Source organism: Triturus cristatus, chromosome 4_2 (genome assembly GCF_964204655.1).
Source record: "Triturus cristatus chromosome 4_2, aTriCri1.1, whole genome shotgun sequence".
NCBI lineage: Eukaryota > Metazoa > Chordata > Amphibia > Caudata > Salamandridae > Triturus > Triturus cristatus.
This window is the reverse complement of record NC_140586.1, coordinates 761324268-761396356: the sequence shown is the minus strand read 5'-3', so window position 1 is coordinate 761396356 and position 72089 is coordinate 761324268.

Here is a 72089-nt window from a genome sequence, read left to right as displayed (position 1 = left end):
GTTCTAAACTGCCACTGATCCTCCAGCCTAGGGTCTGTACCCTCAAGCCTTCCAAAAGTTACGGGCGAGACTCTCATCCCCCTGCCTCTTCTTCTAGGGTTCCGTCCTCTCTTCCTCTGAGTGGCACTTTCACAACACAATTCTCCTACCTGTTCAGGACCTCTTTCCAAGAACTGGTCTCCCAACCTAGGGTTTAACCCCTCAGGTTGCACCGGGGTCAGAGGCGAATACTCCCTCCCTCTGCACCCCCTTCCAGAGTCTGGCACCCTCCCAACTGGAGTGGTGCCCCTATCAGCTACATCGGTCAGGACACTGCTTACAGTTGTCCTTCCCTCCAGGTCAGGAAACACCTGAACCTGGCCTCCCAACCCAGGGACGGTACCCTTTGGTTGGACAATTGCCTGGTGAACCAGGACTTCCTGGGGAGTACCTATACCCCCCTCTTTAGGGTTACACATAGCTAATGTGTCATGTGACAGTCTGCCTGGCGCAGAGCTCATGACCTCCTGTCCCTCTGACAGTGCGTGAAGATGCCCCAGGACAGACGTGGTGTCACCATGGTCACTCCATGGGAACTCAGCCCTCCCGGCCGGTCCCTGGCCCACTGGCTCTTCCACTGGGGAACACAGCCCCATGTCACCACTCTCTCTGGACTTCTGTACCCTCCCAACTGGAGTGGCACGGCCAGACTCCAGAACTGATGGAGGCCTGCTTACAGGCACTCCCAGCTCACCCAACACGGGGAGACTTCCCTCCACGGATGGTCCACCCAGACATACTAGGCTCCCTACCTGGTGTTCCCTCACGGAACCATCCAGTCCTTGAGACCGAGGTTGGGGCACATCGGGACACGACCCAGTCTCACTCCCACTCCTGCAAGATAGGAGAAGAGGCCCTATAACCTCGTTACCATCAGGGGACCTAGCTGGGCTACTCTGCCCTACTTCCACCACACGGGACTGGAAGATACCTGGGCCACCACATTTGGGACCACTCACCAATGCCTCTTCAGAACCTCGGGCCTCCACCCAGAGGTCGGCTTCCCTTGCAAGCTCCCTGGGATCAGAGGACTCACACTCTAACAGGTGTTGGTGCAACCCCGAAAAACAATGACTGAGCATGCGCTCTTTGATAACCAAATGGGCCAGCCCGTCATAATCAAAATCATCTACTGTGCTAACCATCACCCAATCGTTCAGCGCATGATCACATTCATCCACAAAGTCCCTCCAAGACTGGTGAGACAGTTTCTTACTGCCCCTGAACTTCAACCTATACTCCTCTTCTTGGGAACAGGGAACGGGACTTTCTGCACTGGACTCTATTTCGCTGCCACCACTGGATCCCACCCTTACTGGTGAATCCAGAAAACCACAACTGCGCTCAGGGGATAATCTACCCTCCAGAGCTAATTTCTCCCTGGTGAAAGCCCTCTCAGCCTCCGCCATCCTCTCCTGCGCTAGGACCCTTTCGGTCCCTAGCTTTTGCTCTTCAAGACCCAACGCCTTGAGACTCAACTCTTGAGCTAATAACGCCTTTTTCTCCTCTAAGGCTAACTTCCTATGCTCCAACTCCAATTTCTGAGCTTCCATATGCTCATAGCACTCCTTCTGGAGTTTCTCTAAAGCCAGCTGATGCTCCCTTTCTTCCCTCCTATCTACCCACTCCTCTGGGGACAGTGAAAGGGATGGGGCGCGGCCAACGACACTGGACCCAGCAAGGGACTCCCTATCCATTGGGTCTTCACTATCTACTGGCGTCCCTGTCCTGTCACTTTCTTCCTCCTCTTCAGACTCCTCAGGGCTCCCCTCAGACCCACCACCCTCTTGGCGTGTGGCCCAGGCCCTCTCCTCCCCACTGCGTTCACGTTCCCATTCATCCTTTTGCCATTGGATCAGGTTTTCCCTAAGTTTTGACTGGGAGTCTGACACACTCACTGCTATGTCTCTCTCCTCACAAAACTCAACCAACTCCCCCATACTGTATCTAAACAGACCACAGAAATTAAAAGCAGACTCCATTTTGGCAGGACGCTCAGGGACACGTGCAACACTAGAGACCTAGGTGTCTGAGCTGAAGCAAAAGTACACAATTCAAAAAATGACACTTGTAGAAGAAAAAAAAAAGAAAATATTTAAAATAAAACTCAGAACAATAATCCCAAAACACGTGATTATCTAAATGCAGAGTTTTGTAGTGCAGCCAGTTGTCGCTGTGGTACTGTGCAAATGCAAGTCCTAATCCCACCGCTGATCACCAATGTTAGAAATGGGATTTCTGGCTGGCTAAGGCTTGCACCGAAGCCAGGCAGAAACCACCACTCTAGTCAGGGCAAGGAAGTTACACGCCAAAGATAACCCCTGGTCACCCCCTTGGTAGCTTGGCACGAGCAGTCGGGCTTATCCCGGAGGCAATGTGTAAAGCGTTTGCGCACGCACACAGCAACAACACCCTAGGCCCACCACAAAAGGAACTCCACACAAGGATATATATAAAAGTAGCCTTTGTATAATAAACACATTAGATCATAATCACATAATTTACACTGTGCCAACTGGCACTGGGCAGAATTTTACAGGGGACTATTTACACAAGACAGGGCCACATGGACCACTGTCAGAATTAGCACAAATCACCCATTGTAAATGTAGAACATATACCAACTGTAACACAAATTATAACTGTAGAGCACAACCAGTAACTACTGGCACAATAATGGCCTCAGCATTATCACAATAGAATCAGGTATAAAACCTATCCTGTATACATCACAGGGGCATAAACACATTATGCAATCTCTCACCAGTCTAACGCATTAGACCCTACCTCCTAAGTATAATTACACTGGGGCGTACATCACACAGGGAAGCATAATCTACCTAACATCAACCTAAACAGGTAAAACAACCTCCTATGCAGGAACCATATCTAGAGGTATAAAACACAGGGTGAGCGAAACATACTACACACGGTACATTTCCTAACACCCAAAGCATTAAAACAACCTCCTATGCAGAAACCATATCTAGAGGTATAAAACACAGGGTGCGCAAAACATACTACACACGGTACATTTTCTAACACCCAAAGCATTAAAACACAATAGTACTTCAATCACATTAGGGTCCAGGTTGCGACAGAACCTAAACGTAGCAGCTGCCCACTACTTGCTGGGCAGCTGGGGACAAGAACAGGGCCTAAACGCTGCAGCTGGCACTAAGTGCTGCGCAGCTGTGGAAGTTAAATATTAGGCATGGGCTCTCAATGGCCCTTGAACAATATGCCAAAACGTTGGAGCCACCTAGGCTCTAAAAACAAACATGTCCCCAAGTACTGTGGAGCCACACGGGGCTCTGATGAGCTCTGGCACCAACTGTGCCCTGAGTCCCCCTCTGGGACTCTTTACAACAAATTGCGCCAATGTTGCAGCTGCCGCTAACTGGCGGTGCAGCTGATGTAGAAATGGGCAATGGCATGCCCCCAGGTGTTGCAGCTGCCTACGTGCTCACAGAGCAGCTGAAGACGGCCCGGGCACCACTCGGGGACTCTAAAACAACAATTGCGGCCCCAAGTTGCAGTGGCCCGCTCTCCTGCGGGGCCGCTGAAGGACACCGGCACTGCCACCACTGTGCCTTGTGGGCACTCAAAATGCACCCGGTCTGCCCCCCACTCACCGGAACACTCCACGCACTGCTCCTGGTCGCCCTTTTTCGCCGGCGATCACGGCAGGCCTGCTTTCACTTCTGGCAGGTGGGGGAAGTTTTTAAGAGCGGCAGATGGAGCCCGCGAGGCTCCAGTCGTCTGGTGCAGCCGGCCCGCTCGGGACTCGGCTGCTTCCTGGTTCCGGCCCCGCCCCCAAGCAGGCAGTCCCGCCTACCTTCCTGTTCGCCTCTTCTGGATCCCGGGCCGCGGTGGCAATTTCCAGGCAGCAATGCGGGGTGGGCTCCCGCTGAGTAAGTAAAAAAAAAAGCTAATGCGGGGTGGGCACCCGCTCCGAGGATATAAAAGCGGCACGAATGCGGGGTGGGCTCCCGCTCGTAAAAGGTGCAATAAGCGGGGTGAGCACCCGCTAGCGAATACAAAATGCGGGGTGGGCACCGCCTTAAGATAACAACAATCCCTCAAGGCGGCAATAACGCGGGGTGGGCACCCGCCTTAAGATAAAAACAATCCCTCAAGGCGGCAATAAAGCGGTATGGGCACTCGCTTCCCCTGGCAGCTCAGAGGAATCCCCACATAGGGATTCCCTCAATAATCACTGCAGCAGCGCGCTGCACACTGCCAGCTCCTCCTTAGGTCAATTTTAGAATACAGCGTTCTTCTCTATCAGCAAGGCACTTCTCCCCAAAATAAAGGCAAGTAAAACGCTCTTCCAGGCGCTAGGTTCAGGGGGCACAAGGCTGGGCTCAGGCAGGCCAGCCCACAGGTCCCTGCAGCAGGGAGGCAGTCCCTTGTGGCGGTTCCTCCTGGAGCCCAGCAACAACATCCCCCAGCGTCAGGACAAGCACAGCAGAGAACCCAGAACATGGGGTCACAGCCCCATCTTATACACACATTTCCTTTGTCCCCAACTGTAGGGCATGGGGAGAAGCAGTTACAACTGGTTCTGGAGCACTTTGTTTTGCTCAACCCCTCTCCCTATTCACAGGACAGGCTAGGGACATCAGCCGCACCACAGGAGGTGGAGCCAGCATTGTGTAGGGAAGGCACAGTCCTATTCCGGTCCCAGGTGCACTCCTCCCTCCCATCTACATGCAGATCTCTCCATTCACCACCGGGCAGACTCACCCTGGCTCCTGGAATTCCCCAGTCCTCTCAGCTCCTGTCAATCACAAGCCAGACAGGCAATTCACATCACACAGCACACAGACATGCCAACTTCTAGAAGTGGCACTTCTCCACCAGTTACCATAAATCTGCGCACACCATTGCGCAGCATTTATTCTCACGAGTTCGCACATACCAAACTCGCCCCTGCACTCCTCTCACATCAGGAACTACCATGGACACACATATCCCCCATGCATTCCTATGGGAGGGCTGGCCAGTCTCACTACATGTAACACAGAGCGCACGCACTTTACACTAGGACACAGTGCTAAAGTGCCTAGAGGCCTAAAACTACTAACAATACATAGGGACCAAGGCTAAGATAAATGCAAAAAGTTTAGGGGTGAACCTGCTAAAAGGGCCAGGTCCAACATATACTCTCTATCACTGGCTGAAAAAGACATACGTATGGGCCGATTACAATGTTGTTCAGAAACTGTTCCAAACAAATCGCTCTCGGAATCATTTCCAAACGAATCGGGTTCTGCGAGTCTGAACGACCGATTACCGTGCTTCCCAACAACGCTCGTTTGGACTCACATTGACTTTAATGGGAGCCTGTGTTCCGAACGAGAACGCAGGTTACCACTGAAAAAAGGAGTGGTTGGGAAAAACCTTGCACCCTAAAGGGTGCCAGCCAAATTACGCATGGTTGGAAAGAGGGGTCCCATGGGTATCCACATGGGCCCAACCGGATGGCTCCGGGTGAAGGGGGGCCCTCAATGGGCCCTCAAAGACAGATTCTGACAGCCATTTAGTGTGAGGCAGACCGAATTGGAACGGCTGTCCGAATCGGTCATTGTAATCGCTCGTTCACAAACCGTGTCCATAGAGCTGTACGATTCAGCTCCAAAATACTTTGGCTATCTGAATGCCTTTCGGAACCGTTTCAGACTGCCCGAATGATTTCCGGGCATGGTAATCGGTCGTTAGGAAATGGGTATGATTTGTTAAGAAACAAGGGTTCCGAATCGGATTCTGCAATACCGAATCCAATTCGGAGCCTTTCCGAATGAAATCGTAATCAGCCCCTTTGTTGTTCCCTGGATACGTGAGAACTCTCCCGGTGCCAGACCTCAAACTATCCTGAAATGTCCTGTACACGCCGCTGCTGCAGACCAAAGATGACAACAACCGAGTAATAAGATCCTCAGGCACCTCGGACCGTCTTTACTGAGTGGAGATTGGCGGTGGTTCTGCCCGGATGCGGAGTGGCGCTACTGCGGGCTAGTTACGTGGCCCCCTGGTGAAGACTGAGGCCTCGCTCTGAATCACTGAGGGCGCCGCACAAACTATTTGCCCCTGCGTTAACTGCTGCTGCGCTCCGGAGCCTTGGGAGGATCGGAGCGTCACGCTGAGTCCTGACGATGAGTCAGCTCTGTCGTGCTCCCCCGCTAGACTGCTACAGAGGCTTGGACACGGCAGGGGGAAACGTTGCCACGGTGACGAGGAAGGATTACCAAGAATTAAGGTGAGCCGGGACGAGATCGTTGCGCTACTGTGCCCTGGACCGCATTGCAAAGACTTGGGCTCGCTCCTGAGCCCTCGTGGGGAGTGGCAATCGTTGGCGAGAGACAGGGGCCTAGGAGAAGCACACAGCGCCACAAACCAGGGACCTGGAGGGAGGTGAGAGGAGCCGGGGGCAGGGACGAGGACAGCGGCACAGAAAGGACACTCTTCCCCCCAGCACGATGCCGGGGAGGGGGGGACAGGCCCGATTCAATCAAAACCACCGGAGTGGGCTGCCTGACCTTAAAATGTAACCAGGCTCATAAACAACCTCATAAGAAATAAGTCACTCGCAAGAAGGAGAACTTAAAAAAAATAAAACTTAAAACAGAAGATATCCTAGTCCAGGGCGGTTCCACCAATGAAAGAGCTGAGTGAAGGCCTGACACGAGGAGAGTATTGAGCTGTGCCCATTGCCTGACCCTAAAATGGCCGCCACTGGGGACAGCTGACACATGGAGCTATCTCTTGTTTTAAACCCTAGAGCAGCAGTTCACCGGGTCAAAGAAGGATCATACCTGATCCGAATATGGTGTCAGACCCCCCACCAAAGGCAGGTTGCGGCCCTCCCAACGGGCAAGGCGGGAACGCCTTGGGGCAACCTAACCTGGCCACAGGGCCGCGGGAGGACGGCAGTCACCAGCCAGCCAGACTAAGACCCAAAAGCAGCAGCACACCGGATCCAGGAAGGAATATGCCTGACCCAAAAATGGCGGCCTACCCCCCGCCGAATGCACGACCGAATATGGGGATCAGCTAAGTGCCCTCTGTGAACTTTGATATTCAACTCACTACCCATTCTCAGCAGCAGATAATGCAAGAAAAAAGTGAACATGTGCCTCCCCCACAAACTAAATTTTACATGAACTCCTAAGCGCAAAGAGACTGATCAACGTGGCGAATTTCCAGTGGAGCTGCTTAATCAGCTATAGAGGAGTTCGGCACTGGGTCCCCCCTTGGCTGTCACCTGCTCAGCCGGACTTTGGACATAGTTCTCCTCATCTCTACCCCTAACATTGAATCTGTGAAGTTGCCACCAACCGTTGAGACCTTGCACTCTGGCCGATGCCCGGTGGAGCTAACTTGATAGCTATAGAGGAGATGGGCTGTGGACTTCCCGCTTGACCGTCACCTACCCAGCCGGACTTTGGGCAGACTCTCCTTCATCTCTATACCGTATCTCCCTCTTACCCTTTTACCATACTCTCCTACCCTTCTACGCTCCGTTATCTCGTCTTCTATGCTCTTTAAATGTTTTCTTGCAACAGATGTAACTTGTAACTGATGTAACTTTGTAACAATGTGGATCCTCATGTAAAGCGCTCTGATACCTCTGGGTCTAGCCAGCGCTATATAAAACTCAAATAAATCAATAAATAAATACATCTCTGGATTACAATTTGATTATTTTTCCTGGTTCTCTGGATTGGTTTAGTGACTGTCTTTTTCCTACTTCTGAATGGACGTTATCTCCTAGAACGCTCCACAGTATATCTTGTGAATTTGGTTCTTAAACCACATGCATCATCACACCGTGAATTAAGGGATAAGTCCCTGGTGAACAGCACAGCAGTTCCAGTCCCTAAAGGAATTGTTTTGTATGATGTGTATGATCCTACTGAATTATTGCATTGCAAATTCATTGTGTGTTGAAAATTTCCTTAAATTACATTTTCACCTCTAGTACTTTCTCTGATGATTGGGACAATGAAACATAATTTGCTTGCAGATCTAAAGCAATCAGCTGCATTTTCTAACGAAGAATTGCATGATGCTACAAGTAATTATGGAGACATGTTCTGTTAACAATATTATGGTCACCATTTTTTACACAAAGCTAATATCCCACACAATGTTCTTAATTACACACAATGGTAACACTTCCCAACACTGCAGAAAGGTAGTTCAAAAACATTTGCTCATAAGTTTGCTTATTTTTCAGGTTTTAAAACAGCAGACCCAGCTTCAAATTATTATAGGCTTGCACCTAAACCTGCAAAGAAAAATATGCCAAAACCAAGCTGATACACTATGCTTCCTTTATTTCCCAACTGTCTATACAAGGTTTCGACTTATGGAAACACACCATAGACAGGTCAGGGAACAAAGGCCTTATTTAGAGCATGCCTCATACCACATCAAATTATTTTCCTGAACAAAACAGTGCAACAAACTTCATTTCTTGGTATGGCAAAAATGAAGGATTTGAACACACCTCGTATTCCCTCATTCTCACGTTTCGAGAATTGACAACACTTAACACACTCCGGTGAGTATACACTAGATACTATGATATGTAATGGTTCTGTTAATTCATCAGATCCCAATTGGAAGGGATGGTTGGTTTGGCTGATAGACACAAATAGTTGTCAGTCTAGATTCCTGGGTAACACTGAAAGGTTTAAGATCAATAGGCTTGATAAGCGATACACACAAACAGAACATTAGGTGGTGGGAATGTCATATAGTGTTGGGGAGTTATGTCTACATTGGCTAAAATCCTCAACACTTTCCCAGGTGAAGCAACACTTGTCCCTTCTTTCTGATGACATGGATCTCAGGGATTTTCTATTAGGTCCAATGTCAAAGCGCTTTTTGTACTGAATATACAACGAGCTGCGAAAGATTTCCCAACAGGGAGGTTCTGAGAGATTGCGCGAGATCGACAGGGTTAATTTAGCAAAACGCTTTGGCTGAGGTTGACAACAGTATAACCACATTATCATTCGGAATTCATTCACTAGGCAACATAGTGTCTTCTGCAATAGACATAATACAGCTAGACATGTCTATTTTACAGCTTAGACAATCACAATTATGGTCAATTGTAATACTGAGCTGGACCTTACAAACGTTACATTCTGGTCACTTGCCATGGGGTTACATCAACAATACAATCTAACGGAAAGACCGATAGTAATCGCATGCAGAGATGTGAAATATACCACGTTACATATTGAAAAATTAGACCAATTACCTTTCACCGTGACTGAAACACCATCCACTGACTGGATAATCCATGGTAACATCACCATACCGGTCACGACTTTCCAATTCCAATATTGTCTCCAATACCCACAGGTAGGTATAAAGCGCTGGGACAGGATATGTGCACAAGTAGTAGGAATTATCGTTCAGGTTTAGATGCAAGAATGGGGACACAGAGGTTTTTCTTACTGGCTTCGAGTATGAAGATGCTTTAAGCAGATTCTACAATTGCAAGGACATTTCTCTCCACAGGGTATGCAATCCTTCAGTGGCAAACTTCTCTTGTTATCTGAAAGATTCTCCAGTGCTGTGATTCATCCTGAGTTCAGGGTGCTCTCGAATGGGAGCTATTTGATGCTAAATGATTAAGGTTGCTGCAGAATGGAACCGGACATCGCTTATCTAGTGACGGTTCATTCCATAGTAACTTGTTGTACACAAGGACTGTTTCCACCTGCCCGGGAGGGCAGTTACGGAGGCAGCACTATGGCCTTTGATAAATGGTTCCAACATACAGTTTGATTCTCTGAGCAAACTGAAAACCATGCTTTTTCAAAAGGATGCAGCCTTAGCTTCTGCCAGAGAGATGTTTGATCTCCAGGTTGCAAGGTACTCATCGGAGGTACAGACACTACTCCACACTAAATTCCCACTGCATTTCGGGGGAACTGGTCCATTGTATCTTTAACATGTCTGCTATGAAAGGAATAGTGCACTTATTAAATGTGTCGACTCTGGTCTTGTAGCCTCCTCTCATGCAATTTTTATACCATCTTTCATACACTCAGTGTTGCATTTTGGGGGTCTCCTGCTTGTCTTGCTACTTGTGACGGGAATCCTGCTTTTATTTGATCTGCTCCGCAATGGACGTTCTAGTTCAGCTCAGAATTGAGACAGCCCTGCTGGTGCTGTGTTCCCGTAAGTGCATGGTACACTGCTTCGGCACACCTCGGCTTCAAGAACTGAACAAGCATTGGTTCTTATCCTTCAGGTCTGTCTGGCTTGACTGCATACAACCTGTCTTGTGCTGTCTGCTTTGAAGCCACAAATGCGTCCTGGATATATGCCTTGTGTGAGAAGGTGGCCTGCTATATGCTGTCCACTAGTTCTAGTGGGCACCTTGTATCAGTCCAAACAACCCCTTATGGTGAATGGTTTGAAGACAACCTTATATGAAAGCTATCCTAGTGGTAGCTATGGAGAGCAGCCTTCCGGCTAAGTCTTAAAGGAATGTAAAGCAGCTTGTTTTACCAGTCTATAATCTCTTGAATGATCAAATGAAAGGACAACCACACCAGGTATATATTTAAAATATATGTATTTAGGTTAACACACACCCCTCTAGTCTCTTTATGAGACTGGAGTTTGAAGTACTTAAGTTACAAGTGATCAAGCATCAGTAAAAGCACAAATACACGTTTGGGCCCTAGAAGCGTACCAAACCATATACCAAAAAAGTGGTATAAGAACCACGACTGGAACAGGCACTAGTCCTATTGCCTCTAGAATCGCTGGAACCCCAAGGGACCACCCAAGGTAGTGACACAGGGGACCCACGGGAGCTGTATGCAGTGTGAAAACACAACCGCGGGTTCCTATTATCTTCTATGGGCAATGTCGCGGTTGGAAATTTAAAGATTAGGGACACTTCTAATCGAGTCTGGACCAAACCCTTTTCGACTTAAGAAGTTCTACGGCTAGCACCCACTAGAGCACCGGAAGTACTCGAGTTACCTCACCCAGGGAAGCCGGGTGCATAGGTGTCTTTTGGAATCGGGTCGCGTCGTCGATTTCAATGGAAGCCTGCAAAGAACTGCTGCTGCCGGGAAGAGAAGAAGTGCCCGAAGAGATCCAAGCCTGGATCTAGGATGTAAGGAACCTGAAAGCAGAGGGGACAGAGTCTGGGTCACTAGCCAGTGACCGAGGGCAGGCTGTACCTATGCCCACAGATGTCGGGTGCTTCAGGTGAGTTGATGGGTGTCTTGACTCTTCAGCCACGAGGCCCAGGAGGCATCAACAAAGTCCACGAGCCGGATTCGAGCTGTCCCACACAGTCTGTCGAGTGCTGCGGTGTCGGCGACCAGAATGGACCCAACAAGCCTTGGCAACGGCAAGTCACTGGAATTCAGAGAAAGGACTGCGGTGCAGACCAGCAAGGTCTGGGAGACTCACCCAGTGAGGGTAAGCCAGGGAACATCTGGAGCAATCAGGTAAGCCCAATCAGAAAAGGAGTTGCCTTCGTGGGGACCTGCTAGCCAACAGGCTAGTGATCGCGAAGGAACCTCGAGCGGTCGCACTTGAAGCTGGCCCACGGATCACTCGTGGAGTGGAGGCCATCAATCTTTGGTGCAGGAGGTGCTGAAGGCTGGGGCTACTCGAAGCCCAAAGCACAACTTCGAGGAGGACTAGGAAGTTAGTGTTGCTGCAAAAGTTCATGGTGTCCAGTGGTCACTGTTCCACGTCACCCACGATAGACACGGGCCTTACCTTTGCTGTGGACTCAGGGTAGCCTCAGGGAAGTCTGGAAACCACCTCTGGGGATGCAGAGACTTCGGCATCCGGGGGAGCTTCAGAATTGCAGACCGGTCAGTTGCTTCTTTGGTGCCTGCCAAGCAGGGGAGTCACTCCTTGACCCCAAGGGACATTTATTCAGTCTTCTAGTCAGGATAGAACATCAAAGGTCCAGGATGTACATTGCAGAGTTTTGTCCAGGGTAATTTAAAATGCTAGGGACTGGATTCCTATATTTATACTAAGTTTAGGGGATGGACTAACTCTAAGGCCCCACCTCTGAGTGGGCTTGGAAAGAGGGGTGGTTACACCCATTTCCTTTGTCCAGTTTCACGCCAGAGCAGGGGCAGGTAGCCCCTGCAACCGGTTTGAACTGGAGTATGCCCCCAGTGCAGGACTTCAAACACCAGAGAGTGCTCCCGCCCAGCCCCAATACACATCAGCCTGTCTGGGGAGGTGGGCACACCTCCCCTCGATAGGAAAGCTATTGTCCAGGCCTCCCCTGCCAGAGTTTCGGTCAGCAGCAGGAGGCCAGACCCGTGTCTGTGGCAGAGGCATCCATTTTGTGATGCCAGGGCTCAGGAAAGTCCTACTGGGTTTAGCCAGTGTGAACATGTCTATCCCTCTAGAAGGGTGGAATGCTACCTCCGCCGCCAGAACTGGCGGGGGGGGGTAGTATTCCAAAGCGGTTGACACCAAACACGACATGTTTTGATGCAGCCATTCCAAAGTTAGCATTTACCGCAAGGTTATAATGCATTTAAGAGTATATGGTATGGATGTATCACAGAACAGCCATAAGGAAGTATTTCCGAATGCTGCAGAGGGGCTCAGCTCATGCTTGGGCACCCTCTCACATAAAACCAAGCACTCTGCCCTCAGGATTGCCAAGGCCTGCTATAGGAGTGGCTTATAGGTTTATATGTGTCTGTATAAGGTAGTGATATCGGTAGCCTATACCACTGTAAGGGGTGCAAGCACACCCTTACCCAGGCTGCAGTAGCAGACCTGTGGTGCCATTTTGGAGTGCTTCCCAGGGGTGGCATAATACATGCTGCAGCCCCTGGTAGGCCTCTGAGGTACCTATGCCCTAGGTACATAGTATACCATATACTAGGGGCTTATAAGGCACTCCAGAATCCAATTAGAAATGTACCTAATGTACATGGAAACCATTTTACAAAGAAATCAGATAGACTGGGGCCCTGAATAGCAGGATCCCAGTCCAACTAAGTCATAAACCAGCAAAACACCAGGAAAAAAGTGGGGGCAACCATATAGTTAGATTACACCTTCCTACATAACCCCCGCCCCCCCAGCAAACGAAAGGAGAAAAAGCTAACCTTGGCCAGTTGAGCCTTTATTGACTAAGTGTCCATATAAGGAAGCACCTGCACTAGCATGGTTGCCCCCCTGTTTTATGGTCCACTAAGCTATTCCTCAACCTAAGGGCATTAGAGGATCTCCACCATGGTGAATTACTACCTGTGGTGTGTTTTGGCAAAGTAGAAGGCTGGTGAGGTGAGTAGAGAAGTGAGGCCCTAATTAAGTTGGCCTCCGCTTCCTCAGGTCACTTGTCACCATATATGCCTCTCTTTCCATGACTGAGTTGAACTTTGCTCTAAGGGTCAACCTTTGGCTGCCTACAGCTGGGGGTTGGGTCCCTTTGGGTGAAACACTGGAGGGGCTGGGCAGTTTTGGAACCTTTGGGTCCCATGCTTGCCCTTGCCTAACAGAGTCCAGCTGGGGGAGATCTCTACACAGTGGTAATGGGGATCCCTCAGTGTGTTGAGGAATTTTCACCTGGCTAGGGCTACTAGCCTGGGAGCCCCTAATCTGCTGATGGGGGTTTCCTCTGGACAGGAGGCCCTGTGGGGTCCACTGACCTTCCTGACCTCTGCAGCCCTGGGCTGACTGAGGCAGGGTAGAGAGGGGCAGGTTACCTGCTCCAGACTGGGTACCACCTTGGAAGGCTCCACTGCCATCAGGGGTGTTGCCAGGCCAAGCCTGACTACCTCTGGGACAGTTCCTTCACAAGGGGTAGGATCAGTTCCCTGAGGAGGCTGACCCTTACCTACTGTCTGGGGGGAACAAGACTCATCTTCAACCCTTGTGCTCTCTTGTGGAGGAGAGTGGGCCATTATTTCAGGCTCCATCACTCCAAACATTTTCTGGCTTTGGGCTGTGGCCATTACAGCCCCACTAACTCTTTCAGGGATGACCAGCATTCTTGGATGAGTTTGGTGTTCAACTTCAGCCCATGCTGAAATTTCCAGATCATTGCCCGTCAGGCAATCTACAGGCAAGTTTGGGGACACTGCCACTCTTTTTGGGCCTGTGACCCCTCCCCAGCTGAGATTGACTATGGCCATGGGGTGATCTGTTCTGACACCATCAATGTTGGTCACCTGGTATTTAAACCCAGGTAAAAGCTGCTGAGGGGGGACTAGTTTCCCTGTCACCGTGGTGACATTAGCCCCTGTGTCCCTGAATGCCACGGCTTTCTGACCATTAACCAGTGGCTCCAATCTGTACCTGCCCAATGCATTGGGACCTATGGTAAAAGTGGCAAATCCCATGCCACCATCAGAGTCAGAGGAGTCAGACCCTTCCTAAATTGGGGCCTATCTCTGTTCCACTTGCAAAAGCACCTAACTTTTTGGTGCAATACTACCACCTTGGGGATTACTACTAGTAGTACCAGGAGGAATGGTAGTATTTGTTGGAGGAACATTTTCTTTATTGCCAATCCTGGGGCAACTGGGATCAGTTTTCCAGTGCCCAGGCTTTTTACAGGCAATATGGTTTCTTTTCAGGAGAGGAAGGAGTTTGGGACCCACCCCTAGAAGAGGACTTTTGGGGCCATGTAGTGGACTTATCCTTAGATTTATCCCCACCTTTCTCTTGGGGCTTGGTAGAATCATTCTTCTGGTCACCCCCCGGATTCTTAGGCCTTACCCTGGTTCTGACCCATTTGTCTGCCTTCTTTCCCAATTCTTGGGGAGAGGTCAGATCAGAGTCCACCAGGTACTGGTGTAAAAGCTGGTTTTAACAATTATTAAGGATCTGCTCCCTCATAATCAAATTGTACAATCCTTGGAAGTCATGCACTTTGCTGCCATGTATCCAACCTTCCAGAGCCTTAGCAGAACAATCAACAAAGTCTACCCAGTCTTGAGTCTGAGCTTTTTGGGTGTCTCTGAACTTCAACCTATACTGTTCAGTGGTTAGGCCAAACCCATCAATCGGAGCACTCTTCAAGACCTTGTAATTGTCAGCATCCTCTTCTCTAACAGTGAGGAGCTTATCTCTACCTTTGTCTGGAAAGGAGAGCCATAAGATTGCTGCCCACTGACTTTGAGGGACCCTTTGTACTTTACAGGCTCTCTCCAATGCAGTTATCCATGTGTGGATGTCATCCCCACTCTGGTAGGGTGGGGCAATCTTACTTAGGTTTCTATAGTCATAAGACCTCTCCCTATCTCTAGGGAAATTGCCTGCCACCAAGGGACTCTAGTCTAGTCCCTTTTTACTAGCTCTGTAGAGCTCCTGGGCTTCCCTATCTAAGGCCATCTGCTGCTTTCTGAGGTTGAACTTGTCTTGCTCATACTTCAGCAGCCTCTCTCTCCTCTCCTGGGAGGTTTCCCTCCCTCTGTGAGAAGAAACAGAGGTTCCAATAGAGGAGCTAGACTGGATAGAAACCCCCAGACAGAGATCTATCACTTTTAGCCCTCCTGTCAGGCCTACCAGGAGGAATAAAGGAAGCAGCATTATTGTCATCCTCTCCATCCTCATCTTGGTGGTCTGTGTTCACCAGAGTCTGGTCACTGTCACCAGTCTGGTCAGCATTAGAGTTAGGGTCAGGAGAATTTCCACCCCCGGACCCACCCTCAGGTACTGCCCCACCCACACTGTCTACATCATCAGGCCCACTAGGACCTGTGATATCATCCAGTTTCAGTATCTTTATGAGATGCTGGGTGGATGTACTTTTGCCTGTCTTCAGCTTCTTAATGGTACATAAGGACCTAAGCTGTGCAAAGGAGAGAGCCTCATATTTATAGGGAAGGAGCTCACTGGTTCCTGTTAGGGACCCACTGGTTCCTGGCTGGTTAGACATTACTAATGTGGTGTGGTGTATTGCACTACCTACACTAGTGTGGCCTACTAAACTCTCTTGAGTTGTAGAAAGGGTGTGCTATCCCTTAACACACAACTCTAATTTCAGTAGAAATTACTGTAGCTAAACTTGATATTATATGTACCTCAGGTACCTTTAGCGGTTTTCAGTTGATCAATTCAATTGAGATTATCTGGTAAAACAATAGCAAGCTGGAATCCCACACGCAGCACACCAATGTGAGAAGGTGGCCTGATATATGCTGTCCACTAGTTCTAGTGGGCACCTTGTATCAGTCCAAACAACCCCTTATGGCGAATGGTTTAAAGACAACCTTATATGAAAGCTATCCTAGTGGTAGCTATGGAGAGCAGCCTTCAGGCTAAGTCTTGAAGGAATGTAAAGCAGCTTGTTTTACCAGTCTATAATCTCTTGAATGATCAAATGAAAGGACAACCACACCAGGTATATATTTAAAATATATGTATTTAGGTTAACACACTCCCCTCTAGTCTCTTTATGAGACTGGAGTTCGAAGTACTTAAGTTACAAGTGATCAAGCGCCAGTAAAAGCACAAATACACGTTTGGGCCCTAGGGGCGTACCAAATCATATACCAAAAAAGTGATATAAGAACGACTGGAACAGGCACTAGGCCTTTTGCCTCTAGAATCGCTGGGTTCCTATTATCTTCTATGGGCAATGTCGCGGTTGGAAATTTAAAGATTAGGGACACTTCTAATCTAACCTTTTTGAACTGAAGAAGTTCTAGGGCTAGCAACCACGAGAGCATCGGAGTACTCGAGTTACCTCACCTAATGAAGCCGGGTGCATAGGTGTCTTTTGGTGTCGGGTCGCGTCATCGATTTCAATGGAAGCCTGCAAAGAACTGCTGCTGCCGGGAGGAGAAGAAGTGTCCGAAGAGATCCAAGCCTGGATCTAGGATGTAAGGAACCTGAAAGCAGAGGGGACAGAGTATGGGTCACTAGCCAGTGACCGAGGGCAGGATGGACCAATGCCCACAGATGTCAGGTGCTTCAGGTGAGTTGATGGGTGTCTTGACTCTTCAGCCACAAGGTCCAGGAGGCGTCAACAAAGTCCACGAGCCGGATTCGAGCTGTCCCACAAAGTTTGTCGAGTGCTGCGGTATCAGCGACCAGAATGGACCCAACAAGCCTTGGCAACGGCAAGTCACTGGAATTCAGAGAAAGGACTGCGGTGCAGACCAGCAAGGTCTGGGGGACTCACCCAGCGAGGGTAAGTCATGGCACGTCTGGAGCAACCAGGTAAGCCCAATCAGAAAAGGAGTCACCTTCATGTGGACCTGCTAGCCAACGGGCTATTGATCGCAAAGTAGCCTCGAGCAGTCGCACTTGAAGCTGGCCCACGGGTCACTCGTGGAGTGGAGGCCAACAATCTTCGGTGCAGTAGGTGCTCAAGGCTGGGGCTACTCGGAGCCCAAAGCACAACTTCGAGAAGGACCAGGAAGTTAGTGTTGCTGCAAAAGTTCATGGCGTCCAGGGGTCACGGTTCCACATCACCCACGATAGCCACGGGCCTCAGCTTTGTTGTGATCTCAGGGTAGCCTCGGGGAAGTCTAGAAATCTACCTCTGGGGATGCAGAGACTTCGGCATCCGGCAGGAGCTTCAGAATTGCAGACCGGTCAGTTGCTTCTTTGGTGCCTGCCAAGCAAGGGAGTCACTCCTTGAGATTTCTTCAGTCTTCTAGTCAGGATAGAACGTCGAAGGTCCAGGATGTACGTTGCAGAGTTTCGTCCAGGGTAATTTAAAATCCTAGGGACTGGATTCCTATACTTATACTAAGTTTATGGGATGGACTAAGGCCCCGCCTTTGGGTGGGCTTGGAAAGAGGGGTGGTTACACCCATTTCCTTTGTCCAGTTTCGCGCCAGAGCAGAGGCAGGTATCCCCTGCAACCGGTTTGAACTGGAGTATGCACAGGGACACCAAGTGTGCCCGCAGTGCAGGACTTCAAAGACCAGAGAGTGCTCCCGCCCAGCCCCAATACACATCAGCCTGTCTGGTGAGGTGGAGACACCTCCCCTTGACAGGAAACCTATTGTCCAGGCCTCCCCTGCCGGATTTTCGGTCAGCAGCAGGAGGCCAGACCCGTGTCTGTGGCAGAGGCATACATTTTGTGATGCCAGGGCTAAGGAAAGTCCTACAGGGTTTAGCCAGTGTGAACATGTCTATCCCTCTAGAAGGGTGGAATGCTACCGCCGCCGCCAGAAGTGGTGGGTGTAGTATTCCAAAGCGTTTGACACCAAACACGACATGTTTTGATGCAGCATTTCCAAAGTTAGCATTTACCGCGAGGTTATAATGCACTTAAGAGTATATGGTATGGCTGTATCAATGAACAGCCATAAGGAAGTATTTGCGAATGCTGCAGAGGGGCTCAGCTCATGCTTGGGCACCCTCTCACATAAAACCAAGCACTCTGCCTTCAGGATTGTCAAGGCCTGCCATAGGAGTGGCTTATAGGTTTATATGTGTCTGTATAAGGTAGTGATATCGGTAGCCTATACCACTGTAAGGGGTGTAAGCACACCCTTACCCAGGCTGCAGTAGCAGACCTGTGGTGCCAGTTTGGAGTGCTTCCCAGGGGTGGCATGATACATGCTGCAGCCCCTGGTAGGCCTCTGAGGTACCTATGCCCTAGGTACATAGTATACCATATACTAAGGGCTTATAAGGCACTCCAGAATCCAATTAGAAATGTACATGGAAACCATTTTACAGAGAAAGCAGATAGACTGGGGCCCTGAATAGCAGGATCCCAGTCCAACTAAGTCATAAACCAGCAAAACACCAGGGAAAAAGTGGGGGCAACCATATAATCAGATTCCACCTTCCTACACCTTGGATCAGAATTGGCTGTGCCACCGGACATTGAAATACTGATGGACCCCTCAAAGGCTTATACGTATTGTTGTGCCCAGCGTATTCCATTGATGATAAATGCATTCTTAGAGCCACCTTCGGATGCTTCAGCACATAGTGATATGAACAGCGGCTCTGCTGAAGTACTTATGGAATACAAAGCATCTCTCAGCGGCTGCTGTGGGAACTGGATGGAATTACCTTTGCACCTTAAACATGCTATGAGGTGCGCCTCTGGGATCCTAATCTGCGGTTGCGGACAACAGAAATGTTGCGTCTACCCCTTGAAACACATAAACAATTGGCTTTTCCATGTGAAAAAATTTAGACTATTTTTTAAACAAAATTGACCAGAACAACTTTAGCTTTCGTTTTCTATGCACCATGATTTTCGGAGTGCCTGGTAACTCAAAAGGTATAATGACTTAAAGGCTATTAAATAAATATTTTAAAGGGAAGCCAACTTTTAGATTCTTTTAAGAGTAGTTTTTTTTAAACGTCTTTTATATGGTGTGCTGGCTTTTTAGATAGATTTTAGATATCGACCCTTAGTATGAGGATTAGGCCCACGTAGCGAAGCAGCTTATTTCTTACATTGTCCTAACAATAACAGCTGTGACCTTTTGCACATATTTGCGTGCATGAAAATTTTGGATTAGTTTCCCTGAAACATGACTTATTTACACATCTAGCTTTGCACAACATTATCACAATTCCCTGAATATCATGTATAAGGTCTCTTTTCATACTGTGTACAAATGTCATCTCTATCTTCATCCACGGGGAGACAGGGCTATCTACTTATCCATAACATCACTAATGTATACGCACATATTGAGGCTGCTTTCTATTATGAAAAATTAGCATCCCGATAAATTGGTGGAGGAGGCACTTCAGCCGACACCGAGGGTCCCTGCATGCTGAGACTTCACCACGCAGTGGTCTGACATCTTGTGAGGGGTGTCCAGTTGGTGACCAAGACGGGTCCTTCATTTTCTCCCACAAGTAATGGGGGTTCGATCGTCTCTTGGGGGCATTATAGGCTTTACACCTACACACACTCTAGGTATACTTGGAGTAGGATTTGCATCATAGGAGTACGCTTGATTACTTACTTGTTTTATTTGCCTGCATGTATACACTGTCTTAGCACCATGGTAGAACCATATCTACTATATACGCTTTGGTGCTTGTAATCACGTTTATCTGCTTTGGTCTATTAATCATTGCAGCACACGTATGTATAAAAGAATAATGTTGGTTCAATAAACTTATTGAAAAAGTCCCACAGTGTAATCTCTGTATACTTCTCTGAGAATAAGTGAGCATGTGTGACTGAGAGTAAGGTTCTGTACTGTTTCCACGATCCCTGAGGGGTCACGGTTGTCATGTTCAGTGGTTGCCAGAAACCATTCTCTCCCTCGTAGGTTAGGGGGCTCACGATGTCATTGTGAGCTAGCTGGTCTATAGCCCAACATATCCTGCGGGGGTATCCAGAATCAGTCTTGGCACCAAGCCCCTAGTTTATGTTGTCCAACAAATGCGCAGATCCTATGGATTGGTAGGAACCACATGACACCTTAGTACATACAAATATATATCGCATTTAAACATAAACCATAATTATTCCACCAAATAAGTCACAAACAACCCAAAAATGTAAACCAAACACAAAATAACCTAAAAAATGAAAAGCAAAACAATATAACCAATAGAACTGTTAAACTAATTAACTAAACATTAAAAAAGGAGCAAAGAAATCACCTAAAACTTACAGCAAACACGCTACACCTACACAAAACTGACGGTATGCCGGCTTCAGCATGGAAATGTTTCAAAATGACAAAGTTGACAAATAGACTAAAACTGTAAGTAAAAACAATTAAGGGCCTCATTACGATGTCGGTGGGAGTTTCCTCCTCCCAACACCGACTCGGAATCGGGACCAACCGACTTGCGGTCAGCGGTTCCTCCTGACCGATTGCGATGTGACCGAACACTGTTCGGTCGGGTTCCCATTGACTCCTATAGGAGCCCGTGCTTCGCCCGACAGCACAGGCTCCTATGGGGAAATGGGGGGTGTGCAAGGTTTTACAGGGGGGGCCGCTTAGGTACCCCATCGGCCCGAACTGGAGGCTGTAGGATAAAGGGGGCCCTGCTAGGGGCCCCAAGAGCCACTTTCCGACAGCCTTTTCATTAAGCCTAGGTTCTACACGGAGCTCCAAGGAGTTGGGCGAATACTCCGTGAAGCTCCCACTAAGACTGCACGCACATGCGCAGTCCTACCATGACTTACGTCTGGCGTAGCGGATTCTGCAGGACCATGGCGAGGGCCTCATTAAGATGGCAGTCGGACCGCCACCGACAGGCCTTCGGTGGCGGTCTGACCACTGACAGCCCTAAAGTTCATCCGCTGGATTCCAATTGTGGTTGTCAGACCCACAGAGGGAAGACCACTGCCTCTGCCAGGATCAGAGATCCCAACGGGGTGGTGGTCAGTGTCATATCGCTGAATGGCGGCGGTTCCGAAGCGGGCACCGCAGTTGGGATTAAGACATCCCTTTCGAACAGCCTTTTCATGGCGGGAAGACTGCCATGAAAAGGCTCCCTGCTTGGGGGTTAGGCTCTGCCAACATATGTGCTTATCCAATCACTCCGCCAATCCCCAAGCACTCATAAATTCACTATACACTCTCCTTGCAGTACTCTAATCATCCAGTCTCTACCCATGTGCTCATAGAATGACCCAGACAAAGTTACATAACCGAGGACTTCCCCACTGCCAGAGGTAACATGGTTGCGTGTGCAGTCAACAGAACACTGTAATGTGGTAGAGACCAGAGCCATCATGCATACATAATGAACACACAGACACAGTTAGATAGCGGAACTGGCTACGGGCACGTGCGTTCGGCCCCTTTTTATTACCAGGGTCACATGTCAATTGGCGTCTGTGCTGGATACATGTGGGGTGAGTGTAAGCCAGCCCTCAGGGAATGGTTGGTGCTGGCAACAACTACAACAGTGATAATCAGATCACACACACAGATTCAATCATAAAGGGACCATGACTTGTGGTGCACTAAGGTAGGGGTATCAGATCTTAAATCACACAGAAAAGATTTTATTGTAAAGGGTCCATGACTTGTGTTGCACTGAGGTAGGGGCACCAGAAATGAGCGGGCTGATGTGAAGAAATTGTTAATGTCCCTTCGGGATATTCCTGCTGCATGAGGTGACACTGTTGCGTCCGGTGTCTCCAGCACAAAAGTCAATCATAAAGGGTCCATGAGTTGTGATGCACATAGTTAGTGGCACCTGAAGAGCTCAGCATGTGCGCAGCCAGCGATGATGGCGTGTTCTTGCAGAACAGGATTGGATTGGATATGTGTGAGACCTGCTGACCTCTGTGTAGGCCGGCGGCAGCAGTCAGCAAGGGCCTACAACCACGTGGTGTTGACTTGTGGTGCACTGAGTTAGTGGCAACAGTGGCGGCCAGCGTGTGCGCAGCCACCGATGATACGTAGTTCGGACGGGCCGCACTGGACTGGAAGGAATGTCTTTTGCCTAATGAATTCTGCGTCAATAAGGCCATGTGGCGGTGACATGTGGTGCACTGAATAAGTGGCATCAGAAGCATTCAGCGTGTGTGCAGCCAGCGATGATGAGTGGTGTGGGCGGGCCACACTGAGAGCAATGTCAGTTGCCTACTGGACTGCGTCATCTGCAATCGCGACTCGATCTGAATTGTGAGTCCTGCTGTCCGCAGTGTAGATGGAAGGCAGTAGTCAGCACAGACATCGAGGAATAATTTTTGTCACTTCCGCTTGACAAAATCTGAGGATATAGAGTACAATTCTCTCTGCAATTAATAAATCAAGACTCAATTCAAATTGCGAGCTCTGCTGACCGCAGTGTAGGCGTATGGAACAAAAGATGAAATATGTATGGAATACTTTGTCAAAATATGTAGATTTCAGGGACGTTATAGTTAGTTGCCTATTGGACTCTGAAATTAATGAATCAAGACTGAATTTGAATTGTGAGCCCAGCTGACCGCAGTGTAGGCCGGAGGTAAGCGGTCAGCAAGGGCCCACAGCCACGTGGTGTTGACTTGAGCTACACAGAGTTAGTGGTACCTGAAGCACTCAGCGTGTGCGCAGCCAGCGATGATGCGTGGTCCGGCCGGGCCGCACTGGGAGCAATGTCTGTTGCCTACTGGTCTGTAAAATGAATGAATCAAGACTGAATTTGAATTGTGAGCCCTGCTGACTGCAGTGTAGGCCGCAGGCAGTGGTCAGCAAGGGCCCACAGCCACATGGCCTTGACTTGAGCTACACAGAGTTAGTGGTAACTGAAGCACTCAGCGTGTGCGCAGCCAGTGATGATGCGTGGTCTGGGCGGGCCGCACTGGATGCAATGTTTGTTGCCTACTGGACTGCGTCATCTGCAATCATGACTTTATCTGAATTGTCAGCCCTGCTAAGCGCAGTGTAGGCCAGAGGCAGCGGACAGGAAGGGCCAACAGCCACGTGGCGTTCACTTGAGCTGCACAGAGTTAGTGGTACCTGAAGAACTCAGCGTGTGTGCAGCCAGCGTTGATGCGTGGTCCGGGCGGGCTGCACTGGGAGCAATGTCTTTTACCTAATTAATTTTGCCTCAATAGGGCCACGTGGTGGTGACTTGCAGTGCACTGAGTTAGTGGCACCTGAAGCACTCAACATGTGCACAGCCTGCGATGATGCGTGGTCCGGGCAGGCACCCAGCCGCCTTTTTTTTTTTAAATAGTAATAATTTTTTGGCCCTGGGGATTTTTGTGGGATCCCCTGAGCAGGTCTAGGGGGTCAGGGTGATTGTACCCTGCCCACTTTTCTTGTTTTTTCATCTTTTTTCTTGTGACTCACATGTGGCTACAACAAAGTCCTAATAAACACAAGGGATTGTTTTAGAGTCACCCTATACCCCCACAGTTGGGACTTATCGCCGAGTTATCGGCAGTTTAACGCAGCAAAAGTGGCGAAAGAATTATTGGTAATGATGATCAGAGTGTCGCACTCCACGGTAAAATGAAGTTAGCTGATCCAGTGATCCAGTAGATGGTGCAATTAGGTAAATCCTCCTGAGTATGAGGATGATTAAACGATGCAAATGCACTTTCTTGACTAAGAGAGTGTCTCCTTCATGCACTCATAGAATGAAGTTCAATGATTAGTCTTGTGGTAATAAATTGGTTGGAGTCAATTTCATATATCTTTCTTAGTGGTTTTTATTGTTTATCCAATTGTAAGGTAAATAATCTTGTAGTAGCAATTCAGTACATACTTCAAATTCAAATTCATTCAAAGAAACAACATTGCCCAATGCATTTCGGGCATAAAAGCCCTTCGTCAGGGGCTAGTGTACTGTGAATCCAAGGAAACAGGGTGTCAGCACAAGAAAAACACACTTATTTTAGTATAACAATACTGAGATATACACAAAATATCTATATACTGTAAATACATTAGTGAAGATGCTGTGTTATTCAAGAATAAACCAATTTCACATATTCTTCATAAGACGTACCAAGGTGAAAATTAAAGAGAACGTGAATCCGTCGGTAATCATAAAAAAGAACAATGTGAGCCAGACAATGAACGTGAACGATCCTTAGAAAATTGCAAAAGAGGTGATCAAATATCAACGTGCTGATGTAACCGCGTGCTGAGTGAATCTCGATTATTGAAATTTAATTGAAGAGGCATGCAACTACGTAAAAATGTCGGCATAAAAGTAAAGAGTTGTCATGCATCCGTAGAGACCCGTAAGGGATCACGTACTTGCCGAAGGTCGTCGAAATGATACGCGATTGTATTGCTCAATACAACCGTTTGATAAATGATCTACGAATAGACAAAAATATATAAGGTAACTTGAGGTTAATGTGTGATTTCGTACTTGAATAAAAGATCGAAAAGGTGCGCGAAAAAGACTTACTTCCAAGTGTACGATGCGAAGCGTCCGTCAGGTATAACCAAGGTGATGTAAATCAGGTGGTTGCAGCTGAACTGAGTTTAAAAGACCTGATTAACCCGGAAGTGATCCGCAAGTGTTGACGCGTTTATATGGAACTACATAGAAAAAAGACTAGTAGTTCTACATAAGTATATCTAAGTCTTGAGTGCCATGGAGTACGCAAAATGAATATCGAAATGGTATTCGAGAAAATTAATATCGCTACCTGTATAAAAAATGATGGCCCAGTGTGACAGAACTGTGATGAGAAAATTATCAAAAACGTGAGCAGGGGTGAATGGAAACAGTACGGCAAAAATGGAAGTACAGCGGCAAGAGTCGCATGTGTAGCCACGAGGTAAAAACAATGTGAAAAAAATGTGCAAAAAGGCGAAGTAACTGAAAATATCAACAGTGTATTTATATATCGGAACCAAACTAGTAACAAGATATATATGGATGTGGTCAAGAGGGAAATGTGAAATTAATTGTATGTTAAGGCGTAAGAGATGTACAAATGGAGTGCATGTGTCAAAGTACAACAGGGGATACCGGAGATATATTTTACAAGAAACAACTTAAATCGCAACGTTCATTGAGTCCGTTCGGACTGATGGAGTCCATTTTGTTGATCCAGTAGACTTCTCTTTGCAGCATGATTTGTGTGTTGTTCTGGCCTTTGAGAATGGGTACTTGTTCCAGAATCAAGAAACGTAATTGACTGATGTTATGATTTTGAAGATGAAAGTGATTGGCGATAGGAAATTTGGCGTTCCGTGTGCGTATGTTACTTTTGTGTTCATTGAGTCTAATACGTATTTTGCGTTCTGGTTTCCCAACATACACCAATCCGCATGGACATTTTAAAAGATAGATGACATTTTGACTGTTGCAGGTGGCAGTTACTTGAAGTTTAATATTGGTGCCTTTGCTGGGATGTTTGATGGTGTTCCCCTTAATGATGGAATTGCAATTGCCGCAATTGAAGCACGGAGTGGTTCCTTTATGGTATGATTTATCGAGGTTCTTTGTGGTCGTGAGAATCTGTTTGAAATTTCTTGACCGTTGATACGCGAATATAGGAGGTGCATCAAAGATGTGTTTAAAATCCGCTTCAGTTTCCAATATGGGCTAATATTTTAATATAGTTTTTTTGATGGTGTAACTTTGAGAGGAATATTTAGATACAAACACACTTCTGTTGTCAATGGTCTTTTTCGGTTTAGTGCTCAACAAGGTCAATCTGGAAATGTTATCGGCTTTCGTACATGCGCTATCCAGAATGTGTTCTGGGTATTTACGTCTTCTGAATTTTTCGATGCATGCATCTCTACTTTCTTTGTATAGTTGTTCAGTGCTGGATATTCTTTTTAATCTCAGTAACTGGGAGTATGGTAGGTGTTCCTTGAGGGACGGCTGAGGAACGCTGTGGAAATGTAAAAGGTTGTTGCGATCTGTAGGTTTGACATGTACCTGGGTGATCAACTTACCGTTGGTATTGGTTATGGTGGTGTCCAAAAAGGAGATGTAGTTATTACTGATATTAGATGTGAAATCAATGTGATCATCAACTTTGCTGAGATCGTCAATGAGTTTTTGAAGTTCTGTAGATGATCCTTGCCATAGTATGAATATATCATCCATATATCTTTTATACAAAAGTAGATGTTGTTTCCATTCATCTTTCTTTAGAATGTGATCCAATTCAAATCTATGCATGTATAAATTTGCATATGTCGATGCAGCACAATTGCCCGTAGAAGTTCCAGAGCATTGTAAATAATAGTTGTTTGACCATTTGAAGTAGCTGTTTTAAAGTATGAAGTGTATCAATTCCATTAAATATTTTTTGAGATCAACGGGTTTGTCACTAGTCAACAAAAAAGATTCAACTGCCTCCATGCCTTTGTTATGTGGAATTGATGTGTATAAAGCTTTCACATCAACTGTGCATAATATGGTTTCAGAATTGGTTTTGTCCCGAATAGTTTCCAGTATGTTAAAAAAATCCGTGGTGTCTCGGATGTAGGTGCTCATGGATTGAACGAGTGGTTGTAAGTGTCTATCCAAGTATCGTCCAATGGGTTCATGTAGAGAGTTAATAGTTGAAACAATGGGTCTGAATGGTGGAATGGTCGCGTGTTTGTGAATCTTAGGTAACATGTAGATGTAAGGTATCGCAGGGTTGATCTTGACTAAATATTTCTTGTCTTCTGCCGTGATAGTACCCGTCTCTACAGCTTTGTTCAGAATGGTCTGTAAAATATTCATGAATTCGTTAGTTGGGTCAAATGTTAGCATCATGTAAGTGTTGTTATCTTGAATGTGATCTTGAACATTTTTTTCATAGAAATCGGAATCCATAATTACCATTGCTCCTCCTTTGTCAGCCTGCTGGAAGGTAATTTGAGTATTTGCTGCAATTTGTTTCAAAGCTTGTTGTTCTTTGTGGGTAATGTTGGTATTCTTGGGTTTTCTCTGATTAGGGATTTTTTTGAGTTCTTTTAGGGTGATGGTTTCAAATGCGTCTAGCACCTTGTGGCTGACTGGAGCCAAAAATGTGCTTTTGTCGCGTAATCCCATGAGGGTGTTTTCTTATAGTCTCTGTGTAGGTTCTATAATATTGTTGAAAAAATGTTTCAATCTGAGAATTCTCATGAATTTGAAGAAACTTATCTCAATTTCCAAAGGATTAGAGTGATAGGTGGGAACAAATGATAAACCCTTTTGTAAAGTTGTCATTTGAAAATCCGAGAGTTTATGCTTAGATATGTTGATTACGAGACTTTCTGGCTGCGTGTTCCTTTCGCCACAGGTTTTTTTACTGTAGATCTTCCTCCTGCTTTGTCTTGTGGCCTTTGGCCTACATCTAAAAAAGACTGTTCTCTGCTTAGGTGAGATGTTGATGGGACTTGATCATCTGAAACAAGAGGGTCAGGTGGTGGTTGTGTAATGTTGGTTGATTGTGGATCTTCTTGTCTTCGTGACGGTCTATTTTTGCTCTGAGAGTCGTCGGAGGATGATGCGTCTGTGTCTGAAAAGCGGCCAGTGTTTGTTCTCTGTTGTCTCCGATTGGCATACACCTCAGCCCAGGTGTATACTTCTCCTAACTTGTAATCTACCGTGTCTCGTTTAAATTTTCTGATTTTCCTGTCATTAATTTCTTTTGTATATTCATCCAGTTGTTTATTGAGGTCCTGTAATGTTGTGTTCCAATCTTCAGCATCTAATCTGATAGAAAGATCTTGTTTGAGTTCTGTGATTTCATTATTGAGATCCTCTAGTAATTTGGATAGTTCTTCCACTATAAGTAAAATTAGATCAAGTGAACATTGTTTAGAATTGCTTCCCATTTTGGTGTGAATCTGATGTTGTTTTTACACAATGTAGATTTAAGAGCGATTCTTAGTCCCCTAGGTATCCACTGGACTTTGTGGAATTTTATAAGAGTGCTAGCGTGTAATCGTCGATTAATTGCTTTTTTGAGACATATAAAAGTTGCTTGATGTTAGTTTGTGTTGATGTAGTATTTGCGCTGATTCCTTCTGGTTCCTCGAAGAGATTGTAAATTCGTTGAGTTTCATCTGCTGTGTATACAAAAGTATCTGCTCTGTGATCTGTGGTTTGTGCAATGTCATCTAGAGACATATTGGGTGCGTACTCTGTGTTACTCAGATTGGATAATAGCTAATGATGATCAGAGTGTCGCACTCCACGGTAAAATGAAGTTAGCTGATCCAGTGATCCAGTAGATGGTGCAATTAGGTAAATCCTCCTGAGTATGAGGATGATTAAACGATGCAAATGCACTTTCTTGACTAAGAGAGTGTCTCCCTCATGCACTCATAGAAGGAAGTTCAATGACCTTCGGCAAGAACGTAATCCCTTACGGGTCTCTACGGATGCATGACAACTCTTTACTTCTATGCCGAAATTTTTACGTAGTTGCATGCCTCTTCAATTAAATTTCAATAATCGAGATTCACTCAGCACGCGGTTACATCAGCACATTGCTATTTGATTACCTCTTTTGCAATTTTCTAAGGATCATTCACGTTCATTGTCCGGCTCACATTGTTCTTTTTTATGATTACCGACGGATTCACGTTCTTTTTAATTTTCACCTTGGCACATCTTATGGAGAATATGTGAAATTGGTTTATTCTTGAATAACACAGCACCTTCACATGTTTATCTTCACTAATGTACTTACAGTATATAGATATTTTGTGTATATCACAGTATTGTTATACTAAAATAAGTGTGTTTTCTTGTTCTAACACCCTGTTTCCTTGGATTCACAGTACACTAGCCCCTGACGACGGACCTTTATGCCCGAAATGCATTTGGCAATGTTGTTTCTTTGAATGAATTTGAATTCGAAGAATGTACAGAATTGCTACTACAAGATTATTTACCTTACAATTGGATAAACAATAAAAAACACTAAGAATGTGTTGTGGTTTTACTTATTTAATTCATTCCTTTTTATATAACCTTGTTCCTGCTTCACTACTTCTTTGCCTGTGCAGCTCGTTGCATTCTATGTTCTATCTGTGACTAGCCTGGCAACAGAATGTGGGCAAAGGAGAGTGGAGGTTGGTGTTGGAGGAGGCGGTTAGCTGGAATAAGGACTGGTGGTTTTATTCTTTTACTAGAATAAATGTTACTGAAACCTACTTGTAGTCCTTCTGAGTTTTATGGACTTTACACTGGCGACGAGTGACCTGCTTGGGGACAGGAATTGATGCCACCAGTTTCCCCATATCGAACCTACAATCAAGATATACTTATTTCATGTCAGCTGAATCTGGATTTTGAACGTTGTGCACAACAAGAATAAATACTTAGAGACATCGGAGCTGTACCTGGCTGTACATTGGTCTTCATCTAAGTTTGGTACTTTACGCGCTCCACAACGAGGAGGCTGTTCATTGTGTCAAGTCAGCACGGTAAAATATGTATGGCGAGAATATTTCGTGGATGTTGACAAGAAGGCTTTGCTGATGGGTGCCGATGTCGAACTGCCCGTATCCAACAACTTTAAGTAAACTTTAACGGCGTTCGCGCTGCCGTACTGTCGTGTGAGAAGACAGATTTTCTGAACGCGCTGCCGTACTGTCGTGAGGGAAGACAGATTTTCGGAACTACTGTGTGCTCATGAGCTAACGTGTGGAGAGACAGATCCTTTGGAGGAAGGATTCAATTTGCGATATAGTTTTTGTTTTTGATGACCTCATCGATGTTGGATTGAACATTTGACAGTCAATATTTGAACGTCAAGATTTGAACGGTAACGGTAACAGCTCCGCGAGCTAGACTCACCTGCTCGTGCGCTGCCCCGTTGCTGTGGAGTCTCGAGAAGCGTGAAGCGAGAGGCGAGCGGCAGCGTTGCTGAGAACCACCCGGCTCACGTTACGCTAGCGTCATGATCAGTTTCATCGTGTTTCAGTGATACACACACTGGATATCTACGGCGTTTGACTACGTTTCGTTTGGGAGGAGAGCTGTTGTGTATCAGTGATATACACACTATTGACACAGAGGGTTTATAGAGAGAGGTTTTTGAAACAATTTTAACCTTACGTTTTAATGCAGATTTTGGACAAAACTATTCCTTATATTTCAATGTATTGAGATTAATGACAACTAGTTTTTTTTGTTGTTTTGTTTATTTGTTTATTTATTTATTTTGTACAGGTGCATGAGTTATTACTCTTTTAGTACTTATTCATGATGACTGCGTCTAGCATGTCGCAACCTCCTCAGTTTTTGAGTGATGTGGGTGACCCCATGTTACCATGGAAAAGATGGAAACCTCTCTTTGATTCGTATTTACTGGCTATTGGGGGAGAAAAGTTCTCAGCAGTGCGAAAGCAAGCTACACTTTTACACAATTTGGGGATTGAGGGTAGACATGTGTATGATAGTCTAGATGAGATTCCCCTGGGACGTGGTGAGGGTGAACCTGAGAATATTTATGACATGACTGTACTTATGCTGGAGAATCATTTTGGTTCCAAGATCAACGTAGTTTTAGAACGCCATAAATTTTTCTCCAGAATTCAAGGGAAGCAGGAGAAAATCACTAGTTATGTGGCGACTTTGAAGACTTTGGCACGTACCTGTGAGTTTGAACAACTCACGGATTCTCTCATCAGAGATCAAATTGTCAGGTGCACGAATGATCCTAAAGTACAACAAAAGCTTCTGGCCAAGAATCCAGATCTTAAGGACACGTTGTCCATTGTAGAGGGTATGGAGAACACAAATATGTGGGTACGAGAGATGAAAGTGGATAAGGGTCCTTGTGTTTCGGCTGATGAGAAGACTGTTAGCGAAATAAAGAAGGAGGAAGTTGTAAAGACTGACGTTAAGGGTGTGATTAAGGAGAATTGTGAGAAAGACAAGAAGTCTCCATATTCAGAACAGCCTAGTTTCAGAAACAGGTCCTCTGAACAATTTGGATTTAGGAGTAACAGAGGAGGTTTTAAATGTTTCAGGTGTGGGAGTGAAAATCATTCACCTAACAGTCCCAATTGTTTCGCGAAGTCTGTGGTGTGCAATAAGTGTGGTAAAAGAGGCCATTATGCACGGGTGTGTCGGAATGGTAGAAGTCAAACAGTGCAGTGTGTGGATCAGGAAAGGAAGTTTGTTTGCAGCATCAGGCATGATGGAGTTGTTGATGGGGACACATTAGACATGCCTGAATGTGAAGTGTTGATTGGGGGTGAGCGATTTTCAGTGTTGGCTGACTCGGGATCACCTTACACGATGGTTGGTGATGCGAACTGGGATGCTGTTATTGGTCTGGAGAAGACTGAATTGTTTCCCCCGGATATTAGTCCTGTTGGATATGGGGGAGTTAAGATTGATGTTTTGGGTTTTGTTGTAAGGAAGATCCAGTTTAAAGACAGGGAGACTTTTGGTAAAGTGTATGTGGCGAAAAGGGGGGACAACCTTTTGGGGTGGAGACACCAAAGAGATATGGGAATCAAATTGGATCCAAATTCCCCAGAGAAAGTTTTACTTGTGTCACCTTCTTCCATGTCAACTGATATATGCTCCCAATTTCCCAGAGTTTTTAGTGATGGGTTGGGGTTGTTGAGAAATTTTGAACATAAGATTATTCTAAAGGACAATGCTCAACCTTTTGTCAGCAAGGTTAGAAGAGTTCCACATATGTTAATGGAACCGTTGGATTTGGAACTTAAGAAGTTGTTGTCGAGTGGTGTGATTGAGGAGATTGAGTGCTCTGAGTGGTTGGCTCCCATTGTTTTGGCACCTAAGGATGGTGGGAAGGGGATCAGGATGTGTGTGGACTTGCGTGGGTTGAACAAGCACATTTGGGTGGACAGACAACCTTTACCCAATATTTCCCAAACACTTGCTTTGATTAAAGACGCTAAATGGTTTAGTGTGATGGATCTTTCTTCTGCTTACCATCAAGTTCTTTTGCATCCTGATTCTAGGCATTTGACTTCTTTTGTCACGCCTTTAGGAGCTTTCAGGTTTGTCCGAATGCCCTTTGGGTTGGCCTCTGCTGCGGCTTGTTTTCAGAGGGTGATGAATAAGGTGCTGGCTGGGTTGCAGAAGGTTCTAGTTTTTCAGGATGACATATTGATTTATGGTAAGGATGTGTGTGACCATGATGAGGTGCTTTGGAAAGTTTTGGAAAGGTTGCAAGAAGCTGGTTTGGTTATAAAAAAAGAAAAGTGTAAGTTCCGTGTGTCGTCTGTGGATTATCTGGGGCACACCATTTCTTCTGATGGTATTAGTCCTAAGCTCAATTTGGTTGAAAGCATAGTTAAAGCCCCTGTTCCAGTCAGTAAGGATCAAGTTCGTTCATTCTTGGGTTTAGCCGAGTTTTGCTCCAAGTTCATACCTAATTTTGCAGGGGTTTCATTTCCTTTAAGGGAGTTGTTGAGGAAGGGTGTACAATTTTCATGGTCGGTTGAGTGTTCTTTTGCTTTTGACTCCATCAAAAAGACAATAAGTCTTATGCCCACTCTGGGACATTTTGATTCTAGGAAAAAGACAATCTTGTCTACAGATGCGAGCACGCTTGGTTTGGGGGCGGTACTTTCACAAGTTGTTGAGGGTGAGTTGAAGATTGTTGCTTTTGCGTCTCGTTCTCTTAAGGGTGCTGAGGAACGATATTCAGTAATTGAGCGGGAAGCGTTAGCGGTATTTTGGGCTGTACATCATTTCAAGTTTTATCTTTGGGGGTTACCGGTGACAGTTAGGTCTGATCACCGTCCCTTATGTCAAATTTTTGCTTGCAGGGATGTTGAAAATGTTTCTCCTAGGATCAAGCGTTGGGTTGAGGGACTTTCTGATTTTAATTTCATTGTTGAGTATGTTCCAGGTTCTATGAAGGTTGTTGCGGACTGTCTGTCTAGGTTGCCTATTGATCAGTCTGGTGCTGAAGTTGATGGGTCTTTGGTTGGATGGGTGCAGGAAAGTGCTGTTAATCAAGAGGAATGGTCTTTGATCTCTCATGATGATACAGATTTGGAGTTACTTAAGAGGTTCACGATTAAGGGTTGGCCAGCGGTGGAAGACATTCCGGAGCAATTGAAGAAGTTTATTAATGTTAAGGAGGAATTATGTGTTTTTGATGACAAATTGTTAAGGGGTAACCGTGTGGTGCCTCCTTGTGAACTTAGGAGTAAGTTAATCAATTTGGCTCATGAAGGGCACTTGGGCAGGAATTTAACAAAAGCTAGAGTCCGCGAATGTTATTGGTGGCCAACAATGGACAAACAGGTGGAGGAGGTAGTTAAAGACTGTTGGGAGTGTGCTAATAATGAAAAGAGCAAGAGTAGTCGTACTGCACCGCTTTCACCTGTTGAGATTCCGACTGTACCTTGGACCAAATTGGGTTTAGATATTGCTGGTCCTTTTGAGTCCTTCGCGCACAATGAGCGGTATGTGTTACTGTTGGTGGATTACACCTCCAAGTGGGTAGTTACCAAATGTGTACCAACAGTAAATACTAGAACTGTTATTGAGTTTTTGACTGAGGAATTTTCAAGAGAGGGTATACCTAAACAGCTTGTCACAGACAATGGTGTTCAGTTTGTCTCCTTTGAGATGAATACATTTTTGAAGGAATTATCTATTGTACATTTTAAGACAGCTCTATATTCTCCGCAATCCAATGGGCTGGCGGAGAGGATGAATAGGATTGTGAAGTCGTGCGCTCAAAGAGCTTTGCAGAGTAGATCTTCGTTGAAAGAAATGCTTAGGAAAACATGGTGGGCTCACCGCAACACTCCAAATTGTTTAACTTTGGTCTCACCTTTCTCTGTTTTGAGAGGGAGGAAACCTCGTGATAAATTGAATCCGGCTTGGTTGTTTTTGAATGTTGAGGGTGTGCAGTTGGATGAGGATGCAGTGTGGAGGCAGAAGTGTCACCAGGAAAAATATAAGAGCAGGTTTGATTCTAAGAACTCTGCTGTTCTTAGACAATGGAGTGTGGGTGATGAAGTTTTGGTCAAAAGATCTGGGCTTCTGAGGAAGGGTCTTTCACGTTTTATGGGCCCATTCATTATCAAGGAAGTGAGGAAAAATGTTGTGGTATTGGATTCTGGGGAGGTTTGGAGCATGTCTCGTCTGGTTAAGTGGGTGCCAGGTTCTGAAGGTACGTCTGATGTGTCTACTCATGATTCTGCCTTGACTCATCACGATTGTACTCCGATGGCTATGCATCATTCTGGCAACCACCGTAGGATGAGATTTACGCCATCTTGGCATAAAGATTATGTAATGTCTTGAGGTTAACTTGACAAGGGGACTATGAGATGTCTGGTTTGCAAATGTTTTGTTTTGCTTTATATAAGTTGCCTTGTAAATTGAAGTTTCAATATTGTGGGGAGGGAGATGTGTTGTGGTTTTACTTATTTAATTCATTCCTTTTTATATAACCTTGTTCCTGCTTCACTACTTCTTTGCCTGTGCAGCTCGTTGCATTCTATGTTCTATCTGTGACTAGCCTGGCAACAGAATGTGGGCAAAGGAGAGTGGAGGTTGGTGTTGGAGGAGGCGGTTAGCTGGAATAAGGACTGGTGGTTTTATTCTTTTACTAGAATAAATGTTACTGAAACCTACTTGTAGTCCTTCTGAGTTTTATGGACTTTACAGAAAGATATATGAAATTTACTCCAACCAATTTATTACCACAAGACTAATCATTGAACTTCATTCTATGAGTGCATGAGGGGGACACTCTCTTAGTCAAGAAAGTGCATTTGCATCGAAAGAATTATTGGCCCAATCTCAAGTTGGTGCACAATGCCACATTGCCCACAGTCTGACGGTACCAACACAGCGGACAATACACATCGTTACGCAGACAAAGCTGCTGGCTGTGCTGCACCTGTTGGCCTCTGGTATCTTCCAACTAAAAACTGCGAGAGTCGGAGGAGTCTCACAGCCAGCCCTAATAAACTTCCTCACATGTCTTGGATGCATGTCTACAAAAGCAACTTAGGGCCCCTGCATCCGCACCACCCGCTCGTCCCAATTCATAGTATTCCTGCACAACCAACCCCAACCCCAGCCGTTGCTTGACGCCTCTGTGCTCCAGATCCAAGATTGTAGTCACTGAAATGGGTGTGCGCCAGGTCATGAAGTTTAGTAGTCAACAGTAGTGGAAAACAGTACTTTATTAGAAAAACATAAATTAACAACACAAAACATCAAACAACGAGTGACATTGCCAACGGGGAACATCAACTTGTGGATCGAAATACATGTAGATCGTCCTGGAAATCCCAAAAGTCTGTATTCAGAAACCTGTTGGATAAATGAAGATAATGGTCAAGCGTTAGTATGGTCACAAACGTAATAATGTATTGCACTTGGACAAACCGGAATGCTTACAGGTATGATCAATCCTGCACAAAATGACCGTAACGGAAGCTTGTGTGGTCGTATCCTTCGTAGCAAAGAAAAAGGAACATTACAACCACACGAACTCTGTTACAGTCTCATTATGCCGGATTTATCACACTTGTAAGCATCAGGGTTCGTTTCAGCTTGATACACATGCATGTTCACTTCACCTAAACAGCACAGAAACAACTGGAGACCAAGCAAGGGAACCACGCCATAGCAGCCTTCCTGCACGTGTTGGGGGCAACTGACTGCACACATGTACTATTTGTGCCCCCTGCCGACACTGCACCCAATCACCACAACAGAAACCACACACATTCCAACAATGTGCAGGCAAAACTGGACCACCGGGGCCTGTACACTAATGTTGTCGCAAACTTCTCAGGCAGTGTGCATGATTCTTACATCTTTTGCAAGGATCCCAGCCCTGGTCCCCAGACCAGTCCGCACCCAGCGATGACTGCCCGTCCCTACACACCCAAACCTCGATGCTCACCTGCCCCCACCAGCGTGTCTCCAAGAGGGCCCACCACGTGCCGAAGCAACCTCCTCAGCCGTCGCTGGATTCTGCAGCACAGACACCCAGCGCATCCTGCTGCACCGCGCCGAGGAGTCACTTCTGTACAGCCAGCTGCCTTTGGCGTACACGCGGTCCAGCCAAGCTCACAATTCAAATCGGCTCTTGATTGCCAGGATAGCGTATCGAGGCCACATATCATTGCAGACTGCACACATGCTCAGCTCTGGTGGTACTAACTCAGTGCAGCTCAATTCATAGCTACGTGGCGGGAGGCCCGTGTCGGCTAAAATGCCTCGACTGCCACCATCTCTGTGCACCTCAACTCATTGCGACGTTGCGGAAGGCTTGTGCCAGTCAAAGTGCCTCGGCTGCCACCAACATAATAAGCACACGGATACACCCAGATAGAGAGTGAAAATGGCAGCGAGCACGTGCTCCCGGCCCTTTTTATTGGCAGGGTCACATGTCCTGTGACGCCTGTGCTGCATGGGTGTGGTGTGGGTGTAAAGCAGCCATGAGGGAGTGGCTGTGGCATGCAGATAACTAGACCTGTCCTCAGCAGATCACTACAGGGAAGACCTGGGACATGTAGAGTTGTAGTTCCCTCCCTGTAAGCGTAAGCGGAGTAGGCTGGCTGAAACGCGTATCCTTCACGACTTTACCAATATGGCGGTTTGAATCTGCACACCAAGCAACATAGGTACACGATGGGTACACCACGCCACTTTTTCTCAATTTTTTTTTTAATATATATTAATATTTAGGAAAACAGAAGACATTATATTATTTTAATAACAAAAAACAAATACAAAAACTATTTTTGGGATATTAAAATTACAAAATATCAGAAAAAAAATTCATAATTACTGAAAAATCATAGCTTTAAAGAACATTATAATTCGAAATTAGCCATTATAAAACCATTGAAATTCACTGAAAAAAACATAGATTTCAGGCACGTTATAGTTAGAAATTAGCATTTAAAAAACCTTTGAAATTCAATGAAAAAAACATAGGTTTCAGGCACGTTATAGTTAGAAATTAGCATTTAAAAAACCTGAGAAATTCACTGAAAAAACGACAGGTTTCAGGGACATTATAGTTAGCTGGACATTTCACTTGTACAAAACCAGAGAAATTCCCTCGTTATAGTTAGTTCAGCTAACTATGACTCGCGCCCCCGCAATGCACTGCTGAAGACGTCACATATTACATCATTCATGACATGGTCAGTGACATCACTGATGACATCACTGATGACATCTCAAATGACATCACTGATTACATCATCCACGTGAAAATCTGATCCACCTCCTTACACTCTAATATAACCTTTGATACACCCACTGTAAAATACAGACTACCATTTTTGAAACCATCGAGACACCATCACCAGTTAGTACATACGCACTCACTGATTCCGAGGTCTCCAACTCATTCACCCATACAATCACTCATACATGCAGTCACTCATCAATAGAACACTATCATATGCACTCATAAACCTATACAGACACTTACACACCACCACTCATCCGGAGTTACTCTCACACCAAGTCAGTCATGCAAATAATCAATCACACTTCCATTTACTGATCTATACAGTTATACACACACCACATCACTTATTCAAACAGAAACAAATGCATACTTACTCTCTTCTTCAATCACTGATACAAGTACACACTCATCCATACAGCTACTCTCACAAGCACTGACTCTCACGTATAGTCATTTATATACTTCAACTTTCACATACACTGTCTTTTACATATGTAGTTACTTGGAGAGGTACCATTGAGACATCCATTCACTCACCAACACACCCATACACACACTTACCCACCCATACAGCTGTTTCCACATGCACACTTGAACCCATACACACAGTGAATCAACCACTCAAACATCTTTGCACAGACTCACCCACCTCCCACCCACCCACACATACACCCAGACACTCATACAAATACTTAGGCAACCAATCGATAACCCATATAGACACTCATGTAGCTACTGACCAACCCATGCAGCAGCTTATAGAACAACAGACAGACTGATAGAGACATTCATGCAGTTTAGTCACTAACCCATGCATTTAGTAAGACACATTTAATCACTCAATTAAACAGTCAGTCACACACCAACTAAATCCTCCATTCAGACACTTATACACCAACTCATTCTTCAATACACCTTGGCACATTTATAATACATAATTAAACTTTAAAGAAAAACACAGTCACTGGATGATGTCATCAGTGATGTCATTTGAGATGTCATCAGTGATGTCATCAGTGATGTCACTGACCATGTCATGAATGATGTAATATGTGATGTCATCAGCAGTGCATTGCGGGGGCGCGAGTTATAGTTAGCTGAACTAACTATAACGCGGGAATTTCTTTGTTTTTGTACAAGTGAAATGTCCAACTAACTGTAACGTCCCTGAAACCTGTGTTTTCTTCAGTATATATATATATATATATATATATATATATATATGTATAGACACCAGTTCCAATTCCCCAATAGAAATTAGACACCAACACTAGGGCTGGACTTCAAAGTTTCTTTGTGTTTATTCTTTCACTGTAATGCATTTCGGCATCTTTTCCTTGATTACACAACAAGGGTCACTACTCTTCCAAATTAAGATACCGGAACTACAGATCACATGGTTTCCTGTCACAACAACCATGGAAAACATACTCGACAAACAACCGCTGTCATAGAGGTTTTTACAATTAATAAATCTCCTGCATACTCAATATGAAAATCATTTTTTGTTAAAACATTCACAAATTTGTCTGATTAACATTTGACATTGCCATTCTTCGGGTGTTTGCCACACATTTCTTAACAAAGATATAAAATAATAGAATAATGCGGGTGGAGATTTCATTACATAATCTTAAGTGAACCAATGCAGCACCTTGAGACACGTTCCGGGTGAGTAGCCCGCGCTATACAAACCTATGATTAATTGATTCTTTTTCTCAGAAATCCAATTAAAAAAGTGTGAGTGCAATAAATAGGCATAAAGTGCAAATGCGATGACTAGTGGATATTCTTCAAAATTCAGAGTTCCACAGGATGACGTGCTCTATAGTACACAAGTGTGCAGTGCAAAAAACTCAGTCATTTACCATGTTCTCGCCAGAGCAAAGGAACCACCTCCATGGAATCATCCAATTACTATAAATGCCAATGCAAATTTCATGTATGTAGCACAAAGTGAAGGATGGATAAAAGCACCACATCTAAGCTAGTTTTTCCATCCAGAAACTCTGGAGAAATACGAAATATGTGAGTCCCATGTGTAGGAAAGTAGTACCTGCTTTTTATGGTTACCCCCACTTTTTGCTGATGTCACACTGTTTTTGGACTACTCTGACTGGGATCCTGCTATCCAGGACCCCAGTCTATCTGCTTTCTCCCTTACATTGCTATGCATGTACTTTAGGTACACTCCAGATTGGATTCTGGGGTACCCTTATCAGTCCCTTGTATATGGTACACCATGTACCCAGGGCATAGGTACTCCAGAGGCCTCCCACGGGCTGAAGCATGTATTATGCCACCGTTGGGAGGCCATTCAAATTGATACGACCAGCCAGCTACAGCAGACTGTGTAAGCTGGTGCTTGCACCACTTACTTAAGATATAGGTTCACTATATCTATCTAAATCACTACCCTTCAATACCTATCCGTCACCCCTATGGCAGGCCTTAACAATCCTGAAGGCAGGGTGCTGGGTTTTATGTGAGAGGGTGCCCCTGCATGAGCAGAGCCCCTCTGCAGCCTTCGGAGACCATTCTCCAGGGTTGTCTGTGATGCAGCCAGGCATATATGTTTAAGTGCATTATAACCACGCTGTAAATGCTAACTTAAAAATGGCTGCTTAGAAACATGTCGTGTTTGGTGTCAAGCACGTTGGAATCATACCTCCCACACCAGTAACTGGTGTGGGAGGTATGATTCCCCCTTCCAAATGGACATATGTGGGACACCGGTCTACCCAGTATCAGCTTTCTCGACATGGGCAGCACAAAATAGTCACTGCCAGCCACAAACACGATTCTGCTCTCCTGCTGCTGATCCAAGCTTGAGCAGAGGAAGGCATGACAATAGGCATCCTGTCACAGGGAGGTGTGACCACCTCCCAGACAGGGTTTAGTGTATTGGGGCTGGGTGGGTGCACTCTGAGAGTGCCAAAAAGTCTGCCCTGTGGGCACATTTGGTATCCCTGTGCATAGTCCAGCTCAAACCAGTTCTGGGAGCCATTGGCTCCTGCTCTGGCACAAAACTGGACAAAGAACATGGGTGTAGCCACCCCTCTGTCCTGCCCCTCCCCTAGGAGGGTCCACAGAATCTTTCCACCCCTACCCATGGGTATAAAGTGGGTTACCTGGATACAGGACTTTAGATTTTACCTGGACAAGATTCTGCTAAGAAGAAACCAAGTACTTTGACTGCCAGCACGATGCTGGACGACTGAAGAATCTCCCTTGGAGTAAAGGAGTTACTCCCCTGCAAAAGCAAGTACCTAAATGCGACTGACCAGTTTGCTTCTCCCAAGCTCCTGAGGAGTCCAAAGATTTCAGCAACACAGGAGGTCGGTTCCCAAAGGTCCCTGCTGTTGATCTGCCCTCTCTGCGATTCTGAGACCAGCTTCCCTTGTGGGGACCGTGCAACCTGAACAACTGTGCACCGTGTACATTTGCAGTTGCATTTGCTTGTTGACAATTCCCGAGTTTGTGCATTGGACTCCTTATAGTCACACCCCGAGCAGTATTTGTACTGAAGATTTCTGGCCTCCACTCACCGAGTGTCCTGTGGGCTGTTACTGTGCAAACTTGCTTGAGGTCTCCTCGTGATCTCTGGTCCGTTGGCCTGTGGGTCCTGGCGAGGGTCACCTTGTTTGTTCTTGGGCTTACCTGGTGGTTCCAGACATGCCCTGACTCTCCAGTGCTTTGAGAGTCCCCTGGACCTTGCTGGTCCACAACGTAACCTGTTTAGTCTGACCGCATGGGTTGCATTTGCCAAGGCTTGTTGGTGCTCCAGCTGGACAGCGACCCCTCAACTCTCGACATCCTTTGTGGGACAACTCATCTCCAGATCCTGGTCATCCTCGATGTCTCCTGGTCCCCGTGGCGCAGAGTTAAGCAACCCTTCTTCACTCCTGAAGCAGTCAATATCAGTGGGCATTTGAGTACTGAGCCCCTGGTCACTTGAAGTGACCCCGACTCTGCCCCCTCTGCTTTCAGGTTCTTCTCACCTCGAATCCAGGCTTGGATTCCATCGGACACTCTTTGCCTTCCTGGCAGCAGTACTTCTTTGCAACTCTCCATTGAAAATGACGAAGGTTTCTGACACCACTTGACCCCAATGCACCTGGCTCCTCTGGGATAGGTAACACGGGTACTTCGGTACTCACTGGTGGGTTGGCCTTAGAACCTCCTATGCTCCAAAGGGTTTGCTCAAAGTCCTCTTAGAAGTGTCCCTAATGTGTAATTTTACAACCGCGACTTTCCCATAGAGTTGTACGGAGCACGCGTTTGTGTTTCCACACTGCACCCGTCCTCAGTGGGCTCCCCGTGTCACTCCTCTGGGAGGTTCCTTGGGGTCCTAGCGATTCTACATGCTCTAGGTACTGTGCCTAGTCAAGTTATTGTCTTTATACCTTTGCCCGCTGTGTATTGTGCTATTTAGAAATGTTCTATTGATTCAGTATTGCGTACTTTGTGCCCTAGTCTCGTATAGAGACTAGTAGAGAGTGTTATATTAATAAATACATATTTTTATATAAACACTGTGTGGTTCTCCTTTCATTTAGTCATTTAGGGGGTGATATTCTGGTAAACCAAGCTGCTTTACATTCCTTCAAGATAAAGCCTGAAGGCTGCTCTCCACAGCTACCACTAGGATAGCTTTCTAAAGGTTATATTTGACCTAATACATCATAAGGGTCGTGTGGACTGGTACAGGGTGCCCACTTCAATTAGTGGACAGCATATACCAGGCCACCTTCTCACACCACGTGTCACCTACTCACATCAAGCCGTTGGTTAAAGTGTAAATGCTTTATATTTAACTAAATGAAAATTGGCCACTGTTGTGAGGAATTCCCCAGTTCCGATGAAAAATGCCAGTGCATCATTGATGTCGGATGTATTGAAACATCACAACATAATTTAACATCTTACCAAAGTTGTTACGTATGCAAATGCTATTACTGTCCCTCAACAGTGGATGTTTGAAATACACATGCCCGATATCCATTGACTCTCATCTAGCGGTTCTGATAAAGTGCAAGTGCTTGAATATACTCAATAACAGTATATAACTTGATGCGGTATGAGTCACTGCAATATCCCAAAATGATTTCTTATGTGCGGTGCTACACATATACTCCCAAGAAATAAAGTGCAAGTGACTATATGACACATAGTGTTTCTTCAAGGTGGAGTGATCTTCTCTGTTCCATTTTAAGTAAATGAAAATGCACTGTAAAACTTATTAAAATCGTCAATCCCATGACAATATGTACACTTTTGATAATAAGTCATCCAAAACAAAAATGCAAAAAAGACACATACCTTCATCACAAATATCCTAATGAATTATTCAATCTAAAGTGCAGACATCTTGTGCAAAAATCGATTTAAAAAAACTATAACGTAGGAGATGAAAAAAATAGGAGATTAAACAAGTTTAGATCATACCATTCTGACCAGGCTTCCCGAAGACACCCATAAATACGAGCTGCAATCATTGCTCAGATTTATTTAACTCCTTTGTGATGGATGGTCCTAAAAACTAAATAAAATCAACTATACTTAACTTACAATTAATTGGTTCTATTAGTGCAATTCTGTACTTCCTCATCTCAACTTGCCTCTATTCTCATTTAGCTCTCTTCTTAACTTTAAAAAGGAAAATACAATGACCATTGTTATCATATGTGTGCAAACAAGTCCTCATTCGAATTAAGATCAAACAGGATTTTAGTATTGAACAAGAGTATATATCTCGACTCAAGCTGTTGCAGTTTCTGCTTTCGATTTCCACCTCTTCTCATTTTTGTAACTTGGTCTTTTACAAAGTAGATGAGATCATTCACATTCCCCCCAGGAGTTTCATTGATATTCCTGGCAACAGGGTAGCTCTTATCGTTGTTTTTGACTTCCCTAAGGTGCTGCAGTATTTTGACGTGCACCATGTGAATAGTGCTGCCCACATATAGTTTCGGACATGTGCACTGCAACACGTAAACCACATACTCACTTTTACAGTTAAAGAAATTCTGATTCTCCATGGGCTTCTCAACAGGGGCGACATGACCTCTTTCATATTTTGGCCAAATTTACAGGCCTTACACTTGGTGCATTTGCTGAAGCTTGGACTGGCCCTCAGCCAGCCCTCAGTGGTCCCTGTCTCTGGGCTGCTGACTACGAACTCCTGTCTCATGGATCTGGCTCTCCTGAAAGTGAGTAGGAGTTTAATAGTGATTATGCCATTCAGTATGGGGTCCCTTTTCACTAGGTACCAATGTCTACTCAAGCAGTCTCTCACCCTGACATGGTAGACATTGTACCCCGTGATCATACGTATATCATTTGTGCCACTCCTGTCACCTACTCGAGTTGTCTCACTAGGGTAGATTAACGATTCTCTCCTAATCTTATCAACTTTGTTCAATGCTTGATTCAATACCTGGGGACTGTAGCCTCTCTCAGTGAATCTCCTTGTTAGGTCACTCTGAGCTTCTTTTATAGATGACAACTCACTGCAATTTCTTTTCATTCTAAGGTGTTCTGCGTAGGGAATATTGTTTTTTAGTTTCTGCGGGTGGAAGCTCTGAGAGTGTAAAATAGAGTTTCCAGCCCTAGGTTTTCTATATGTGCATGTGTGAATTTTTTTATCTTTCACATAAACTTCCAGATCTAAAAAACAGACTTGAGTATTGCTGATTGTGTCAGTTAATTTCAAAATCAGAGAATTATCATTCAACTCCAGCACAAACTGTTTTGCCGATTCCTCAGTGCCATTCCATAAAATAAAGAGATAATCTATAAACCTTGTCCAGACAATAATATTATCCTTCCATTCCCTGGCATATCTAATCCAGAGAGCCTGTTCCTCCCACCAGCCCATATGCGAATTGGCATAACTTGGGGAGAAGCAGGTGCCCATGGCTGTTCCTCTCACCTGTCTGAATGTGTCATTGCCAGACAAGAAGAAATTGTTTTCCAAGCACAGCCTTCCTATCTCCAACAGCATCCCTGAATGTTGGCATAGAGTTATTGGTTGTTTGTTCAGGAAGTGTCTCATGGCTCTGAGCCCATCTTGTTGGGCTATGCTTGTGTACAATGAGGCTACATCAAGCGTGATTAGGAGAAATGAGCCATTCCAGGGGATGTTTTGCATCCTCCTAAAAAAAAAGTCTCTTGTGTCTTGTATGTAAGCCGGGGTACCATTGACAAATTCCTGTAAAAATTAGTCTAAATAGGGGCCACTGCAGTCTTATGAATTTTAGGAATAAGGTACAAAATGGATAAGATCATGTCATCAACCTTCAAGTACAGATATTCATCCAGCAAACTCATGTCTAGGCCTCTCCATCTGGCTAAGTCTTTATGGTATTTATTTTTTACCTCCATCAAATTATTTGTGGAACTTTTTGGTAACATTTTATATCTTTTAACTGAGATTTTGCCTCATCATTATACATGCTTAGTGGCCACAACACCACGGTACCCCTTTTATCAGATTGATGGACCACTATATCTTTTCGACTTTTGATTTTGTTAACAATACGTGCACACTTTTTGGCATGTTGGTTATTGCCCTTGAGGAACTCTTCACTTGATAATACAGACAAAGTTTTAAAATCCTTAATGACTAAATCAGAAAACACATCAATAGTCTTTTGGCACATTCGGGACAAAAATAGACTTCGATCTAAAAGGTGTTTTTGTACTGTCTTAAATGTCCAATCCTAAGATTCCAGCAGTCTCTCTTAATGATCCTGTTGATTCAGTTCCCTCGTATTGCCTTTGCAGTTGTTCCAAATCACGCAATAGGTTCAGATCCACAACCACCAAATCGGAAACAGTTCCTGAGTCTGGTTGTCTCAATGCTGGTGGTTCCACTCTGTGTATGAGTGGCTGTATGGGTAACTGAGTGGATGTGTGTGTAGACCTATGAATCAGTGAATGGGTGTATAAGTACTGGTAAGGGTGTGCCAATGGTTTTGAGAATGCTAGTGTAGAAGTTAGAGTGGGTGTAGGAAAGGTTATATTGGGGTGTGAATGGGTGTGTGAAAGATTCTGTGGATGATGTCATCAGTGATGTCATTTGAGATGTCATGAGTGATGTCATCAGTGATGTCACTGACCATGTCATGAGTGATGTAATATGTGAGGTCATACGCAGTGCATTTCTGGGCGCGAGTAATAGTTAGCTCAGCTGACTACAACTGCTGAATTTCTCTGGTTTTGTGTGTGTGAAATCTGAGCCTAACTATAACGTCCCTGTAACCTTTGTTTTTTCCAGTGAATATATGTATATATTTATATATAGATGGAAATATGTGGTGTGAGAAAGGGAAGTGAGAGGGGTGTTTCCTCCTTTTAAAGACTTGGGACACAGGCGTTGGGAGACACACTAAGGGTTTTACAATGATATGTGCATTCGACCGCCATCATAGTGGGATGGATACCGGCCGACATGTAGTCAGGGGTACCTCCCACCAAATTACGATCCGACCACCATGCAGGCCAGCAGAAACATGCAGTTTTCTAATGCAGCTTGTGCATCGGCCTGGAAAAGGGCCGCAGCACAAGCCACAATAAAAATAGGCATATTTTAAACATCTATGCACTGTGTGTCAGGTGCCTGGCACAGTGTCCATGGATGTTGGGGGGGCACCACATGTGCCCTCTAAACCCCATAGCAGAGGCCAATGGGGGACAGGGCCCGGCTGGGGCCCTTAAAGTCCCTTTCCATCTGCCTGTACATTGCAGATGGAGCACCTTAAAGTGCAGTGAACATGCAGCAGCTGTGGTCACTTCACATTTGGATTGCCAAACTATGGCTCATTGGGAGGTGAAACCAATGCTGCTACCTACTTGATGTTTACTAAAGTGCCTGTGTTCCTAAGATGAGTTTCGGCATCCTTCTTTTGATGTGTTTGCAAAAAGACTCTCCATGCCTGTCCAGCTGAAACCACCCTGCAGGGTCTGGGGCTCACATAAATCGAAGGACTTTGATTACTGCATTGCAGCTTGTGAGACTGTTCCGCTTGCCCCCACATTGGAAAAAAAAGATATATCCTAAGCTAAATGGAAATATTTAGTGGTGAGAAAGGGAGGTGAGAGGGCTGCTTCCTCCTCTTACAGACTTGGGGCACGGCACTGAGAATGACACAAAAAATTGTGGCAGCAACCTCTAATACTAAAAGTGAAGCACTTTGAAATGCACACATTTACATCAGTGGCTGCAGTGCTGGATGGTGATTAACTACACGCTCTGCAGTCTATTTCAAGCATTAATATTCTTCTTTGGTGCATTCAGGGCATTGAAGGACTCTGAGACCACGGACCTACATGAGTGGACCCGCAACAGCTGTGGTCATTTCACATATGGATTGACAATCTATGATGAAATCTCATTGGAAGCTGAAATGTGTCAGATGCTGCCGCCATTTTGATGTTTATTAAAGCGCCTGGGCTCCTAAATTGAGCTTTGGTTACTGCGTTGCAGCTTGTCAGCCTGGCCCGCTTGCCCCCACGTTACAAAGAAAAGGATTTATCCTAAGCTATATGGCAATATGTGGCGGTGAGAAAAGGAGTGAGGGCGTGTTTCCTCCTTACAGATTTGGGGCATGGCCGCCGAGAGAGACACTAAGAATTGTGGCAGCTGCCTGCAATACTAAAAGTGAAGCACCTTGAAGTTCAGACATTTATACCAGTGGCTTCAGTGCTGGGCACATTGGATGGTGATTAACTATGTGCGATGCACATTTGGATTGCCAATCTAAGATTAATCCTTATTGGGAGCTGAAATGCATCAGATATTTATTAAACCGCCTGTGTTCCTAAATTGTGCTTCTAAATTGAGCTAAGTTTGAACATAGGACTAGCACAGTGCTGTCCATGCCAAGCTGTAAAATGGCAAAAGCCTTTTCCCACTCCAAGCATAGTATTACAGCTTAAAATTGGTAAAATACCTTCCAAGCCCACCTGAAATGAATAAAAGCAACCCCTGACACGTGTTTCTCCCCATTAGAGCTCTTCAGAGTGGTATTGCTTTGTCCAGACACAAGGGAGCACCCAGTATAAGTCAAAATAATACCCTTTCAGGCAGAGAGTGACGCATAAACTATGTAAAAAAGAAGCAGAGGACTCTGGGTAGTTCTCAAGTTTGGGTGAAAGGCAGGTCCTGTATAGAGCACCCTCAACACCAGCGACACTCAAGATCTGCTCACCTCAAATGTCTGCTTTTCCATCAAAGTCTTTAAGCATAGGATTAGCACAGTGCCATCCACGCTGAGATAGAAAGGGACAACATATTTTGCCATTTCTACAGCAAAGTCTTTAAGCATTTAACAATATTTTTAACAACAATATGAAAAACCAAACTAGTAAAACAATATTCTTAACCAGTGATGTTCTTGTTGACAATATTTTCCTCATCACAATATTCTTCTGAAGAAATTCAGGTAGCACAATATTAAAAACTTCAATTTTTTTTCCAAACACTACCCTGGCTGCAGAGAGACAGCTAGAGTATCAGGTGTTAATTGCTTGTTCATATTTTGAATACATGATTGCACCACACACTTGTTCCACCAACTCATCAAGAAATAGTAATCACTTTTAATGCCGCGTCTGCAGACATCTATAGTTATTTTTGACAAGACAAATTACTACCAAAACAGTAACTTTAGAATTTATGACTACACAGCTAAGTATCCTGAGTTAAGTGCTCATAATGTTCATAGTAACAGAACATTGTTGGAGTTCATGCATAGCAAATAATGTTGGGGAAAAGATTTTTGTTGTCATAGAAATAATATACAATTATTTAAGAATAGTCTTCTTTTTTCTTTATTGTGCTGTTTAGCCCATATTTTCGGAGTACATTTGTTATTTCTCTTCATCTTCGTCTGAATTCTACATTGGATGGATATTTAGCAGCCGCCATGCATTTTGTCTCTTAGTAAGCTTTGTGCCTAGAGCCTTCTTTCTTTTAAACTACCTTGTGTACTCACCTTTGCAATGGAATCTCTTGTCCATTTGCTCTACCCTCACACACAATATATCACATATTGTTTACAAGAAGCTATCTAGAATGGAACGTTTTCCAGGTTGCATCTCAGCACCTTATCCTCACATGCACAGTGCCACGATTTCCTACACTGTTGTTGGATTTCAGGCTCTGCTATAACTGATTTCACCTCTATACTTCCATTTCGGAAATATTCAATAATATCATATAAGAATGCTAACATATTTCAGCTAATTCCAAGCATGTAGGCCCTCCACCTTTGAGAAAGCCCTGAACCCAAACAACACTAAGGGAGAGGATGGTCACCACAGTTTTTCACTTTCTGATGCACACACCAGCAGGTAATTTTGAACTCTAACACTTGGACACTGATATTTAGTGCATAGTGTACGTGGTCTGACCCCTAAAGATGGAAATTTGCTTTAAACTCACTATGGGATGTTTAACTTTACTATAATGCCATTGTGAATGGTGTAAAAACTGCAACTATGGCATGTAAAAGTAAATTGCATATGTGGATTAAAGCACTATATTTGCCATAAACTTTTTTGACCCTTAATGATGATAAATGCCCCTACCAATGCATCAATGCATGGCCTCTTGAAGCCTGCAAACTCTAATGCTGCAGACAGAAAAATAAAATAAACTCTTACAGGCTTACAAACCTCCTTCTAAGAGCAAAATATGTCACCCCCTAAATGACTTTATTGACATAAGCTAGGGTGTAAAGTCCTCAGAAGTGGTACTTGCCTAAATTATTGTTAGCGTGTACCTACAGTAAATAAATCACCAAAAGCTGTGTTCACTTTATTGGGTTTATATATTCCCACTGTAAATACTGGTGAAGCAGGCTAAATCACTATTTCTGCATTATCCAGTGGGAAACAAAACTTTCCCTAACTGTTTTTAAGAGAACAGTTTATTGGTAAATAGAGATTTTTCTAACTAGTTAAAAAGTATAACTTTACACAATTTTAATACCCAGGTCTGATACTGAGAGCAAGCTAGGAACCTAGAATGGTATTACTTTATTAGGATGAAATCTCTCACCCACCAGATTCTCCTCAGGCTGTGACATCAAATCACAGTGCGGGCTACAACTCCCTCTCTAATCGGGAGGAGATCTTCAGATGCTTTAATATTTGGTATTGAACCCTATGGAGTAAACAGGGTGGTGAGGTTAACAGTTTGATAGAACCAGTGCAGGGTCACTTCCCTTATGGTTCCAGTGGTGTTCGTGCATATACTGAACAGACCACATGTGTTGCTATAGGAACCAACATACCTTGGTCGCTCAGACAACATACAAATTGGAATTGTGATAAACTCATTTAACTTATTACTTGCCCCTGTGGCCTGAGGTATGTAGGGCATGACAACACATAAAAACATGGATCACAGAGCATCGCAGTACCATAAGATGCAGGAAGATCTCAATCAAACTGACAAATCACTTCTTTGAACAGGGTCATACCACCAACAATTTGTGTTGGATGGTATAAGACAAACCAAAACCACCAGCAAAAAATCAAGACATGTCACAGTTCTTTTTTGTCAAAGAAAAACGCTGAGGGGGATTTTCACAAGGATCTATCACCGAGTTAACAGCACTTTATCGCAGCCAAAGTAGCGATAAACTTATCGCCCCAATCACAAGCTGGCGTAAACAGCCCACAGCACCAGTTTACCCACGATAGCAGCCGCAAAAAACATCGCCACCGATGACCCCCGCAACTATCGCTAATGAGATGCAGAGTAGGCGTTACCGTGCCAAAAGCCGCAACAACACCACTCCACAACATTCACAACGACCAGCCAGAACTGCGATAAGAACACAAAACAGGCGATAAGGCGCGTTAGCAGCAGGAAAATAACACCTGCTCTGCCCTGGTGCAAAGTCGGACCACAGCCTGCACCACAAAAGGGAGCACAGCCCACAGCCACATCAGAAGGGCAACAGATGCACCCAGGCAACTGAACATGCAGCCCGGAGGGCCGAAAGGGCAACAACACCCACCACCACCACCCCCAGGACCCCCCCCCTCCCCGGCACCACCCCGACCAAAGACATTCCACATCAGCTACACCTAAACAAGTATAAAATAATCTGCTTGAAGTCACACAATCACAACTGGTGACATGCATGAGTCGTCACAAAATGAGCATCACACATTCACTTTCGAAGCAACAAATGAAACTTTATTAACATGAACACTGAAATGAAATGAAGACACATGACGGCTACCCTCAGGACAATCCGTAGGTCACAGCCTGCAAGATAAAAATCATGATGCGATGGTGTGTTATGCGTACATCAAAGGTCAGAGAGAGAGGGAAGGAGAGAGAGAGATAAGAAGAGAGGGGGAGAGAGAGAGAAAAAGAGAGGGGGAGAGAGATAGAAAGAGAAGAGAGGGGGAGAGAGAGAGAAGAAGAGAGGGGGAGAGAGAGAGAAGAAGAGAGGGGGAGAGAGGGAGAGAGAGAGAGAGAAGAAGAGAGGGGAGGGAGAGCGAGAGAGAGAGAGAGAGAGAGGAGAGAGAGAGAGAGAGAGAGAGAGAGAGAGAGAGAGAGAGAGAGAAGAAGAGAGGTGGAGAGAGAGTGTCGCCCCTGTGCACCCAGGCCACACTGTGTCTCCAACCACTTGCCGGTATGTATAGCAGTACACCAGGTCACACATCTGAGACAGACCCGTCATCTGAAACAGAGTCCAGATACATGATTGGCACAGTACACACAATTGCACAACACAACATCGCCTGCCCGCCCATGCACACCCAGGCAGAGGCACCCCAGCCCCTCTAACCGCCCATCGGAGCATGCCCGCCCATGCACACCCTGGCCTCACTGCTCACCTTCCGCCACTGGCGTGCAGACAGGAGGTCCCACCACATGCTGCTGCAAGCCACAAGCCCGGGGCCCGCGGACATGCTACCCTCAACACCATACAGCCCCGCTCTGCAGGCCACCAGGTCTAACGTTTGGTGCTGGGTCTTGATTACTCCATGGCATAGGACATACCAGTGCACCCGGCATCATCGCAGGCTGCACAACTGCTCAGCCCAATGATTGCAACTAACTCTGGGATCCCGGAAGCGACGACACGTGGCGGTAGGCCTGCGCTGCCCGCTGGCTCTGGCCTACACTGCAGTCCAGCAGGGCACACAAAACCTGAGCTGTCCGGACCGCCGGGACAAAGCACCATTGCAGGCTGCACACCCGCTCAGCAGCTTAAGGTGCCACTGACTCAGTGCACCCAATGTCACCGTCCCGTTGCTGGGTGCCTGTGCAGCCCACAAGGCCTCAGGTGCAACTAACTCTGTGCAATGCCAGTCAGCGCCATGTGGTGGTAGGCCCGTGACGGCCGCAAGACCTGGGGTGCCACTAACCCTGTGCGCAACAACTCATGGGCCCTTAATGATTGAGAACCGTGGAACGTCCGTCATCCAGTCACCACCAGCAGAGGGGAATGTGATGTTGTCAGCACCTTATATTGGCAGAGTCACATGGCCTGTGACGCCTGTGCCGGATGGGTGTGATGTGCGTGCAAACCTGCCCTCAGGAAATAGCTGTGACATGTGGACAACTAGACCACTGACCTGCACACCACCAGTGTGTACGCCTGCGATGGGTAGCAATGAGGGGCCCCCCTCAGAGCGTAAGCAGAGTGGTCTGGCCTGCCGTACGCCAGACCAGCGCAGGGCCTGCAAAAATTACTCGTGGGCTCTGGGCATGGTTCAGTCCATGTCCGGACATGGAAGTGACTGATGCGTGTGTCCCTGTTGTAGTGTTCACAGGACCCAGTACACAATATGCAATGTAGCACCCTCTGACTGGCATAATCATTGACACAAGGGAAATCACTGTCCCTACATTCATCCACACATTCATACATGAATGATAAAAGACATGACACAGCAGTGCGTCACTGGATGTTTATTGCACATCCAGTGCAGTTCTGCAGCTGGAGCGGTACAGGGCAATGCCGAGCACACTACACAATTTGGGCCCGTGGAGGGTCAGCCAGAGTCCATCTGGGGATAACAAGCACTGCGGAAGAGGAAGGGTACAGCCCGCAGTCTGGTCACCGTGTCATTGGTCATCAAACAGGATATGGCAGTCCATGTCGCTGCCCAAAGTGAGTGCATCGGGTCGGTGGACGGTCATGAGGCCATGTGCGGCACCAAGCATAAACAGGCCAGGTGGCGGAATTGAATGCTAGTGCCTCCTGATCACAAACCCATCCACGTCCTCATCCCCGGATGTGGTCACCCACCTGTGGGTGTTGCAGTACCGGCTGAGGCACTGTGTGCCACTGACACATCAGGTGCCGGAGTGGATATGTCTGCCGCACTGTGAGGCAATGGCACACCAGGGGGCGGAGATGTGGATAGTGTGGGGGCAGCAGCATTCATCTGCGCAACGCCTTGTGGCAGCAATGCCATGATGATGATCTGCATGGCATGGTAGATCCCAGCTACATTTTGCTGATGTACAGCGGTGGCTGCGATCCTTTTCGCCTCCAGCCGCACCATGTCCTCCATGAGCCTCCGCATGTGTGCCCGCTCACGGCTGGTATCGCTGGTGCACCTCTGAGCGGACAGGTGTTCTTCTCTCCACGTCAGGACTCCAGCGATGTCAGTCAGGGCTCGTTGGAGACCATGGAGCGGGCCTAGACACCCATGGATGGCATCCAGTTTGGTGGCCATGAGGTCGAACCCCACCTGCATCTGCTCAGCCGTCTCCCTCTGGGCCTCCAGCACACGGCGTTGGAAGGCTGTGTGTTGTTCCTGGGGGTCTTGGGAGACTTCTGGGGCCATGGGTGCCTCCTGCTGGGTTGTTTGGTGGTGGGTGGGGTCTCCTCGATGCAGCTGGTCAGCCCTGATCCTGGAGGTGAGTAACGGATGATGTCAATGATGTCTAGGAGGGTTTGTGCATCGATGCTGGGATTGTCCTTCTCGTCATTAGTTAAGAGTGTCTGGGACTGCTCTGCAGGGGGTGTTGACAGTGGCCCTGCAATGTGAAGGGGAGATGGTGTATTGCAATGTGTCCACATGTATGTAGCCGCATGGTACATGTTGACATTCAGATAGCATGGCATTGTACATTGTGACAGTCCATTGATCTGTCACCGGGCGATGACCCAGAGTCATTGAGGGTGTGCACTGTGCTCTGCTTGATTGTGCATGTGTTCCATCGTGGCTATATCCACCCTTTCCCCCAGGACCTGGTGGTCACTCACCCTGTTGCGGGTGTGTTGTGTCCTGTCGAGCAGTGTCCGGTCCCCTGCCTGCGGCCACAGTATCCAAACTGATAACTGTCGACACCAGCTCCTCCATATGATCCAGCATGAGCTGTGGTGCTGGGCCCCCACCTCCAGTCTGCAATTCTGCCTTTTGGTTGGCTGCGAGTTTCTCCTTGGTATTTCTCTTGATGTCATTCCATTGCCTCTTGACCACGTCCATTGTCCTCTTGTGCTCTCCGACGGCATTCACCTTGTCCACGATGTCCCGCCATATTCCAGTTTTGGTGCCCAATGACACGTTGGAGGTGACGAAAAGTTGTTGATGGTGTTCCATCACCTCCGTGACTATGATCTTGTTCACCTGCGGACTGAACTTCGTCTTCCTCTTCTTCTTGTCCTTTCCCTTCCCTGTCCCCGAGGTCCCGGGCTGGTCATCCGGGATGCTTGTGGTGTTGCACTCATCCTCTGCGCCTGCTCCAGCTGCCTCCATGGGTGCTTGCGTGTTGGTCAGTTTGTGTTTGGGTGTCTTTCCTACTTTTATGGTGATTTTTCCCGCCTGCCAGGTGTGTGTTGCAGGCCCGGTGCTGCGTATCGCTGATTTCCTCATCGCGCTTTGGCCCTTCGCAGGTTTTTCTGTGTTGTGGTTTGTGTTTTCATCTCCATCGAGGTGGTTGTATCGCGGACATTGTGGGCGGTTTAGGCAGACTATTGTATGGTACCGCCTTGTGAATTCCACGTTGTCACGGGGTTATTTTCCTGCGATGTTGAAAGTTGCGTTAAGCTACTCTTGCGGTATTTATCACACGTTCTTGTGAATATACCCGTGAGTGTTTAGGTTGTGAAGCCCAGAGACTGTTGCGAGTGGCAGCAGCCCTTCCTCCCATCGGACCAGATATCCCACTGTTTCCTCATTGAAAGGGCCCCCGGATAGCACAGTTTTAAACTACAGGGACAGAGACCTGGAGCTTTGAACAGTCAGAGACATGGGAGAGGTGAAGTATGGCTCCCCGCGGATCCTCATATTTCTGGATTGCACAAAATTGGTTCAACAGTGCCGGAAGACATTTGAGTTAGTGAAGCAAAAGCTGAGAATCCTGAACATTAGGTACATGATACTTTACCCAACTAAATTTAAAGTGCTCTTCCAAGGTGGAACCCCCTTCTTTGACTGTCCGGATCAGGCCTGGTTGTGGTCAGATGAGCGCCTGGGTGACCAGGAAAGGCCAGATGCCTGCCTGAGAAAATCTGCAAGGGGAAACCCAGAGTGGAGTGTGATGGCGGCCCAATGTCAAATAGGGTGATGATGCTGGATGCAGGAGCAGGGTGGCCCCCGGGATACGATCGGGGCACTCTGACCTCCGGGGGTGTCCTCGGTGGCCTGCCCCTCGGACATTGACATTGGGGAACCTGTGCCTCCCCCTAGGGTGCGACCTAGTGGAGAAGCTTCAGACACAAATGATTAAGCAGCGCCATACTGAGACATACTGCATTGGGTGCTTGGGACAGGAGTAAGTGTGGTAGTAGAAAATGGGAGTGCTCACTCTTAGTTACATGTGAACAGTGTGTGTACTGTTGTTAATGGGGGGGGCTGGGCGACAGATTTTCCCGAGTTGGGGAGGTGGGTAGTTTTGTGCCCTTGTCAGGGAAAGATGGAGAGGGAGGATTCAATTGGAGTTTATTTGCTTTCTGTTGGTTAGCACAATACACGCGCCCATGCAGTCATATCAGGACAGGAACTGACAGGCATGTCCAACAGGCACCTGGAGGGGATCACTGCGAGACCCTGCCCGTTGGCTTAATGGATGATGACACACGTTGAGCGTATCACAGTCCCCCCGTGGAATGTGAATGATTTGGGCTGTAAAAAAAAAGAGAGTGGTCGCTGCCCAGTACCTCTCTAGACATTCCCAAGGCATGGCACACCTGCTCGGGAATACCTGCAGGTGCTTGCAAAGGGGCGAAAACATGATGCTGGCTCACCTCAGCAATAAGAAAGGCTCTAGAGACATTGCTATCCAAGCACTAAAAACTTCCACCTTTCAGGTGGTGACAGCCTGATTTGATCCCGGAGGCTGCTATGTGGTGGTCAGGGGCATGTGACACAGACTGGAGGTGCTGGTTGTGAATGTATATGCCCCCCCCCGAGACTGTAAAAGGAAGTGCTTGAGATGATATTCTCATAGACGCCCATAGCGACATTCACGTGGTTGAAGGGAACTTTAATGAGGTCTTGATCTGGCACCTAGACAGGCACTCAACCTGGCAGACACCCCTCACTTCTCCTTTGGAGCTACTGTGCCTTGCTAATGTGTTGGGGCTTAGTGATACCTGGCAAAGCCTGCACACTTGAGAGACAGCATTCATTTTTTTCTGGGGCAAATGGCTCTCTGTCGAGGCTGGACTATATTTTTGTCCCGCAGATGAAGTTCTCATGGGTGACAGGGGCAGAATATCTGGCAAGGATCACTACCCCCTCCTGGTTAGACTGAAAGGTCCCTCAGAGTGGCCTCCCAAACATACTTTGACAAAAATGTGGGGACAGTGTCCTGCATTTTGATTCTGTAGGAAGCCTAGAAAGTGGTGTTCTGGAACAGGGCTCAGAATGTAATCGCAATATAGAAATGTTGCAGGGAAGAGGAGATGATGATCCTGGAATGGGGTCTTCTACAACTGAAGCAGGCTTCGGTGACCACCAGGAGATGAGCCCTCCCGCGTGCTCCTGAATGTGAAGAACCAATATCACAGAACATGTGGCAGCACTACTTGGTAGCCCAGCATTGACTTTACAATACAGGTGACAAGATGGGCCGCCTCCTTTCATGGTTGAGTGTAAGAGAGTTGGAGGCGAGGTGGGTGGCAGGGATAGAGGCCTACACCGGGTGACTCATAGGTGCTAAGGTCGAGATTGCCCAAGCTTTCGCTGCATATTGCCATGGACTGTACAGGGGTGATGTGACCATATGGCCCACGATGTTGTAGAATGTCTGGCAGAGGTGCCTCTCCCTGGCCTGGGCATGTTGAACATAGACATCCTCGAAGCTGACCTGACGATTGCAGAGTTAGGTAACGCAGTAAAAGCAATTCAAAATGGGAAAACTCAAGGAGCTAGGCTAGCAGACTCACCATAGAACTTTATAAACCTTTTCTGACCCTGGTTCACCCCCATCTCCTGAACTGGTTTATGATAGCAAACGAGGAAGGAAGGCTGCCCCCAGACCCCAATCCTGCCTTTATCGTGGATAATCTCCAACTCTCTGCCCTTCATTTAGCACCATTTCCCTGCTCAACACTGAAAGAAAGATATTGGCTAAAATTCTTGAGACCAGACTGACATCATGATTTCCAACCTGGTTAACCCAGACCAAACTGGCTTCATGCAGAGGCGATCCATGAGACTCAACCTACTCAGACTGTTTTTATGGCGAGATAGACTCAAGACGGACCCCAAGCCCTAGACAATACTATAGTTGGATGCTGAAAAAGCATATGACTCCATTGGCTCATGTTCCTTATTTGAAACCCTGAAGCGATTCTGCGTTGGACCCAAGTTCTGTAGGAGGGTGGCACTCCTGTATAAGGCACCCACTGCATAGGTAAAGGTCAATGGCATGGTCTCTGAACCGTTCATTGTCAGGAGGTGAACGAGACAGGGCTGTCTACTGTCGCCTCTACTGTGTGCCCTCTGCCTGGAGCCGCTGGCATGGTAGGTATGCTGTAGGGCAGACATATTGGGCTTTCCACCGATTTCAGCGGAACCATAAAAGATTTCACTGTATGCAGGCAATGCCCTTGCGTAATTGCCTGTTCCAGAATGTTCGTCCCAGCGTTGCTGTCCATGTTTTGCTCCTTTGAGTCCTATTTGGTGTCCTGAATTATTCAGTACAAATACATTGTTTTTAGTTGGGTTGGAGGGGCTGGATCACTGGCATGGGGCCTTCAGGTCATGAAGTCTGGCTTCAACTATCTAGGTATCGAGATTAACATAAATCACGAGTGGTTCCTAGAATGGAATCTTCAGTGGGTCATCAGTGAATTCCGCATTGGTCTAGACTGCTGACTCACTCTGCCCATGACGAGCATGGGCAGGGCTGTCCTGTACATAATGATAAGTCTGCCCAAGCTGCTCTACATTTTGCAGAACCCACGCTTATCCCATCCCTGCTACTTATTTTAACAGGATAGACAAGTTGCTTTGTACATGTTGTGGCATGGCAACGCCCCATGTAGAGCCCTGAGGACCCTATACCGATCTGTGCATAATGGGAGTCTGGCACTCCTGGATATTAGGGCATATCATAGGACAGCACAGCTTTACATCTCAATGAATGGGGTCACTGCCCACACACTAAGCCAGCCAAATGACTATGGGGAGGCGGACATATGTCCACTATGCCTATGGGAGGAAGGCTTGACTGCACCTGCCTGAACCGACCAGGACCACTTTGAAGACCTGGGGCGATGCCACCAGCACTATGGGTTGGAAGGGTGAAGTCACCCTGGCCACCCCACTTTGGAATGGTACTGTGCTGACTGAGACTGGGTGGCAGTCGATGGGAACACATTGGAATCGCGACCTTCTGGAATATATGGGAGGGCGGTGGGGGTTACATCCTTTGAAGACCTACAGGAGGAATATGCTCTCACTGAGACCCAACAGTTTAAATATTTGCACCTAACACATGCTCTCCAAGGAGAAATCCTGGGTTTGGACCTCCCTGCATACTCCCCATTGAAAGGCTGGGTGTTTGGAGAAGCGCTTGCTCACAAGACGGTCTTTCACCTATGCATTACTATGCAAAATAGCGGCCCGGGCAATCTGAGGAGAATGTGGAAGAAATGGGAAAGAGACATTGGGGCCTTGGAGAATATGGATTGGGAAGCAGTGCTAATTCACCCCAGGGAAGTGTTCATTAAATCCAGACTGCGATTAATACAGTTTAATGTCCTTTACAGGGCTTACTAATATTGGTCCCAACTCCACAAAATGGGGAGAGCAAACACCCAGCGTGACTCCGTTGCCAGGTGTGTGGGCACGTTCCTCCACATGCTCTATGGTTGCTAGTGGGTGTCGGACTACTGGGAGGAAATGGTCGGTGAGCTGGAAGCAATTTTGTGGACCCCCATTTCTAGAACACCCTACTTGATTAACCTGTGTATACCCAACAACGTGGATATTCCGAGGAAACAACTGATGATTTGCATGTTAGATTTTATCATAGCCAAGCATTATCTGTCCAGGGTCAGGGGGTAGGAACACATCCACAAGGACCATATGGTGAGAGGGGATGAATCAATGCATGGAGGCAGAGAGGGTGGTATACAACAGCCAGGGATGCCCTAGAAAATTCAAAAAGGTTTGGAATACTGTAAGGCATATCACGGCTTGACGGTGGGCTTTGAGGACTCCCCAGAAGATGCCGGACACGGAGCAGGGATTGAATGGTCGGCACCATAGGAGCTGCCAGGAACACTTGCTAAATTACTGACTGCCAGGTGGGTGGAGGTTGGTTCGCTGGACCCACTGATACATGACTGTGGGTGTGTTGTGGGGTTATTCTGGTATGTGTCTTTCATTTGCTGTTCTGCAAAAACAATAGAAATATATTTCTAAAAAACAAAGAGCTATTTTTCCTCACCTGAGCCACCATACGATGGTCTGAAGCTGCTAACCAACCCTGCCATTCTTGTAATGAGTAGCAAACTTTCTTCCAGGAGCCTCACAATAAACCACTTTGGTTGGCAGGTTGACCTGAATGGACAGGGATGATCGATCGGAGCTCAGCAGAATATTGTGACACTGCCTGTCCTGTTGGCAAAGCAGTGGACAGTCCTGCATGACAGGCCTCTCTGAGGCACATGTAAAACATTAGTGCCTTCTTTAAAAGGGATCAAACAGGCCCAGACTGCATGTCCTAAATATTCCTTGTATGGTTACTGCTTTGCCTTACTAGACCTCAGTCTAATTGTTTGTTGTGGGTCCAGGGTCTGCTTCAAAATGGATTTAAGTGTTAGATGTGGAAGGATTCTAGTAGTTTCCATTGTACACATCCTTGCACATCCCCACCTCTTGCAGCCCAAATTTAGTGTGGCTGAAGACTCTGGTCATCTTGGATTTGCCCTAACATATTGCAGTCTCAGCCTGTTTGCAGTAATGCAGACAGGAACTACTGAAAATGTTGGTAAAATAAATAGGTAGGCCACAGCCTGGGATCATTTACTCAGTTGGTCAAAGAGGTTGAGAAGTATCTTAGGGTGTCCCCCACCCACAGCTAGTTAACCCTTCAAAGCTGGACACACCAAGCCTTCCTGAGAGCACTGCTGGACTTGTGAAAGGATACTAGGTGGACTGAACCTCCTGCATTTGTCATCTGTGACCTGTGAGGAAGAGCGGAAGAGGCTGGACCTCCTTCCACTTGAAATCCAAGGACATAAACAATTCTAAGGATCATAAGTGTGATTACCTGGGTGACTTCAGGAACATGAAAAAGCTTCAGAGGAAATTCCCATTCCAGTGGACCAGTGGCAACTGGACTGTGTCTGGACTTTGCTGTTGGCCTCTGTCTGACACTCTGAGAGTCTCGATGTGCCTTGCTATGAGGTCCTGAAGACCTTAGAAGTGTACTCCTGTCGTCGCTTGGGCGCTATAAAGAAAGCTTGAAAACGTTTATAACTTTTCCTCTATAGTTCCAGAGCTTCAGCGGGACACACTGGAAAAATAAATGAATTCTATAGCAAAAGATTGAATTTCAGCTTCATCTCACACAGACATCTCCACACCACTGAAAAAAAATGACTTTGTCTCATTCTGAGTTGGGACTTAGAACACTTTGAGCGAGAAATCTCAAAATCACGTACCTAGCCTTTAGATCAACTGTAGTGTCTAAAGTTCAGGAGGCAACCAGAGTGTAGAGGATTTTTCTGCTCAAAACATGAAAATTCCCATTCTGCATTGAAACTTAGAAGACATTTCAACATTTGTCTTCAAGAAGGTGACAAAGTCCCTTTCTGAAGTGGAATTTAAAAACCTTTTTAACTTCTTCACGTCCAGACTTTTAACGGAACCAATACACTTTATGTATCTGACCCGGGCTCCATAGTGGTTGGCCTGAAATTGCACCTTGGTCCAGTCTACCACAACTATTGACTTTCATTGAGCACTTTATTTGCCTTGGAGCTTTTTCATTCTATTCTTTAAAAATTCATATCTCTGGTTCTCCTTATTGGATTTTTGTTATTTTGGTCATATTGTCTAATGCAATTTTTCATTTTATTTTAAAATTGGCTATAGAGTTTTATTGTGTTTTTTCTGACTTTTTCTACTGTTTATGCACTTGCTCAAAACTTTACACATTGCCTTTGATTTGAGTCTGAGTACTTTCTGTCACATTACTAGGGATTGAGCATAAGTTCATTTTAATTAATGTGTTTGAAATTTAGCACATGGAGCTCCTAGCCATTTAGGTGGAAATGTGTCCTCCCCACATAATAATCCACTTTCCTGCACACATGCTCACAAACGTTAGAAGATCCCATTTAATCATTTCTCTTTCTCAGACCTTGACATTACATGAGCCTCTTTACCATACAGCCTTGAGAAAGACCCTGACACATATGCAACTAAAGGTCATAACATGTGTAGGCCTCTAAACGTCTATTCAATGTAGAACTCAAACAAAGAAAATATACCAAATTTACTGTGAAACATGGACTACACTATGCAATAAATATTAAAAAGAGGACTATTTTGAAAAAAAATTATTTTATTTCCATGACAACAAAAAATATTTTTTACACATATAATTTGCCATGTACAAACACGAACAATGTTCTATAGCACTGTGATCTTTAAACCGAGGAACACTTAATTCAGATTACTGAGGTGTATACAATCACAAACTCAAAGACTACTGTTAACTACTAGGAGAAAGTGGATTTAACCTCATGGTCCATACTGATTGTACTTTTACCTACTTATTAAAAATACTACAGAAGTTGACTATACTTTTTAGAAACTTTTTGCTGCCCTTCACGTTATTGGTGTAGGAACATCTTAAATTGTTTTTTGACCATCCTAAAATGGCACCACACACGCATACAGCAAGCACTTCTGAATATGTTTTATTTTTATTTTAACAAATCGGTTTCAAAGATGGCCAATGCCGATGCATGAGCATCAACGGCGAAAGTGTTTGAATGACATTTATTAAAATATACCAAAATACTTTCGAAGACGGACACCATGGTAGTGTGCACATCTATGGTGAACATCTTTTGTGTGCCAATAGTTAAAACATTACAAATTAATTCCAAGAGGCTGCCATGAATTCAAGTACATGCATGGTGGCCGTCTTTTAATACATTTCAATTTTTTTTAAACCATTCCCAGGTGGCCATTGTAAATGCATGCACATTTGCGGCAGCTATCTTGGCCACATAAGGCTTTAGAAAAGCCAACAGGCTCACTGTTGAAACCTATAGGCTTGCCAATGCTTGCTATGCTAATGTCTCCAACTTTAATCGTAAATATTTTTGTAGTAAATGAGGTCTCCTACTTTTATAAATACTTTGTTGAAACTTAATTGTATATCTCCTAACTGCAGGGTAATGGTGCTTGATGCTTCCAGCATGTCCTAGCCCCAGTGGCTGTGCTATCTAAAGGTGAACAGTTGGTATTTCAAAAAGGCTTTTATTATGGGTCCAGGAATAGCTGAATAAGGGTTTGATGGGAGGTCAGCTCAATTTTATTTTGTCAGTCCATTTCGCCCAGTATAATTATGAAACTGGTGACCCATTTTTTCAAGACATGTCTATATCAGGAGGACTGGACAATTGCTTGCCACATTGCATACAACTGGAAATTAAACTTTAAGAGATTCTGTTCAGAACCTGTATGTGAAAGGCGATTTAGCCATGCCTACTGCAATATAATAAACTAAAAGCACAAAGCAAAAAATGTAACATTTTTCCAGAAGGCTATTGCTATAATAGCATAGTACAACGAAGCAGACACAGCTAGAATCGTGTTTTTTTTTAAATTATGACCTACATTCTAATACCGGAAAATCTTAGAAGCCAAAACCTGTTAAAATGAAACTCTGCAAATGTATTTCTTTTGGAGCCTGACATAAAAAGGGAACATGCATTTCATAAACTGACTTTGAACGTCTTGCAATAAAACCTTTTAGAACCCAACCAAAGTAACAAATTAGCAGTAGATTAATTCAAAGGACACATTATCCCCCTCTGCGTGTCTCCTAATCCATGCCTCAAAGAGGTCACTTTAATTATCATGCTGTCACCACCATTCATTACTCTGCTTCTGCAGACAAGTCGCGAGCAGTATGCCTCTTAGATGCATTGGTATTCATGCTATTAAAGCACTTAACTCCTAAAGAAATGCGCGCAGTTTAACCCGGTAACCTTGAAATGCAAAAACTCTCCGAAGGCCCTATTTATATGTTGTTTTAACGCTGACATTCATCTTGCTGCTGGAAAAAATATACCCTATAAACTATACATCTGTTTACCTGTCATAAATAGCCCTTACATGTATATTTTTTTGTCTTTCTAAAGCTTGAATTCAGCTGGCTAGTAGAAGAAAAGTATATAGGGCAAGCCCCAGTAGGGACACATAAGTGGTAAGGGACTGAGGGAGGAGCTAGAATTGGGGGGAAAGTAAGAAGTCATCCTATCTGAAGTAGAGTTTCTTGTAGAGATGAGTTTTCAGTTTCTGCCTGAATTGCAGGAGGTCTGGTGCTGTTCTAATTTGGGTGAGGATGTTGTCCCTTATCCTGCTGGCATAGGCTGAAAAGGCATGTTTTCTTGTTTTCTCCTTCCTGCTGTGTTTAGTTTCTAATCTGCTGATGTAAGAGCCTAGCATCAGGTGTTGACCTACAATTATTGTTTGTCAGCTATGTAGAGAGGGGTCTTGGTGTGGAGGCCATTGTCAGTAATGTGCTTTTTTTGCGGATGATTCAGGCTTGAACGGGGAGCTACTGGAGATCCTTCAGCGCAAATGTGATGTGGTCTGATTTCTTTAGCCCATTGATGAGCCAGAATGCTGCATGAAGGATGCCTTTCAGGGCATCAAGGGTGGTCACAGGGGTTCAATTGAGCAGGGCATCACCTCCTTTCTGGTGGGAGTGGACTAGGACTTGAATTGTTATAGGAAGACTTCTCATACAAGAAAACATTTAACTTTTTTCAGGAGCAAGAGTTGGAACCAGGCTATTTTAGTCTTCTGGCAATGTGTCTTTGGCACTTGTAGACACAAGAGGTTCAATTTGATAGTGAATCTGGGGGCTTTGGGGTGGGACATTTGTTATGGTTGGAGAGCCATGTCTGAATCAGAGAATGTTTGGCATGGTTGATAAACAGGAGGAATTGGCCCTCATGGGGATTAGCATCAGGCAGTTGCTATCCAGGTATGGATGTGTTTGACTATATCAATGAAGGAGAATGGGGACCAGGAGCTGATTGTGGTCCAGTGCCCGTGCTCCACTATCAAGTTGTCAAACCAAAAAGGGGGTCACTGTTCCATTGGTGTGCGTGCTAAAAAGTCACCCTCTCACCAGTGAGAGAGAAGATAGACCTAGGTCTAGAACCCACTTTACAGGGTCAGGTCGGGTAGGTGCTGAGAGGCAACACAAACACAGAAACTCCCGTGAAGGCACAGGATTACCTACGCCCAAGCCCATGGAGTATTTCTCCATGTGACTTTAGGTCACTCCAGGAGCGGATCAACCCATTAGTTGTAGCTGAGCTATAGTTTTCCATAGCACTAGCCCACTCCAATTACACTGAGGGCTAGAATCCCTCTATCACCTTCACATTTCACATCACTATTGCTTGTTCTGAGGAAGCGCCAAGGATCGTTATGACCACCAAGGCGCGAAACATGTTGACCTGACCTTTTTAGTTACCAGGGGTACTTCATTGCACATAGGCGTAAGACACAACCTTCCGTTTTTTAGTGTGACAAGGGGACCGTCACAATAAAAGATATCCTCCCTTTGGTATCCCTTAGCCATTTTTATCATTCACACACACCTTCACTGTGCACATAGAACCCACTCCACACACCCGCACTCATCTAACGGCTGTTCTCTAAAAAGATCTCCGCTAAAGCAACCCTTCGGGGACCCGTAGGGCATTGCAGCGCCGGCCCGACGAGGAGCAAACACCCGATGATGAAGCATGACATCCTTTGGGGTGTGTGAGGGCAACATGAGACAAGACTTGTTCTCCCCCCATAAAGTGGGTTCTTGACCTAGGTCTATCTTCTCTCTCACCGGTGAGAGGTTGACTTTTTAGCATCCAAACTGACTGAACAGTGACCCCCTTTTTGGGTGGATGTGTTTGATGCAGGCATTGAATCTCTGCATGTTGTTGGTTGAATAGATTTTGAGATAAAGTTGGGTGTCATCAGCATACTGGTGGATCGTCATGTTGCTGTCTACAAGGATGCCTCCCAAGGGTTGATAGAGAGTATGTGGCCTAATGGCTAGTGCGGTCGACCTCGAAGCTCAGGAACCAGGCTCGAGTCTTGGTAGGGACACTCAACATCCTGTGATTCTGAGTAAATCACTTAATCTCCTCGTGCCTAACAAAAAAACATGAATGTGTCCATCTGTAACGCAACTGGTGCTCATGTAAAGCGCTGTAATACCTTTGAGTCTAGTTTGCGCTATTTAAAACAAAAAAAAGGGGCCCAAATAAAACTTGAGAATGATGAATGACAGGATGGAGCCCTGGAGAACTCTACAGGTGATGAGGAGAGTCATGGATCTGGTAGTTCTCATTTGATTGAGTTGCTATCAATAGGTAGGGTGTGAACTATTGCAGAATTGTGAGATGAAGCCCATGTAAGTTTTCAGGGCGAGGATCAATGCTAGAAATAAAACTAATTATATTGTGTGTGCAGCAACGCCAAATCGGCGATGCAGCGTGCAATGTAATTTGTTTTATTTATTTATTTATCTACTCAACTCCAGTCGGCCGTATGCTGGAGTTTACTATCCCCCACCCTGCCCCTTTCCCCCGTCTCACCACCCCTTAGCACTCCCTCGAGGAGCCGCCACTGAAAATAAGTATTCTTTATCTAAACCAAACAAGACCAAAACGACAAAAATCCACAATGCAGTAATAAACATATGACTTTCAAATGGTAGAAATAGTTCTGTTCAAAGCAAATTGTAGATGCAACACTTTTCACACAAAGTACCTTGGATGCGTCGCGCATACAAACAAAAAGTGTTGCAGGGAAGGTGATGCGTTGTTTCCTTACACACAGGGAAGGTGATGCGTCCATTCCTTGCTTCCGGGGAGGTGCTGTGTCGGTTCCCTACTGCTGCACAGGGGAGGTTATGCTTCAGTTCCTTACTGGAGAGGAGGTGATGCATCGGTTTCTTACTGCGTAGGGATGTGATGCGCCGTTTTTTTACTTCATCCCCCAACCATGCGACAGACCTGGCACCTCGATGCAATGATCCGAGATGATGCATTGGTTTTTGCAGCCGCACAGCATGGCTTGCGTCGGTGATCTCGAACTTCGGAGATTAGTGAACCTGATGCGGCGTGCGGCGATTTCTAGAGCCGTGGGCAGGTGCTGCGTCGGGTTCTTTGGTGATGCATTGGAAACCGGTACGGATGCGTCACGCTTCTCGACGTTGCGTTGCTTTTCCAGCTCCAACAGCCAGCACAACCTCCAGATGCCCAGAACTGTTACAGGCATCTCTTGTCAGGTCAGAACTCCCAGCAAGGAAGTTCAGGGGAGCTGGGGGTGAAGCCTTGTGTCCATGAGACTTCAAAACAGGAGGCAAGCTCAATTTCAAGCCCTTGGAGATCTTCCTCAAGAAGGGGACAGAGCACACAGCAAAGTCCTTGTCCCTTTCCTTGGTAGAAAGTAGCCACTGCGGGCCAACCCCAGGCAGCAAACAGCACAGGGACAGTATTCCTCCTCAGTTTCTCCAGCTCTTCTCCTTGGCAAAGGTTCTTCTTGATTTCCCAGAAGTGATCTAAAGCCTAGGGTCTGGACCCCTCTTTTTATAATGCAACATCCTGTGTTCTCTGTGGCAGAGAAGCTCTTTGCCCAGCCTAAACCAGTTATGTCCTCTCTGGTGCAGCTTCTTGGCAGGAGGTGGAGACAGTATTGTCCTTGGCAGACCAGGCCCATTCAGGTGTGAAAGAAATTTCCTCCCCCTACTCTGAATGCAGCCCAGGTCTATTCAGCCCAGCCCTGACTCCCCCTGGAAAGGCAGGACACACCTAACCACCCCAAGTGGCTGTCTGAACAGAATGCACATCCACAGCCCCAGTCACTCCAAAGCCAGACAGTCAATACACAACCCTAGCAGAGACACACTGGATAGTTAGGCAAGAAAATACCTATTTTCTAAAAGTGGTATTTTCAAACCCAGAATGTAAAAATCACCCTCACTAAAAGATGCATCTTAACATTCTGAGTTCGGGCATATCAAACTATATTTTCCTATCTTGTTCCCATCGGGCAGTAATACTCATAAGATGTCATTAGCAAACTCCCTATTCTATCCTATGGGGCATATAGCCTTACAATACTGAAAAACGAAATTGGCAGTATTTCACTATCAGGAGATGCCACACACATCAGGGCATGTCCTACCTTTCACATACACTGCAGGGGTACCTTGGGCCTACCATAGGGGTAACTAACATAAAAATAGTGAAGGTTAGGACCTGGCAAATAGGTGCACTTGACAGTACTAGACTGCATACATGCACTGCAGTGGCAGGCTTGAGACCTTGTTGCAAGGCTGCTTGTGTAGGTGGCACAATCAGTGCTGCAAACCTACTTGCAGCCTTTGGTTAACAGGCCCTGGGCACACACAGTGCACTGTACTAGGGACTTAACAGTAAACCAAATAAACCGATCATGAAAACATCAATCCAAACAACAATTGACAAAGGGAGCACTTGCACTTTGGCACTGAACAGCAGTGGCAAAGTGCCCAAAGCATCTAGACCAGCAAAGCGAAGGTTAAAACACAGAAAAAACACAGGAGGCAAAGGCAAAAACACAGGGGAAACCCAAGCTACTGATGCCAGGCCTAACAAGGAGGAAAGGGAGGCTGGGAGGTAGTGTTGACAATGAAATGGTCATGAAACCTAAACATCTTAAATAAAAAATACAACGAGTTTAAAGGTGTTTGACATCTGGCTATCCAACCCTCCCTGTTTTGTGTAACCCTAGATGGATTCTCCTTCATCTTCCCCATTTTAATATCCATTTCCTTTTCAGATTTATTTATCCTGTCCAACCCTCCACTTCAAACAGGGCTGCTTTGTTTCAATGTATTATTATTTACAGTATTTCCACATTCATTTGCCCACCTTCTCCACTTAAAAGGGGAGAGATTAAGAATGAACTACTCTACCAAACCCAGTATTGTATAGCCTCTCGATGGAGACAAAAAAACAATTCCTACTTTGTCTCGGTAGAAGTGGTGGGATAATGGTAACACACTGCATCTACAAATGCACAAACCACAATTCCGGAGCCTGGGTAAATCCCCCAAAGTGATTTCACAATTGTTCATGGACGAGGACCAGGTTGGCATCATGCTCCCTTCTCTGTAATTTTTCATTTACCTGCTTTCCTGAAAATATATACTTCATTATGATTTATAAATCTATTAGTTGTAGGGGTAAGCCTAAGATTTCTTTTCTTACATTTGCAAAATTCCCATGAGCACGTCCAGTTGCTCATTCGCCCTAACCTTATACCCACAGAATGTCAGTATGCAAAAAAATCCATCCTGTCAAGGGAAACCTGCATTTTCATGTTTTTCCTTTTAGCAATACAAGCAAGATATTTTACTTTGGGCACATATTGAAATAATAAAGCATAACACATATACTGCTGTTTATGACATGAAATGAAAAATCATTTGTAGAGAGTGTGGTTATCCGTGGGCATCCCAGCGCTAGAAATTTATAGCAAATGGTATGAAACATCTCACGGAAAGGGACACCTAATCTTCACCCAAAATCCCGGCACAATCTTATCTCTCCCGGTTGTGCTTTGAACAGCAGGAACATCTTCTCTCTTCCCTCCTTCCTCACCTTTAGACTCCTCTTCCCCCTTCAACAGATTCATCAACCAAAACGGAGTCAACTTGGTTTTCGGCTTCCTACCGCGCATCAATTTAAATGGGGAGGTTTTAGCTGTGGTGTTCTCCATTGTGAGATACGCCCACACCAGATCCGACACAGTCCTCTCTACACTCAAGCCATTCACCACTGCCAACTGGATAGCCCCTTTGACCATCCTGTTTGCCCTCTCCACAATATCCTTGTCCTGGGGATCGTATAGGGCAGTGAGAGAATGCTGCACCCAACATGCTCCCAAAAACTCTCTTATTTCTCAAGAAACTAACTGCGTCCCATTGTCCGTGATAAGGCACATAGGTTGCCCTTCCTCCATAAAGATTTTTGAAATTGTATCAATGGTAGAAGATGTGCTTATCTCTGCCATAAACTTGACTACCAACCACCTTGAATGCACATCTAGCAGCACAAATGCAAACCTTTTTCCATGTTTTAGCGCCTCAAATGGACGTATGAAATCCCTGCATACCGTGTGCCATGCTTGGATCATGAATACTTCCAAAATCCCTCTAAGAGCCAACCTTCAGTCTTTTTTCACACGTGGTGCACTCCATACACCTCTCCACCCATTGAACCACCTCCTCATCCAACCCTGGCCACCAGAACTCAGCTCTGATTCTCTTCTTGGTCATTGTTTGCCCCCAAATGTCCTTCGCGAGCAGTAGCAAACAATTTTCTTTGCACTCCGATGGGTGGGAGGATCTTCTCTCCACAGAAAAATACACCATCCCCAACTATTGACAACTCATCCAACACCTTTGCAAATGGTCTCAGTGATATTCGCAAGGTACTCACTCTACGCGCACCCTTAATCACTAATACAGCAACTCCTTTTAATACACCATCCTGTGACATAGCATCCTTCCACTCCTCTTCACTTACAAAGACCACTGTACAACTGTACAACATCTCTAACACAAGCCACAGCCCCTTTGCTTTCACTCCTCCTTACAGCATCCCTGTCCACATGTTCCAACTTCAAAGGTAAGCGCGAGAGACAGTCTGCGTGCACGTTCCTCCACCCAGAAATGAACTCAAGAGCATAGCTGTATTATTGTAGTCTTGCAGCTAATCCAACCAGCCTGGCCGATTCTTTGCCTGCACCGCCTGGAGAAAGGATTCTCATCCATGGTTTGTGATCTGTTCTCAAAAATCACTTCACTACCCCACATGTACATTCTGAAGTGTTCCATGCCCCATGCAGTTGCCAACGCCTCCCTCTCAATCACAGACTAGTGACATTTGGTGGGCGTCAAAATACGAGATGCAAACGCCACTGTTCTTTCCCCTGCTGCCTGAAACAGTAATTATTGACTGCTCCACTTTACGTATGTCCTTTTTTATATTGATGAAACACTTTTCTTGAATAGGTGACCAACTAAACTTCACACCCTTCCTCAGCAAGAACTTTAAATCTTCCGTTTTTGCAGCAAAGTTCTTTACGAACTTTGCATAGAACTCGATCAAACCTAAGAAAGACCTCAGCTGGTCTCTATCTTGAGGTGATGGTGCCAACCTTATAGCCCCCAACAAATTTTTTTTAGTTCTGATTCCATTAGCTGACAGCGTATGTCCCAAATACTCAATTTCTTCTACAAGAAAAATGCATTTCTCTCTTCTTAATGTTAGGCCTGCCTCCAAAATTGTGTTTAGAACCTGTTTCAATGCCAAGTTGTGATTCTCCTCAGTGTCACCATACACAAGAATGCCATCTTGGAAATATATAACATTCAACATGCCCCGGAGCACCTCTGACATCACTCTCTGAAAGACATTTGCCGCTGAACATAGGCCAAATGGCATGTGGGTAAACTGAAAGGTGCCTTCCAAAGTAATGAACACTGTCAAAGGTTTAAAATCATTGTGCAACCTGATCTAATGGTAAGAGTGCTTTAGATCCAGTTTTGTAAAGAACTTGGGGCCATATTAACAAGCCAGGCGATAAAATTATCGCCGCTTTAGCGGCAGAAAACTGCCGCTAAAGCGGCGTTAATGGGCTTGATAATATGCTCTATGGAATTCCAATTGAAGCCCATGTTAGACATCCTTCACATTTAACATGGGTTTCAATTGGAATTCCATAGAGCATATTATCAAGCCCATTATCGCCGTTTTAGCTGCAGTTTTTTGCCGCTAAAGCGGCGATAATTTTATCGCCTGGCTTGTTAATATGCCCCTTAGCACCCTTTAATTTCGAGACAAGCTAATTGATATTGGGAAGGGGAAAATTGTTGGCTATGACACTCTGATTCATACTTCTCAAGTCGACACAAAACCTGAGTTTACATCAGCTTTCTGTGTAATGATGACAGGTGAAATCCAACTGGACACTTTCACAGGTTCTATAACCTCACTCTCCAACATTTCATCCAGCAATTTCTTCACATCCTCTCTAATCATTATCGTAACCCTTCTAATCTTATGCTGTATATGTACAACATTCTGTTTTGGTTTTATCTTATGCAGATAACCCTTCAACTCTCCAATTCCATTACGAACCCCCCCCCCCCCTCGGCATCCTTAACAATATCATCCAACTTCAAGTTCTCTACGTCCATGACCTGATTTGGTGCATGAGGGTTTATCACAATATGTAGATCATACTGATGGACCTACCCTAAAATAGGAGGTCCATATTCTGCCACATACACTTTCCCTGCGATGTTTCTTCTTCCTCCAAAAGTGATTTCAGAGTCCATGTAACCCAAGATGCCGATTGTCTCTCCCTGATAACCCCTGGATCTATGTCCTTTGACATCAGTTCTATATTTGTCCACTCTGACCAGAACATATCATTCGGAATGATTGTGTACAGCGACCCCAAATCTACAATTAGTGAAACCCACTACCAATTTATCTCAAAATCAGCTTTAGGTCTGTTCTTTCGATTTGGACAGTTGTCATCTTCATTGACATATAACATTCTGTCAGTAATCACACACGCACTCCCAGGATGTGCTTGCTCTGAAATCGCCTTCACTCTGCTCCTCCCTCCACTAGGACACATGTGGGCAAAGTGTCCCTTGTGCCCGCACTTCCTGCAATCCTTCCCTGATGCAAAACAATTTTTTGCATCAGTTGAGTGATTAGGACTGCCACACCCTCTACTGCTAGGTTTATTCCCTTGA